This window comes from Nicotiana tabacum, chromosome 12 (genome assembly GCF_000715075.1).
Source record: "Nicotiana tabacum cultivar K326 chromosome 12, ASM71507v2, whole genome shotgun sequence".
NCBI classification, from domain to species: Eukaryota; Viridiplantae; Streptophyta; class Magnoliopsida; order Solanales; family Solanaceae; genus Nicotiana; species Nicotiana tabacum.
This window is the reverse complement of record NC_134091.1, coordinates 40532211-40604299: the sequence shown is the minus strand read 5'-3', so window position 1 is coordinate 40604299 and position 72089 is coordinate 40532211. Positions and strand designations below refer to the sequence as shown.

General features: G+C 37.9%; 3 protein-coding genes across 3 annotated transcripts; 1 reads left to right on the top strand and 2 right to left on the bottom strand.

Annotated features, from left to right (window-relative positions):
- Positions 1–39355: 39355 nt before the first annotated feature.
- On the bottom strand, positions 39356–40512 carry LOC142167111 (uncharacterized). Its single transcript, XM_075227267.1, has 4 exons — positions 40231–40512; positions 39963–40119; positions 39743–39891; positions 39356–39505 (listed from the first exon to the last, which is right to left on the bottom strand). The coding sequence occupies exons 1-4, from the start codon at positions 40510–40512 to the stop codon at positions 39356–39358; spliced, it is 738 nt and encodes a 245-aa protein (XP_075083368.1).
- A 7089-nt stretch (positions 40513–47601) lies between these two features.
- On the top strand, positions 47602–56269 carry LOC107779702 (somatic embryogenesis receptor kinase 2-like). The gene is made up of 11 exons (XM_016600177.2): positions 47602–48177; positions 48638–48770; positions 48898–48969; positions 50591–50734; positions 51644–51715; positions 51838–51909; positions 51998–52110; positions 54121–54252; positions 54384–54725; positions 55187–55581; positions 55734–56269. Exons 1-11 carry the CDS (start codon positions 48081–48083, stop codon positions 56046–56048), a joined length of 1887 nt encoding a protein of 628 aa, XP_016455663.1. The 5' UTR covers positions 47602–48080; the 3' UTR covers positions 56049–56269.
- Positions 56270–57555: 1286 nt separating this feature from the next.
- Positions 57556–61623, bottom strand: LOC107779703 (uncharacterized). The gene is made up of 7 exons (XM_016600178.2): positions 61497–61623; positions 61257–61345; positions 60903–61035; positions 60656–60759; positions 59052–59223; positions 58812–58952; positions 57556–58740 (listed from the first exon to the last, which is right to left on the bottom strand). Exons 2-7 carry the CDS (start codon positions 61295–61297, stop codon positions 57739–57741), a joined length of 1593 nt encoding a protein of 530 aa, XP_016455664.2. The 5' UTR covers positions 61298–61345; positions 61497–61623; the 3' UTR covers positions 57556–57738.
- Positions 61624–72089: the final 10466 nt, after the last annotated feature.

Genomic DNA, 72089 nt, shown 5'->3' with positions numbered 1-72089 from the left:
GACACCCCATAAAGATAATGCCTCCAAATCTTAAGAGCGTGAACAATCGCAGCTAACTCCAAATCATGTACCGGGTAATTCTTCTTGTGGGTCTTCAGCTGACGTGAAGCATATGCAATAACTCGCCCCTCCTGCATTAATACACAACCCAAACCAACGCATGTAGCATTACAATACACTGTATACATCCCCTAACAGGAAGGCAACACTAACACTGGTGTTGTAGTCAATATTGTCTTGAGCTTCTGAAAGCTCACCTCACAATCATCGGACCATCGGAACGGAGCACCATCCTAGGTTAATTTGGCCAAAGGTGCTGCAATAGATGAAAATCCCTCCACGAACCGATAATAATAACCTGCTAAACCTAGAAAACTTCTGATTCACTCGCCGAAGTAGGACGATGCCAATTCTGAACTGCCTTGATCTCTTTGGGATCAACTTTAATACCCTCGCCCGATACAATATGCCCCAAAAATGCCACAGAATTTAGCCAAAACTCACATTTGGCGAACTTAGCATATAGCTTTTGTTCCCGCAAGGTCTGAAGAACCACTCACATATGCTGCTAGCGCTCCTCCATACTGCGCGAGTAAATCAAAATGTCATCAATGAAGACAATGACAAATAAATCAATATATGGCTTAAATACCTTGTTCATCAAATCCATAAATGCTGTCGGGGCGTTAGTAAAACCGAAAAACATCACCAGAAACTCATAATGACCATATCTAGTCTGGAAAGTAGTCTTCGGGACATCCGAATCCCGAATCTTCAACTGATGGTACTCGACCTCAAGTCGATCTTAGAAAACACCTTAGCACCCTGCAACTGGTCAAATAGATCATTAATACGCGGCAACGAGTATTTGTTCTTAATGGTAACTTTGTTCAATTGGCGATAATCAATACATATTCGCATAGTTCCATCCTTTTTCTTCACAAATAATATTGGCGCACCCCAAGGCGATACACTCGGTCTAGTAACTCCTCAAGTTGTTCTTTCAACTCCTTCAATTCTTTCGGAGTCATGCGATGCGGTGGGATAGATATAGGCTGGGTATCTGGAGCCAAGTCAATAGAGAAATCAATATCACAATCTGGTGGCATGCCTGGAAGATCTGAAGGAAATACATCGGAGAACTCCCGGACAACAGGCACTGAATCAACCGCCGGAGTCTCTACAGTAGTGTCCCGAACATAGGCTAGATAAGCCAAACAACCCTTCTCCACCATGTGTCGAGCCTTCAGAAAGGAAATAACCTGATTAGATGCACTGACAGACGAACCATTCCACTCCAACCTAGGAAATTCCGGCATTGCCAAAGTAATAGTCCTAGCATGGCAATCTAGGACTGCATGATATGGGGATAGCTAGTCCATGCCCAGGATGATCTCAAAGTCGGTCATATCAAGCAGCAGAAGATCTGCTCTAGTTTCATAACCACAGAATGTAACAATGAAGGACCGATAGATTCGATCCACAACAATAGAATCACCCACAGGGGTGGACACATAAATAGGAGTACTTAAGGACTCACGAGAAACACCCAAGAAATGAGCAAATAGAGATGACACATAGGAATATGTAGACCTTGGATCAAATAATACGGAGGCATCTTTGTCGTAAACAGAAATAATACTTGTGATCACAGCATCTGAGGTCTCTACATCTGGTCTGGCCGGAAAAGCATAGAACCGAGCTGGAGTGCCAACTACCTGGCCTGCACCTCTAAGACGGCCTCTACTCACCTTCCCTCCAACTCTGGGTGGCCGAACGGCTGGTAGAGCAACTGGTGCGGTAATCATGGGCTGCTGACCCTGCTGCACTAGTCTACCCCAAAGCCTGGGGCAGAATCTCTGCATGTGACTGAAATCTCTGCACTCGAAACAACCTCTCGGTGCGATGGGCTTCTGACTTGAAGTCTGGCCCTAGTGACCTGAATACCTACTGGAAGAACCCTGAATAGCCGGTGGGCGGTAAGAACTCTCTGGCATAGCACTGAAATAAGGCCGCACTAGAGCACCCCGGGGAGGTGGTGGTGCTGGATATGGGGGTCTGCTGGACTGCCCTCTCACGAACTGACCTCTACCCCCAGACGGAGCACCTCGAACTCTCCAGAATATCTAAACCACTTATCTCTCATAACCTGCTCTCTGCTACGCTGATGCACACCCTCAATCCTCTGGGCTATCTCTACAACCAGCTCATAAGAAGTCCTCATCTCAACCTCTCGGGCCATTGTGGCCTGAATACCAATGTGCAAACCCGCAACAAATCTCCGTACTCTCTCTGCATCAGTAGGGAGTAACATAAGTGTATGGCGAGACAACTCAGAGAACCTCGCCTCATAATCGGTCACTGACATTTGACCCTGCTGGAGCTGCTCAAACTGAAATCGCAAATCTTCCCTCTAGGAGGGTGGAATATACCTATCCAGGAAAATACGGCAGAATCTATCCCAAGTCATGGGAGAAGAATCTGTTGGTCTGCCCAGAAGATAGGACTGCCACCACCTACGGGCCCCGCCCTCCAGCTGAAAGGTAGCAAAGTCTACCCCATAGGACTCTAATATCCTCATGTTGTGCAGTCTGTCCCTACACTGATCAACGAAGTCCTGGGGATCCTCATGTTGCTCACCCCCAAAGACAGGAGGATGTAACCTGGTCCATCTATCCAATAGCTTATGCGGCTTGCCGGCCGCAACTGGTCTGGGCTCAGTTGTAGCTGTTGCCACTGGTTGGGCTCTACCCACTGGTAGTGCACCCTGAGTTTGATATACAGCAGACGCCTGCCCATGGGCCTGTGCGGTAGGAGTATGTACTCCCCCGCCTACCTGAGATATGGCGGGGTCTATCGGAAATAAACCGGCCTGAGTCATAGTGTCCATGAACTGCAGCATACAGCCCATGACCTCCTAAAATCCTGGTGCAGATATGAAATCCACCGGAGCTGGCTCGGCTGCGGGCACCTCACTCTGCTCCTCGATAATAGGATCCTCCACTGGATCCACTGGTGGTATAACTGGAACAACTCCGGGATGTCCTTGCCCCCTACCACGGGCTGGATCCTTTCTTCGGCCTCAGCCTCAGCCTCTAACAACTGGGGGAGTAGCTCTTCCCTGGTCTAGAACCTCATTAGAGCGCGTTCTCACCATCTATGAGAGAATAAGAGAATGATATTTAGCACTACATCAGTTGCACGATGGGATATGAAGAAAAGTAATTTCCTAACACCATATAGCCTATTAAAGATAAGTACATACGTTCCCGTACCGATCCGCAAGACTCGATTAGGCTTTCTCATAACTTGTGAGACCTACGTGAACCTAGTGCTCTGATACCATGTTATCACGACCCAATTACTCCTATAGGTCGTAATGGCGCCCAACATCACAGCTAGGCAAGCCAACTAGTGAATTAAACATGTATTTTTCTTTTAAAAATTTTCCGAGTAAGTAAGATCTTCTTACTTGCAATAATTAAGAAAAATATGAAAGATCTAATTAAATAAAAACCAAGAAAAATAATTAAATCCAAAATTCTACCAGTGTGTGTGCCAAGACCTGGTGTCACAAGTGTATGGGCATCTAGTAAATTATACAAAAATTTTAAATAATGTCTGAAATAAAATAGACATAATACAAATACAAGAAGAGGCATTAGTTGCTGCAGAACGGCTCAGAAAGGCAACTCACCACTAAGCCTCGGGATAACGTGGGTACGCGCTGATAGGTCCACCTATAGCACCTGTCTCAGGTCCTGCACAAAAAATGCAGCAAGCGTAGCATGAGTACGTAAACAATGTGTACCCATTAAGTATCAAGCCTAAAAGTAGTGACGAGAGGTCGACTTTGACAGTCACTATGGGTCAATAATATTAAAAATAGGAACATTTAATTAAACATGGTTTAGATGAACAACAATAATTTCCTTAACAAGAAGAATCAATTAATTCCTTAAAATTCACAAGCTACAATAAAACATCAAGGTATCGTGTAATTTTTATTATTAGGCACGATTTCTGCCGAGGTCGTTCGACCCTGTCACGACCCAAATTAACCCTCCATAAGGTGTCATGATGGCACCTAGTCTTTACGACTAGGTAATCCTAATATTGCGAAAAATATAAAGATAACACAATATTTTAAAGATAAACAACATATTATAAATAGCCAAGAGTAGTACCACTTGGCATATACAAAATAATTTTTCCAAGACCCGGAATATCACTAAGTCACAAGCTGCTATAATCTATGTAGCTCTATACAAAAGTCTGAAGATAATAAAGAAAGTCTCTAGGTGAGGGAGTACAAGGGGACTCTGAAGATCTGCGGACGCAAGCAGAAGTACCTTGAAGTCTCCTAGAGTCAGCAGCACGCAATAACCCCAAGGCTGATACCTCGTACCTGGATCTGCACACGAAAACATGTGCAGGAAGGGCATGAGTACACCACAATGGTACCCAGTAAGTGCCAAGCCTAACCTCGGTCGAGTAGTGACGAGGTCAGGTCAAGGTCCTACCGGAGTAAATATAATAAATTAAACAGTAAAAGATATAAGTGAAATTTACGGTAACATAGTTAAAGAAATTCTCAAAACTTTAATAGTTAAGGGAGCCCTCAGCTCAAAACAAGGTAAACACAGTGGGAAATCTCTCGAGATACCGTCCCGTAGTTTCAAATGAATATGCAGTACAGGGGGATCTCCCGAAATATGTCCGTATCCCAAAGTAAATATTCAGTACAGGGGGATCTCCCTGAATACGTCCGTAGTCCCAAAGTAAATATGCAGTGCTGAGGGATCTCCCGGAATACGTCCGTAGTCCCAAAGTAAATATGCAGTACAGGGGGATCTCCCGGAATACGTCCGTAGTCCCAAAGTAAATATGCAGTATAGGGGGATCTCCCGAAATACGTCCGTAGTCCCAAAGTAAATATGCAGTACATGGGGATCTCCCGGAATACGTCTGTAGTCCCAAAGTAAATATGCAATGCAAGATGAAATAACAGGTATGACATCGAGTTATATAGTTTATACTGGACACAGATAAGGCAAATAAGGACTTAGCTAAACATGACGCACAGAATGTCAATTAGGCAGTTAAAACACGGAAACATGATTTTCTAGTCTAAACTACACAATTAAACATATTCGTACAACTTAATAAGAGAAGCAATTTATGATTTAAAAAGGTTAAACGGGATTTTTGCAATAATAGCCCTTGTACGTACTCGTCACCTCACGTACACGGCTCCCACACACCAAATAATATCAAGATATCCTAAGGGGGAAGTCCCCAACACAAGGTTAGGCAAGCCACTTACCTCGAACCACTCAAATTACCTCGATAACACGTTCTTGCCATGAGTATCCGACTCCAATGGCCCGAATCTATTCAAATAAATTGCATAATGTAAATATAACTACGAGTAACTAATTTAGCTAATTAATTCGAAGCTAAAGCGTGAAATTAGGAAAAATGCCCAAAAAGTCACCCCGGGCCCACGTCTCGGAATCGGGTAAAAGTCTCAAAATACGAACACTCATTCACTCACGAGTTTACTCGTGCCAAAATTGCTCAAATACGATACCAAAATCTCGATCAAAACCCTAAAATTTGGCCTAAGAATCTTTCTAAATTTCTCACCCCAAATCTGAAATTAAACGATGAAATCAACCATAGATTAGTGGAATAGAACCATAAAGGAGTTAGGAATCATTACCCAAAAACTTCCTCCGAAAATCTCTCCAAGTTTCGCTTTCTACCGAGCTCTCAATCAAATTTTTGTGTTATGAACTCAACCCTCGTTTTTGAACCTTAAATTCTGCCCAGGTGCGTTATTCTTCGCGAATGCGACATCACGATCGCGAAAGCGATGAACAATCTTCCACTGGCCCAAAATTCTTCCTTCGCGAACGCGAGGAGACTCTCGCGAATGCGTACCTTCCACTGACGGACCCTTCGCGAATGCGGGAACCTCTTCGCGAACGCGGGAACCTCTTCACGAACGCATAGGCTTAATGCCCGAAGCTTCCTCTGCCCCGTTCCTCTACGCGAACGCGAGGACCATATCGCGAACACGTAGGCTTAAGTTCCCACACCTTCGTGAATGCGAGAACAACATCGCAAATGCGAAGAACAACTTCATTGCCTTTCCCAGATGCTCTACGCGATCACGAGGCACCTCTCGCGAACGCGATGAAAGATTTTTCTGCAATAAAACACCAGAAATCTGCCACTTCTCTATGTCCTAAGATGACTCGTTGAGCATCCGAAACACACCCGAGGCCCCCGGGACCTCGACCAAACATATCAACCAATACTAAAACACCATACGAACTTAGTCGAGCTCTCAAATCACATCAAACAACGCTAAAATCACGAATCACCATCCAATTCAAACTTAAAGAACTTGAAACTTCAAAATTCTACAACCGATGCCGAAACCTATCAAATCACGTCCGATTGATCACAAATTTTGCGCACAAATCATAATCAACATTACGGACCTACTCCAATTTCCGGAATCGGAAAACGACCCCGATATCAAAAATTCCACTACCGGCCCAAAACTCCAAAAATTCGACTTTCGCCATTTCAAGCCTAAATGAGCTACGAACCTCCAAAACACAATCCGGACATGCTCCTAAACCCAAAATCACCTAACGGAGCTAACGGAGCCGACGGAATTCCATTCCGGAGTCATCTTCATACAGTTCCAACTACGGTCCAAATCCTAAGGTTTAAGCTCTCATTTAGGGACTAAGTGTCCCAAAACACTCCGAAACTCAAAACCAATCATCACGGCAAGTCACAATAGCAGAAAAAGATTTGGGGAAAGCAGTTAATAGGGGATCAGGCTATTACTCTCAAAACGACCGGCCGGGTCGTTACAGGCCCGATCCAAAGTGTCGTGTACACTATCGAGGGACGTGCGGCATGATCCATAAATGCATCTATACTGCTGAGGCGTTCGACCCGCTCCACAAGAAAGGAGGACATTCTCTTATGAACCTCTGGAATGAGAAGTTATTATAAGGCTAACACATAAGGATGTACAATTTCTATTAACAGTCAAATAATTTGCACAAAATTTCAAGTATACGAAATTTCAGTCTTTTACTATTTCCTCTAACAATTTACAATATAATTCCAATATTTTAGTTAAATAAAAGATGCAATTATCACAAGTAATTCATGATTTGAGTCCTAAACTATCGGACATAGCATAATTAGTAGCTATGTACGGACTCTCGTCACTTCGTGCGTACGTAGCCACCACAATTATCAACAGTTATTAATTTAAATCACCTAGGGGGTAAATTCCCTCTTACAAAATTAGACAAGAAATTTACCTTGTCTCATAGTCCACTTTCCAATCACAACGTCGCGTTAAAGTCTCAATTCGGTGCCGAAAAATCAGAAACTATCCAAATGTTATATAGAATAATTAATACATGCTCAAAAATTTGAAATTAGACTATTAAATTAATTACCCAACCCAAAATGGTAAAATTCCTAAAATTCATCCCGAGCCCAAGTGCCCGAATTTCAGAAATTTTTGAAGGAAACCGTTACTCATAATCTCAAGAACTCAAATATATGATTTTTACCAAATTCCATAACCATTTTCGTTGTCAAAACCCATTTTTATCCAAAACCTAAATTTTTCATCTAAACCCTTGATTTCACCAATTTTTACATGTTAATCTACCCCTAATCTATGTATTTAACTCATGTTTTGTAGAAATTACTTACCTCAAAGTGCTAGGTGAAAACCCTCTTCCAAGAGCTCCAAAAATCGCCCAAGAGATGAAAGAAATGAGCTAAATGGCCTAAGTCCTGCATTTAATAAGTTGTGCACAGGTCTCAGATGTCGCATTTGCGACATCTGGTTCGCAAATGCGAAGGTCGCAAATGCGAATCTGGGCTCCCACTGCCAAGGTCGCAAATGCAACCAAGGACTCGCAAATGTGAACCCTGTCAAGGTCGCAAATGCGATTGATTTTTCGCAAATGCGAGCTATGCTCAGATCAGGCTTTTTCGCAAATGCGAACTATTTCTCGCATTTGCGACACCTGCAGCATCAGCAAAGAAAACACCAGAAAACTGAAGCTTCATCCTTCCGAACATTGTCCGAAACTCACCCGAGCCCTCAGGGCTTCAGACCCAACATCTACACAAATCTTAAAACATCATACGGACTTGCTCGCGCGATCAAAACACCGAAATAACATCAAAATCCATGAATCGGATGCCAAAATGCATGGATTAACTCATGAACTCCAATAACTTCTAAAATACTTCCGCGCGTTCGATTCCTATCAAATCAACTCGGAATGATACCAAATTTTGTGTGCAAATCTTAAATGACATTACGACACTATTCTCGGTCTCAGAATCCTATTTAGACCTCGATAACACCAAAACCTTTTCCAAACCAAATTTAAAGAACTTCAAAAGCCTTTAAAGAGCCAACTTTCACTATTAGGTGTTGAAACGCTCCTGAATCATCCAAAACCCGATCCGAACATACGCCCAAGTTTGAAATCATCATACGAACCTATTGTAACCATCAAATCCCAATTCCAAGGTCGTTTTTACAAAATATTGGCCGAAGTCAAACTTGGCCTTTTAAAGCCAAACTAAGGAATCAAGTGTTCCGATTTCAACCCGAATACCTCCAAATCCTGAACCAATCATCCTCGCAAGTCATAAATTAGTAAAAGCACATACAGGGAGTCTTATTCAGGGGAAGAGGGTTCTAAAAGTCAAAATGACCGGTTTGGTAATTATATAAATGACCTCGGAATCGAGATTTAAAGGTTCCAATAGATTCATATGACGATTTCGGATTTGGACGTGTGTTCAGTTTGAGTATCGGGTGATCCAGGAGCATTTCGGTGATTATTATGGAAAGTTGGCATTTTGAAGGTTTTAGAATTTCATAAGATGGGTTAGAAGTGGATTTTGATATTATCTATGTCCGTTTGAGTTTCCAAGACTTGGAATATGTTATTATTGTTATTTGTGACTTGAACACAAAATTTGGCATCATTCCGGAATGTTTACGTATGAATCGGACGTGTTCGTCGAAGTTTGAATGTTTGAAAATTTAAAGAAGGTTTCGATCGTCGATTCATGGTTTTGATATTGTTTGGTATGATTTTAATTCTCAAATAGATCCGTGTTATGATTTGGGACTGGTTTGTATGATTGGACCGGGTACCGGGGGCCTCGGGTGTGTTTCAGATGTGTTTGGATGGTGTCGCGCTCTTATTTGATGTTTCGGCGTCATTTCTTTGGGCATAAAGGGAACTATATTGAGAAAACGACCTTTTGTTTGTGATTTGATTGAAATCATTAGATCCATATTGTAATTACGGATTCATAGCAACATGAATCATTGAATTCCAATGTCGTATGAGAGAGTTATGCCCATTTCCGTGTTGGACATAATTGTTGGGTTTTGGTGCGAAGCTTTGTTCTTCGCGAACACGAGAGAGGTTCTGCGAACGCGAAGAAAGATTTTTGGGTTGACCGGTCAACGCAAAAAATTTCTCTTCGCGAACGTGAAGGTCTCCCGAGAAGGCGATGAAGAAAAATCATCTTGACAGTATTTTAAACCGAGAAATTTAGTATTTTGGGCATATCTTGAGTTCTAAAGCTCCGTTTGAGGTGATTTTCGTGGTGTTGTTCTCATCTCAACAAGAGGGTAAATATATGACCTTTGTTTTGATTTTTCTTCATTATTATTTTCGTTGGTTATTATTTTTATTCGTGTTTGGATTCTAAAAATTGAGATTTTGCGCCCCAAAGTTGAGAAATGGTAAATCCTTGATTTGAGGGTCAATTCATGAACGAAATTGGATGATTTTCTGGATATAGATCATATGATTTATGGGTAATATTTATTTTCAATAACTTTCGAAATTCGGGCACGTGGGCCCGAGGGTTGACTTAATTGACTTTTCGAGCGGAGTTAGGAATTATTATAAATAAATTAATTATGATGTTGGAGTATATTTTTTATTAGTTTTACATGATTGCTTCACTAGTTCGGATCGATGGACATTTGGTTTGAGGTGTTAGAAAGGCGTTGGAGCCGGTTATGAAACTTCGGAGCGACGCAAGTCTCCTGTCTAACCTTGTGAGGGGGAAATATCCTCGTAGGTGTTATATTCTTATGTGCTACATGTTGTGGGAGCTATGCACGTATGAGGTGTGCGTATGCTATAATTGTACTATTTGAGTTATCTTTGCTAGTTTAAATTCCTTTATTTCGCGTTACGACTTGAGACTAGACTTGCATAGGGTGATAGACTCGTTATTGTAGAGATGTGATGAGCTACTTGATAATCTGCGGAATAATTTGTGCTTCCCTTATGAATTTCTCCTGCATTATGTGTATTCATCGCAAGGTTTTCCTTCAATTCATAACTCACATATTTATTCATGAGTGGGGTTAGGGATCCGTTAAAGCTTCTTATTCTGATGGGATCGTGTCGTTCGCCTAAGAAGGATTATGTACCACACTCTTTTGGGAGCGGACCATTCGCCTCGGCAGTATAATAGATGCATCTATGGTTCGTGTCGTTTGACCCTCGGCAGTACACACATTATGATGGGATCGGGTTGTTTGTCACGGCATTTCTATAAAATACTCTTATGGACTGGGTCGTTCACTTCGGCAGCGTGCATAATATTTGATAAGAAATCAGCGTATTCGTGTGTTTTTTTCCCGATTTGAGGGTTGACGACCTATCTGGTGAGGTCCATTTTATATATACTCCGGTTGAGGATGTTACTACTAATTGAGAGCTTGAGTTTACCGTTATGAGGAGGATTGTATCATGTACATATATTTGTTTTCACTATTTAATTACCATGCTTGTACTTGTCTACTTTTACTGTACTTGATTTATTGGACCACTAGCAAGTGTCGATGTCGACCCCTCGTCACTACTTCTCCGGGGTTAGGCTAGATACTTACTGGGTATGCGTTGATTTACGTACTCATACTACACTTCTACACTTATTGTGCAGGTTTATATTTTTGGTGGTCTCTTGGGCGCAAGGCGCAGCTATTGCGGGGACTTTACGGTGAGCTGCATTCTATATTACTATCCGCAGCATACAGAGTCTCCATCAGCGTTATTTATATTCTCCTGTTTAACTTGTATTCCAGACAAATATTGTATTTTATTATATTTCCTAGTTGATGCTCATGCACTTGTGACACCGGGTTTTAGGGGTTCCTACCGGATGTTTAGTATGATAGTTCACATAATTATTATCATTTCACCCTGGAATATTCATTTTATACTATTTAATTAATGGGAATTATGATTTCAAGTAATAAAAAGGAGTAATTAATTTGATCAATCACTGTTGTCTTGCCTGACGGCGATGTTAGGCGCCATCACGACCTATAGTGGATTTTGGGTCGTGACATATATGATTTTATTGTTGTACGTATATTAATATGTGACTTTATTCTTGTTTGGTGCCCTTTAGTATTATGTTGTGCCCTTAATTATTATGTAGTGCCCTTTAGCGTAGTAAAACTGATAATAAATTTTAGCTTATGGTAGTTGACTTTGTTTATGGCCATTTAGAGTAGTGTTACTTTAGCGCTCTTTAAGATTCCGTTGTGTAGAATAAAAACTACGTGCTCTCCTTAACAAACTCGGATAGAGTACTCAATTATGGATTTAATGTATTGGTAGTTAATTATCAAATATTAGATATGAATCATAAGATAGTCAGTTGACATTACAAAAGAGACGTTGCCGAGAAATCTCGGCAAAATATGAAGTTAACAAACAAATCGTTACAAATGAAATAAATTCAATATTATTTACTAATAAGTTTGTACTATTTTTTATGTGAATAATTATTGAATATATCTTGATTACTTAAGAAATTTTAATATTTAATCTTTGTTATAATTCAAAAATAACTTTAAAAAGATGATAGTTCAAACAAAACCATGTAGAATTTTAGTAGAAAAATGTAGGAAACTAACATATAAAATATTAATATAGGAAATTTATCAACCTAAGTATTTGTTATATGAATAATTACTAAAATATCTTTTTAGTTATTGAAATTAATTATTTAACTCTCTGTTAACCTCAAAATATCTGGGGAAAAAATGATAGTTCAAATAAAAACCCTCTCGAATTTTACTCAAAAAATGTAAGAAAATATCATATAAAACAACAATATAGAAAATTTGTCAAACTAAGTATTTTTATATGAAAACTTATTAATTATATCATGTATAGTTTTGAAAATTAATTATTTAATTCTATTATACCCAAAAATAGCTGAAAAGATGATAGTTCAAACAAAACCCTGTCGAATTTTAGTCAAAAAATATAAGAAACTAACATATAAATTAATAATATAGAAAATGTATCAACCTAAGTAATAATATAGAAAAACTTTTGATTAAATATTAATATAAAAAATATTGCAATATATTTAAAGATGATAAATAATTAAACAGAAAAATACTTTAATTAATATTGTTCAATTTACATACATCGTCATGGAGCTTCCCCCTGTGCATCCCGGACCTGCATCTCGAGAACTAATGTTGCTACAGGGCAACCATAGGTCTTCACACATCTGGGATGGGCAGTGTCTGTCCTAGAAAATCCGCCCCAGACATATAGACAATATGTGGGAGTTCATTAGGGACCACCCACTGCAACCCCATATAGTTAGACGCCTTTAGGGAACGGGTTTTTATAGGATCATAGAGATCAGCTGGTTGCAGTTCGACTGGGCGTTGATCACAACTAATTTAGAGCGGTGGCAACCGGAGATGCACACATTTCATCTACCCATCGGCGAGGCTACCATCACGCTATAGGACGTGGAGGTTCTTTTCGGGCTTCCTGTTGATGGTATACATGTAGCTTACCCGCATGCTCTTAGAGACTATACGAGAGAAGATTAGCTTCATATGTTGCAGTGGCTCACCGGTTTCCAGCTTGCGGAGCCAACTACATTCAGTGGGGCCAATCGATTGCAATTGACGCCTGTTCGGCAGCATCTGGTAGCGATGGACGCGGAGATTAATGATGATTCACTGCCAGAAGATATCGACTGGCACACGAGGTTGTTGTTGCTGATGATGTTTGGTGGTATAATATTCCCGAACACTTCGGGAAACCTAGTCAGCTTGCGATTTCTACATCATCTAGAGTGTCTAGACGATTTATCTAGTTACAGCTGAGGTGCAGCTGTTCTAGCTTACCTGTATAGGCAGATGTGCCTGGCATGCATGGGCACCTAGAGAAACCTTGCCGGTTTATTACAGCTGCTGTAGGTGAAAATATAGTCAATTCTTTTCATGATTATAACATACATAGTAAAAAATGCCTTAAATTTTATGTCCATAATCTATATTAGGTTTGGGCCAAGGAGCGGATCTTGCAGTTCCAGCCACCTCTGCCACTGATAGCTCCAGATGAACCACCTCCACCATTTCTCCCTCTAGCTAGGAGGTGGGTTGATAGGCGAGGATACGACTGCAAGGTCGAGGCTTGACATCATCTCCCTTATTACAGGGATTTGTTGGATTTACTAGAAGGCCCTCAAATACATATATACTTAAGTTTACTTGGCCTTACTTAATATGTGTTGCGTTTACTCACGATTCTTGTGTTTAATAAATAGTTCGTATGGAGGCCATACAGCGACGCGCTCATAGCTAGATTGCCAGATTATTGCTCTCGCGGTCGATCTATGTGGAGCTCTTCCGTCCCACTAATATGTCTCGATATTGTCGAGCATTATGCCATCGAGCGAGTCCTTCACCAGTTTGGTCGACCCCATCTTGTACCTATGCTGCCCACTTGGCACATGACACATTACCAGCGGGATGATCGCTGCAGGGTCGACCAGACATACTTGGCCTGGCTAGAGGCACAAATTGAGGATTGGGACCAGAGTTATGGCCTGATTCCTCCATACCCTCCACCTGAGCATATGGAGGGAGAGCATGATTACATGGGTTAGTATTGCAGCGTTACCCCACTTCTCTTCAGGAATCCCATTCATCGCGCTGGTGGTCGGTACATTCTATACTCCGGGAGGCATGAGGCACTGGTATGTTATTTGTTATACTTACTTATAATGTTACATTAGCCTTCCGTAATTAATATTTTATATGTTATTGGCTTACACCAGTTCTACCAGTTGGGACTGGAGATACTACAGCATACAGGCGAGGAAGCGGCAGTTTTGCATGGGCTTGGCTGTCGGGTTACTGACCTTGCTGCTGCCACATTGAGACATGCCAGAGAGGATGCGCGCTTAGGATACAAGGTTGCTTATGTGCCGCTCGAGGAGTACCATCATGGGCCACAAGTGGCCCCTGAACGTGGTAGGCATGGCTAGAGAGGAAGGGGTGGCCCACGTGGTCGTGGTGGTCGGCAAGGATGGGGTCCCCAGCAAGGGGCGTTGAGGCACCCGTGGAGGATATTATAGATGATCGATTGGGTGACCACCCTGAGCCACACGATGCTCCTCATGATATGCCGTCATTCAGCCTTCATCTATTACCAAGGACTTAGCAGGTGCATAGTGGGTGACGACTGAGTTATGTCTCATCACCGAGGGATGCTGAGGATCTTTCACATACTTCATCTACTCCAGTGCACCTCAATGTTCCGACAAAGCATTGTGGTTCTACTCAGGCGCAGGTTTGTTTGTATTACTATTATTTCAATTTGTTTTTACCTTATAGATTAGTTAGTGATATCTAAAGAGTTTTTATTTTTTTAAAGATTTCATCATCGCCCATCACGGAGGCCACATTGTGTGATACTAACTTGCCGGAGACGGATGATCTTATTCAGGAGCCCGCTGAGACCATGGTATGACCATTAAAAAATTTTACTAACACGTACGTTAATATTTTATATTTCATATACTAAAACATCTTATTATTCTGTAAGTTACTGCTGGCCCAACGACTGCTTATACCGAGCCTACCAGCTTTATTGACCAACATGTTGTTGCGCATGCTCCGATAAAGAGGCGACGAGATGAGGATGATCCCGATAGCGTAGCCGGGCGGGATGGGATGCGCCATAGGCCAGCCAATACTTTAAACCATACATGCTATGGGACTCATTGATACGTATTCTTAGCTGTATATATGATATTTAATATATAATCGCAAAATTATTTATGTTTTACATAATTTGCGCATGTATTTTTATTTTTTGGGTTATTTATTAGTTTAACACTAGAACACACAAAAGAATAAGAAAACTTAACATAAATTTAAATTTGTTACCAATTAAATATAATACATGACACGTACAATATAAAAGTAAAATACTACACTAAACGCATCAATGTATTTGTTTAGTCACTATCGCCCATTATTCTATGCTTCAAACACTTAAATTTCTCTTCCAACCGATTATTTTCTTCTTCTGCCTCTTTTAGTTTCTCCTTCTCTGCCGCAAGTTGTTCTTGTAGTTTCAAGATCTGGAGTTCATACTCATCGGTCAGATTCCAAATGTTTAGCAAACATGATTTGTAGTATTCCTGGTTAATGGGTTCATCATACCATTCTTCAAAATCACATTTATTTTTGTCCTACCAATGGGGATGATAACACAAGACTATTAATTAACATGTTATATAAAAACTATTAACAAATATTTTTTTCCAATAATAACAACTTACAACTTGTTTACGCATCCAATGTATGCACCCCAAATTGCAATTTGACAAACATGGCTTCAAAATCTCACATTTGTCACAGTAATACCTTGGTACGTCATTGCGTCCACACATGTCGTAATGCTCGAAAATGAAAAATTAATGGAAAGTTGTTTTATTCATTTCGTTACAACGCAAATAATAACTAAAATGCGCGAGGTTTTTATAGGCAGTTAAGAGTGATTTTAGGTTACATAACGCATATTGAGTTTGCTCTACTGAGTCATAAGCTCTACTGAGTTTGCTACAAAAACCTCTAAATACAATTGTTTCAAAATAAAGATAAAACAGTTCAAGTACAATAACAGAAAGTGACTCTGAGGCCTGTGAATACAGCAGCAGGTTTACCTTGATTCTCCACATCAATATCCGTATAACTAGCTAGCGATCAACCAACTCTGAATTTCCTAGATCTGCACAAATGTGCAGAAGCGTAGTATGAGTGCACCACAGCGGTACCCAGTAAGTATCAAGACTAACCCCGGTGGAGTAGTGACGAGGGACAGTCAAGACACCTATTGGAATAAATAACCTAGACATGTATAGGTGTAGAACTAGCAGGGTACCATATCTCTATAAAGCTAGGCATGATAACAACAATAGTACGATTCTTGCAAGAGGAACTAGAAACAACAATTAGCAACTGGGCACAACAAGTAATAACATTGTAGAGTAAGCTGGACACAGTTTAAATCCAGTGGAACCAAATAAGGGAAAAGCTAGTGGCAACTCAGTAAGAATAACCGCTCTCACACAAGTCTATCCAGTAATCTCCACGAGGTACCAAACATCAAAACTCAATCCACGGGTCCTAATTCGTGAACCCTAATCACTTGGCATCTTGTGCCCTTATTACAACTGATAATTGCACGGATGACTCGCATGCCAATAGAACAATTCTCACAGAGGAGACAAGTAGACGGAGTACGCATAAATGGTCAGTAACATCAGTGTTCATTTTCTTAAACCGATAGGGTGATAAAGTATGTGTATGCTTGTGCAAGTGTTCTATCACAGTTCGGGCTAACGAATAAGATTAGAGAAAAATAAACAGCAAATAAGAAATGATCCCCACAATTTGTACAAAGTAAAACTCACACAAGTTAGGCACGACACTACACAAATATCAAAAATAACAATGCCCCTAGGCCATCCTAAGTCATTGCAAATCAATCCCTGATATATCCCACCTTGTCTTGCCACGTACGCAATAAATATGAAAATGCCCGCCTTGTCTCGCCGCACGCGCATATATATGTTCCCACCTTGTCTCGCCATATGCGCAAACACACAGATATAGCCCGCCTTGTCATGCCGCATGTGCATCATCAATAGTAATAATAGCACGGCAGAAACCTCGTGCAAAACACCCGAACAAAACCTCTCAACAATATCACATGCCAAAAACACAACATCATAATAGAATGAGTTTCACAACATGTGCCCATATTCCACAACATTTCCTCTAAACAATGCCAATACCACAACAGTGCATAGCCCTCGGCTCAATAACTTGAGTACAACAGTAACAACAACAACAACAACAACAACAACAATAATACGAGAATACGGCAAGTAAATCAACTCAAGAGCTTTGGATCACAAAGAAGCAGTCGAACGAGGTCACAAAGAATAAACACAATAGGTAATACTAGTCTCAAAAGGAATAGCTAAGCAAGGGAGAAATAATATGTAACAAATGATTCCACAAAAGTACAATTCGACAACAAGGGAGATACCATAAGTCAATAATTCCAAATAAGGATGAGGCAACTACGATAAAGGATAACTAAACTTCATCTAGGGTTGAGCAATTGAGAAGAGATAAAACAAATTCAATTAAGGATAAGCAACGAAAAAGATAATCATAACCTCAATTAAGGATAGACAATTACAGAAGAGATAATAATAATTTCAATTAAGGATAAGCAATTAGGAAAGGATAGCATGGCAATCGAAGAGGCAACCACTTCGATTAAGGCACACAAGAGTCGAATAGGCAATAAGAGTGGCACATGAACCAATTAATTCCAATTAAAACACGTAGAGGTGAAACTAGTAAATGGGGAAACTTAACATAACAAACAACTTCATATCTAATGAATATAAAAAACTAAGAGCCCTAAAAGGTCAACTTTTCACAAATAAACCCGAGCACGTACTCGCCACCTCGCGTACACGGACTTCACATGACACTATTAGCACCAAAGACTCGAATCCTAAGGGGTAGTCCCCCCTCCCCCCACAAAGTTAGGCAAGATACTTACCTCAAAGAAGCAAGACTTATACTCTAAAATGGCCCTCTCAAGTGAAACAACCTCCGGACGGCTCAAATCATGCCAAAATAACATCAATCCATAAATAAAACTCATAGAAAATAATTCTGGATAATAAAGTTTCGATCTTTAATTAAACCTAGAAGGTCAACGCAAAAGTCAACTCCCCGGACCCGCACATTGGAACCCGATAAAATTTACAAAACCCGAACACCCATTCCGATACGAGTTCAACCATGCCTAAATTATCAATTTCCGACATCAATTTGTCCTTCAAATCATCATTTTACATTTTGAAAGGTTTCTACAAATTTTTCCCAAATTTCCAATTTAATTCACTAATTAAATTATGAAAATAGCAATGAGTTCATGAAATATAATCACTTCCAGGTATAGAACACTTACACAAGTCAAAGCCGTGAAGAAATCCTCCAAAATCGCCCAAACTCAAGGCTTTCAATCTCAAAAGAAAATGAAGACAATGGTCAATTTCGACCCCTAAATGTTCTGCCCAGTTCCACTTCTGCGAGGATTTCATCACACCCGCGGAGTCACTTTTGCGACACAAGCGTCGCTTCTACGAAGTACACTGACCAGCAGCCCCATCACACCTGCGGCAGTGGCTCGCTTCTGCGCACGCACAGGTGCATTGATGGATTTCACTCCTGCGAGCACACGCCTAGCTCACCCAGGCCCGCTCTTGCACCTTCTCCTCCGCTTCAGCGAGCCCGCACCTGCGGTCCCTAAATGTGTAGGTGCAAAGGCATCAGCAAGCAGAAATTCTAGCAGTTTCAACAAGGCGCCAAATGATCTGAACCCCGTCCGAAACTCATTCGAGCCACTCGGGACCCCGACCGAATATACCAATAAGTCCCGTAACATAACGCGGACCTACTTGGGGTTTCAAATCATATCAAACAACGTCGAAACTATGAATCGCACCATGAATCGAACTTATGAACTTTCGAATCATCTAACTTCCAAAACTCGTGCCGAAACATATCATATCAACCCGGAATGACGTCAAATTTTGCATGCAAGTCCCAAATGACATAACGGAGCTAATCCAACTCCCATAATCGAAACCCAACCCCGATATTACCAAGGTCAACTCTCGGACAAACCTCTTAACCTTCCAAAAACTTTAACTTTCCAATTTTCGCCAAAATGCTTCAAATTACCCTACGGACCTCCAAATCCAAATCCGGACGCACGCCTAAGTCCAAAATCACCATATGAATCTATTGGAGCCATCGAAATGCCATTTCGGAATCGTCTATACAAAATTCAAAATTCCGGTCAACTCTTACCGCTTAAGCTTCTAAAACACGAATCCTTCTTCCAAATCAATCCCGAATCATCCAAAATCTGAACTCGACTACGCACCCATGTCATAACACATAATACGGAGTTGTTCGAGAGCTTAAACCACTAAACGGAGATTAAATACTTCAAACGAGTCGGGTCGTTACATTCTCCCATCTTAAACAAACGTTCATCCTCGAATGTGTCAAGAATCGTCCAGAAGTCACCAAATCACTGAATGCATTCATCCTACATATACCGAGGGTGACCCCACGTCACCCCAATCCACATGAGCCCGACGACACCGCCTCAACTGAAAATTTCCTCTTCCACCAATATCAGTAAGCCTTAGAACCAAAATTCTCACCATCCAATCATCTCCAAAAGACTTGATTCCTACATCCACAAGGTACAACCACACGACGTAACACATCACACATATTCCCATAATAACATCTCTGATCACCATAGTTGCCCGTAATCAAATCGAGTACCAGCAATTAGCCTCATATCCGTTAGAACCCTATTTCAAACCTCCACAACACTAATAACGATGCAAGAAACATGAAGACCTCATAAATATTTACCTGAATCAATAAGTCATATCTAACGCCACCGGGGCACACACCTCGCAAGCTAAAACTCAATAAGCACAACACGAATACGGCTAAATATGCAATGAGGAACATATAAGAGAAATATCAAACAAGCCCGACAGGAACAACCCCCTATCAGTACCATACTACGAATCAATTACACAAGGGAGAATCAAAGCATATGAATAAATCACAAGGATCTCATCCTAATATAACTCCACCACGGCCCCCATCCCGATTCAAACATATCAATCACATGAAGATACGGGGATCCCATCCTCAGCTTTGAATCGCAGGTAGCATACACATCATACCAATCGAAACCTTCCACTAATTCAATTCCGCCGAAAAAATCACAACACATACTGAACTCTCACACTGGTAGAGCATCTAAATCACAAATCGTAACCCCTCACACAGAAATCACATCAAAACTGCCGAAATAAGGAACAGAAAGTCACTCAAAATCTCATAACTCTCAATAATGAAATAAAACAAAACGGTAGACACGGGTTACCACTATAGAATCTCTTAACAAGGATAAACACATAAGCAGAGTGCTAAATCACGAAACTCACTCACATGTGAAGCAAAATAGGAGGACGCATCCCGATAAGAAGAACCGAAACAAAATACGAATGATGCTCCTCTATAGAAAATCGAAACTATACATGTACGACATCATCTGGTGCATCAGCCTCAGGCCTACTATAGGAAACACATCAACGGGTCGGGCCTCCCCCTCCTTGGGCTCCCTCTACTCACCTGACCTGTACCCCAAGCTGGCGGTGCAGGGATATCAGTAGCTGGAACCAAACTCATATCCTGAATACCCCGTTGTGACATATCTGTCCGGAGTCTGGGACAATCTCTCACCATGTGGCTGGTATCTCCACACTCAAAGCAACATTTTTAGTGGCGTGGCTGTGGAAATTATGCAATACGGGTACTCTAAGACACATGGGTACCTGAAACACCGTGCGAAGCCTGAAGTGAAAACTGAACTGGCTGACCCACAAAACCTCTTCCATGCCATACCATGCCTCCAAAATAAGGACCATCATATCTCTCCAGTTTGTGAGACCTCTTAGCCTCCTTGTCCTCTCTCCTGACCCCTCGTGTCCTCTCTCTCCTGGCCCCGTCTCTCCTCTCTTTCCTGGTCCCACATACCCTCTAATTGGTGGGTGATCTCCACCACTTGCTGAAATGGAACATCTGACTCTACACCCGAACTATTTTGAACTGGATGTCGTGTCTAAGACCCTCAATGAATCTACGGACTCGCTCTCTAACTGTAGCGACCAAACCAGGTACATGTCTGGATAAATCACTAAATCTAACGGCATACTCTCACACGGACATAGTGCCCTAGAGCATTAGCTCAAACTCCGCGGGCCATGTATCCCGAAGGGTCTGAGGAACAAACTCTCTCAGGAATATCTCTGAAAACTGAACCAATGAAAGTGAAGCTGCATCGGCCGGGCTACCCAACTCATATGCTCGCCACCACTGATATGTCGTTCCTTTAAGCTGGAACATAGTAAAAGCAAACCCACTTGTCTCCACAATACCTATAGTGCGGAGAATGCGGTGGTACTTCTCTAGAAAACCATGTGCACCCTCTGAAGCCAAACTACTGAAAGTAGGAGGGTCAGACTTCTTGAACCTTGCAAGTCTAAGCTGCTCTTCCTTAGATGTTGCAGTCCTAACCATGGGCTGAAATAGGACCACAGGCTGAGTCGCCATGACACCTGGAGCCTGACCAATATGGACTCACTGCTCGAGAGTAAAGTGCGGTGGGAGTCTGATTCCCTCCCCCAATTTGTGAAGTAGATGGTGCAACCGGAATCAACCCCGCCTGAGCCAATGTACCAAACAAGCTCGGGAACTGTGCTAAAGTCTCCTCGAGTCCGGGGGTAACAACAGGCGCCACTGGTAACCGTCCCCCAACCAGAGCTACTGGCAGCTTCTCAATTGCTACTCTGGTAGGTGCCTTAGCTATGGCACGTGCTCCTCCTCGGCCTCTGCCTCTACCTCTGCCCTTAGTGACACCTACTCTGCGGTCAGCATCATCAGTAACTATAGCTCGTGTCCTCACCATTTGTGAGAGAATAGAATGATAAAAGCTCAAACTTCGGGATCAATAAACTCGCACGATAGGGAATGAAGAAGTGAAACTGTCCTAATAGTTTCGTAGCCTCTCGAAGATAAGTACAGACGTCTCTGTACCGATCCGCAAGACTCTACTAAACTCGCTCATGACTCGTAGCACCTATGAACCAAGAGCTCTGATACCAAATTGTCACGATCCCAATTTCCCTCTGTAGGATGTCGTGACGGCACCTAGTCTCTAAGACTAGGTAAGCCTAACACTTACTGAATTAATAGAAGAATCAACCATCAACGAAGAATATGGGATAAAAAATTATACACAATTTCAATTCCCAAAACCGGTAGTACAAGTCATAAGCTCTTCTAAGTTTGCTACAAAAACCTCTAAATACAATTGTTTCGAAACAGAGATAAAATGGTGCAAATACAATAACAAAAGGTGACTCTGAGGCCTGTGAACACAGCAGCATGTTTACCTTGAGTCTCCACAGCAATATCCGTACAGCTAGCTAGCGATCGACCAACTCTGAATTTCCTGGATCTGCACAAATATGAGAAAGCGTAGTATGAGTACACCACAGCGGTACCTAGTAAGTATCAAAACTAACCCTGGTGGAGTAGTAATGAGGGACAGTCAAGACACCTACTGGACTAAATAACCTGGACAAGTATAGGTGTAGAACTAGAAGGGTACCATTTCTTTATAAATCTAGGCATGATAACAACAATAGTACGATGCTTGCAAGAGGAACTAGAAACAACAATTAGCAACTGGACACAACAAGTAATAACATTGTAGAGTAAGATGGACACAGTTTAAATCCAGTGGAACCAAATAAGGGAAACGCTAGTATCAACTCAGTAAGAATAACCGCTCTCACACAAGTCTATCCAATAATCTCCACGAGGTACCAAACCTCAAAACTCACAATTCACGAGTCCCAATTCGTGAACCCTAATTACTTGGCATCTTGTGCCCTCATTACAACTGACAACTGCACAGATGACTCACATGACAATAGAATAATTCTCACATAGGAGACAAGTATACGGAGAACGCATAAATGGTCAGTAACATCAGTGTTCATTTTCTTAAACCGATTGGGTGATAAAGTACGTGTATGCTTATGCAAGTGTTCTATCACAGTTCAGGCCAATAAGTAAGAGTAGAGAAAATTGAACGGCACATAAGAAACGATCCCCACAATTTATACAAGGTAAAAATCACACAAGTTAGGTATGCCACTACACAAATATCAACAACAATAATGCCCCCAGGCCAACCCAAGTCATCGCAAATCAATCCCCGACATAGACCACCTTGTATCGCTATGTGCGCAATAAATAAGTAAATATCCGCCTTGTCTCACCGCACGCGCATAAAAATGTTCCCACCTTGTCTCGCCACATGCGCAAACACACAGATATAACCCGCCTTGTCACATCGCATGTTCATCATCAATAGTAACAATAGCATGGCAGAAACCTCGGGTAAACACCCGAACCAAACCTCTCAACAATATCACATGCCAAAAACACAACATCACAATAGAATGACTTTCACAACATGTGTCCATATTCCACAACATTTCCTCTAAACAGTGCCAATACCGCAATTGCGCATAGCCCTCGGCTTAACAAGTTGAGTACAACAGCAACAACAACAACAATAACATAAGAATACGACAAGTAAATCAACTAAAGAGCTTTGGATCACAAAGAAGTGGTAGAACGAGCTCACAAAGAATAAACACAATACGGAATACTAGCCTCAATAAGAATAGCTCAACAAGGGAGAAATAATATGTAATAAATGATTCTACAAAGTATAATTCGACAACAAGGGAGATAACATGAGTCAATACGCTCAAGTCTCGGAAACCGTTCCCAACATCATCACGTTCGGTTCAGAGAGCACTTTTTTCGTTGAGAATTCCTCGTTCCCTTTCCAAATAAGGATGAGGCAACTACGATAAAGGATAACTAAACTTCATTTAAGGTTAAGCAATTACGAAGAGATACAACAAATTCAATTAAGGATAAGCAACGGAAAAGATAATCATAACCTCAATTAAGGATAAACAATTACAGAAGATATAATAATAATTTCAATTAAGGATAAGCAATTCGGAAAGGATAGCATGGCAATCGAAGAGGCAACCACTTCAGTTAAGGCACACAAGAGTCAAATAGGCAATTAGAGTGGAACAGGAAGCAATTAATTCCAATTAAGACACATAGAGGTGAAACTAGTAAATAGGGGAACTTAACATAACAAAACAACTTCATATCTAATGAACATAAGAACCTAAGAGCCCTAAAAGGTCAACTTTTCACAAATAAGCCCGAGCACGTACTCATCACCTCGCGTACACGGATTTCACATGACACAATTAGCACCAAAGACTCAAATCCTAAGGGGTAGTTCCCCCACACAAATTTAGGCAAGATACTTATCTCAAAGAAGCAAGACCGATACTCTAAAATGGCCCTCTCAAGTGAAACAACCTTCGGACGGCTCAAATCTAGCCAAAATAACTTCAATCCATAAATAAAACTCATACAAAACAATTTCGAAAAATAAAGCTTCGATCTTTAATTAAAACTAAAAAGTCAATCCCTGGGATCTTACCTCGGAACCCGATAAAATTTATACAACCCAGACACCCATTCCGATACGAGTTCAACCATACCAAAATTATCAATTTCCAACATCAATTCGTCCTTCAAATCATCAATTTACATTTTGAAAGGTTTCTACAAATTTTCCTCATATTTTCAACTTAATTCACTAATTAAATGATGAAAATAGCGATGAGTTCATGAAATATAATCACTTTCGGGTATAGAACACTTACCCAAGTCAAAGTCGTAAAGAACTCCTCCAAAATCGCCCAAAACTGAGGCTTTCAATCTCAAAAGAAAATGAAGACAATGGCCAATTTTGACCCCTAAATGTTCTGCCAAGTTCCGCTTCTATGAGGATTTCATCGCGCCCGCGGAGTTACTTTTTCAACACAAGCGTCGCTTCTGCGGAGTACACTTGCCAGTAGCCCCATCGCACCTGCGGCAGTGGTTCACTTCTGTGCAAGCACAGGTGCGTTGATGGATTCCGCTCCTGCGAGCACACACCTAGCTCGCCCAAGCCCGCTCCTACGCCTTCACCTCCGCTTGTGTGAACCCGCACATGCGGTCCCTAAATGTGCAGGTGCGAAGGCACCAGCAACCAGAAATTCCAGCAGTTTCAACAAGGCGCCAAACGATCTGAACCTTGTCCGAAACTCATCCGAGCCACTCGGGACCCTGACAGAATATACCAATAAGTCTCGTAACATAACAAAGACTTACTCGGGGTTTCAAATCACATCAAACAACGCTGAAACTATGAATCGCACCATGAATTGAACTTATGAACTTTCGAATCTTCCAACTTCCAGAACTCGTGCCGAAAGTAATGACATCAAATTTTGCATGCAAGTCTCAAATGACCTAACGGAGCTAATCCAACTCATGGAATTGAAGCTCGATCCCGATATCACCAAAGTCAACTCTCGGTCAAACCTCTCAACCTTCAAAAAACTTCAACTTTCCAATTTTCGCTGAAATGCTTTAAACTACCCTATGGACCTCCAAATCCAAATCCGGACGTATGCCTAAGTCCAAAATCACCATACGAAACTATTGGAACCATCAAAATGCCATCTCGGAGCCATCTACATAAAAGTCAAAATTCCGGTCAACTCTTACCGTTTAAGCTTCTAAAACAGGAATCTTTATTCCAAATCAATCCCAAATCATCCGAAATCCAAACTCGACTATGCACGCACGTTATAACACATAATACAGAGTTTCTCAAGATCTTAAACCACTGAACAGAGCCTTAATACTTCAAACGATCGGTCGGGTAATTACATGGGTCGATAGTTTTTCCAAGTCGACATGACAATATATATAACGCATATTGGCGGTGCGCGATGTTTCACATGATAATAACTCTTTAAAGTACAAGTGGGTGCAGCTTTTCAGATCGACTGCTTTTTCAGGTCGATAACTTTTTCAGGTCTACATGACAATACACATAATGCATATTGGTGATGCGTTATGTTTAATATACAAGTTCGTGCAGTTTAGTTCTTCTTAAGTTGAACCAAGAGATCAGTATTCAAAGACCATTTCAAGAACCATTACAACATCCATTTTAGAAATGCCACTAACATTTAATAAGTGGTTTAAGAAGAGGCAAAAAGATGAAGGTAGTTTAACAGATCCACATGGAACGCGTCATAACATAATCGATCCCTACCTTGAAAAATATATGCTAGGTTGCTATAATGATTTGGTTGATGACAAGTAGTATGGTGTTCTAACTTCTACGTCCCTTGGAAAAGCGGCCTATCAATATACACATTGTTCTCAAAGTTGCAGGGCACATTATTGAGGGCGAAGCGCATTCTACAAAGCCTGAAGGTATGCGAATTTGAGGAGAAAAACTACAATGGGTTCCCCTTTACTCAAAACGGTGTGATTATGAAGTACTATGCCACTGGCATGGGCTAGTTGTACCACAAGCACTATCTGCAACCTTCCAAAAAAACACATAAAGATGAACCATAAGTGATTCGGCATTTGGTACATGAGATTTTAGAGATTTAAAAGGCACTAGGCATTCATCATGCACTAGATGATCTTAACTACCTGCAAGGAACTGAGGATCAATATTGAGATTTATTAGAAAATAAAAAATTACATAGAGACATTAATTATCCTATTTTCCTAACAGTTGTCGAGTGGGAGGGACTACCTAAGTTTCTACCACAGGCGATGGACGTAGGAGTCTCATATTGTTGTAGAAATCAAGCAAGTGGTCTTATTGATGATAGCAATAAAATACAAGAAATGTGTGTCAACTGGGGCCTAGATTACGATGCCCTCGGTCCAAAAGGGTGCATACAAGATGTTGACGAAGAATATGAAGACAATGACAATGAAATAGTGCTAGACATTGATGATAATGGCGAATGAAAATTGTTATTTATTTCTTGGGGGATATTTTAAATTGTTGTATTGAATCTTTAATGCTAAATATCAATTACATTTAACCTTATTGGAAATATAATTTTATTTCAGAAATTTTTGTAAACTGAACCTTTATAGACATTTAGTACAACAAAAATACTGCAATAAAACACTATGTTTATCCTTGATAATTGGGCACATTGGATAAATTACCACCTGGAGTTGACCTACCATTGCTTCCCAAACTAGCTGAAGGACATTTATGGTAATCGTGTCCTGTTTGGGAACATATGCCACATTTACGCGCATAAACCGTTTCACCAACATCCATTTGGTTTCGTATTCGCATTTTTTTTTTGCACTTGCCGTTGACGCGCATAATCCTTGTTACACACCATTTTAAATAGTTTCGGCGGCCAATAATGCTCATCACCCACTAGCTACAACTGTCCACTATACGTGTTTACGTATGCAGCAACATTATATTCTTTATCAACGTACCTCGTTGCCACGAAACATGTATGTTGAAAGCACTTCAAGGCATGTGAGCATGGAAAGTGATAGATTGACCATTTTCCACACGAGCATAATCTTCTAGATTTATTGATGGTGTGTGTATTATTCTCGCGGTTGTGATACAGACCAGTGTGAACTTCAAAAATATTTCACTCGCTGCAATACTGCAAAAATGTATGGCGTTGTGCTCGCTTCCTATATTTCTCAAATCATTTCATTGTCTGTGGCATAAATTCAACAAACCCTTTTCCATCAATGACGATGCACCTCTAGATCTTTGAACAAACCTCTCTACTTGAATGACATTCGTACCATGGCAGTGACAGGCAATCCATGTGCAGACTTCAACAACCCGTTGAAAGACTCTGACACATTTGTAGTCAAAATTTTCCATCTTCTACCACCATCCTTATGCAAAGTCTACTTGTCAAGCTCATGTCACATCAACCAACAATAGGCTTATGGGTCTTCTTGCCTAATCAATTCCATTCATCTCCTGAATTTACACTCTTGGTGATCTATTGCAGCCATCCACATTAAATCATGTAAGTCCTTGTTCGGATGAGCCCTCTGGAAGTTGGCCTTCAAGTGCCTAACACAGTAACGGTGGTAGTCATATGGTTCCTGCCATGCACGCAAATTATGTACAGAACTTAAAATACCGCCATGCCGATCAAATATTAGACAAATACTTGAACGTTGTATGACAACGTGCTCCTTCAAGTGGTTCAAAAACAATGTCCACGTCTCTTGATTTTCATTGGCAAAAATAGCAAATGCGAGGGGAAATATGCTTCCATTAGCATCTACTACAACGGCGATTAATAACTTAATATCATACTTTCCATAGACACGAGTGTCGTCAATGGATCAACAATTTTAAATGCCCAGAACACATATCTGAATATGAATTCTTGTATTCCCGGAATCCGCTCAAGGTTTCATTCAATAACAGTCTCGGGGTTAAAGTGTTGCAATACAACCATGTACCTGGGTAAAGTGGCAAAGGACTTATTCCAATTACCATAAACAATCTCAAACGCACGTTTATGCCCGATAAATGCCTTTCTTTTGGTAATGGTACATCCATATACCTGGTGGACAGATGTTATACACTCTTTAATCTTGTACCTTATGGACGATTCTATGTGTAGAATCAAGACAAGAGAAATCAGGTCAATATTCAAGTTAAAAAGATTCCCACTGAATGTGTTCATTTCACAAGTGTGGGTGCCAATGTATTTCCCATAATCCACATATTTGTTTTTCAACTTTCTTGCACACAGCATCCATGTACAACCTTGAAACCATCGCACAACCTTGTATACTTCTGGAAATGACTCATGAACTATGATCTCATGACACTCTTTTATGATGTTCATTCGCACCGCCCTGCTTAGAGGTGCTTTATCAGCAAAAAGCATATTCTTTACAGCACCGTTGATCTAGATTCATCCCACATTGTTGTCCGAATGTCGTCAAGATCTCTTGTGAGGGCATCCACATCCGGCATACTGGACAACTGATCAAGGTAAGGAATCTCCCTTGAATGAAACGGCATATATGACTCGTACACTTTCGGTCTAACGGGAGGTGGAGTCTGCATATATGGAGCATGCTCATTAGTGGCATCACGTTCTCTCGTCAAATCAGGTTCATAATCCTTATCCTCAACAGGGAAGGGTATGTCATCTCCAAAATCATCAGCATTGTTTTCATAATCACTATCATCTTCCTGACTCTGCGCATCTACCAAATCCCGATTAAATATATCGTCTTCGGGAAATTGAGAGTAAGGACAGGACCTTCAAGTTGCTCGTTTGCACTACACAACCAATAAAATAATGAGTTTCTCAAATTTATCCAAACATTACATATAGACTTTATCACTTAACTTACAAATCATAATTTATTGATATCATATTATGCACATTATCCTGTTGATGATGACTCCTGAATTGACCACCATGATCCAACACACCAAAATTAGGCATATTCCAACTATCAGTTAGTTCATAACTTGTAAAATTCATATCTGGGTGATAGCCCCTTTGAAATATATGAGTGTTAATACAAATATAATACATAAAAAATATCGTAATACAAAGAAAAAATAAAATTTACCACTCGGCTTGTGGATTATGTAAACTTGGGAAAAAATTATGTCCTCGTTCCTCGTTCGCCCATGGAGATAAGTTTAGATCTGGCCAAACTCTTTCAAACGGAACCTGTTCGGATAAAACTGCTCCAAAAAAACCACCTGATGATTGAGGGTTATCCTTATTTTGCGAAACCTCAATATTGCGATTGTCTTCAGCCTTGACGTACATTTCCAACATTTTTATCACAATAAGTTTCCGATGTTGATCTGGAGTCCTCATAAAATATGTCAGAGTTTCATCATCTTCGATGTTAAACTCAACATAATAAGCTGCCCTTGCGAGTGACAGAATACGGATATCTTCCGGTTACTTTAAGGTTCACCGAACGTTTGCTCACACTCATTTTTTTACATAACAACGATACCAATCTATCATACTCCATTGTAAGTGGCAACTTAACATGACACTGTGGAGAACAACTATAGCGTACTGAGTTATTTTCCACCACAACCTCGCCACCCCAATATAATGAAACCCTAATTCTTCGCTCTTCGGACGTTATGACAAAATACAAAATAAGTTAAGCAAACAAATATTTCGGAAGACCTGAAGGATCCTGAATGGATTTTTACCGAAATTCTGAAACTCCTTAAATAAGCAAAAAACCAATCTGGGAGTACAATAATTGAGGGTATAGCGCATGCATAATTGGCGTTATATATGTAACGCGTATTATGCATGCGCTATACCCTCAATTATTGGTAGGTCAGTAACGTTCAGATTAATTATTGGTGGGTCAGTAAAGTTTACATATAGTGCATGTAACCCATGCGCTATATCTTAACGGACAAACGTGTCGTTAAGGTATAGCGCATTGAAGAAATGTGTTATATATAAAATGGTTCTCAGTTATTTTTCACCTATTTTTGTGCTTCTTTTTTTTTTTTGTTTTTTATTTTTTAAAACCCCTCCCAAATTAGGAGGATCTATAGTAATTTCACACTTACCCTCCAGTGTGACTCGAACCCAGAACCTAACGGTCGTAGGTGGAGGTACTTTTACCAACTGAGCATGCCTCACTTATCTATTTTTGTGCTTTGAGTCCAAAAAGGTAACACTTTGGTTCCGGACTCCCAATAACGGTCCTTGTGATGGTGGCAATAGATGTCTGCTGGCTTGATTGAGAGTGAATTCAATCAGTTTAACCTAAAGGTGTGAAATGGACGGGTTATGCCGAATTTGGACGTGTCAAAATAGGCCGAGTCAATAAATGTACTTGAGCTGAGATGATTTGTTCAAGATAGACTAAAATTTGAGTCATAGCCCAACCTACCAAACTCTTACCAAGCTAAAGTTAATATGATTTATTTTCTTATTAATTGTATAATTACTAAATAAGATTTTTTTTTCTTTTGTTGTGGTCATATATATAACATATAAAGCAAAAAAGAATTATTTTTAAGATATTTTGGCAAACTTACTCATAGATCAATTTGAGTTAAAAATTGGCCCAACTTTAAATAGGTTGAGATGCGTTGAATCAAGATGAACTGAGTTTAATAAATGGGCGGGTCAATAAATAGCTCAACCTTGTGCAGGGTCATTTGGGCTCGAGCCAAATTTGGCCGTCCTAGTTAAACCGTTCGTTCTAGTGCTTTGTTACTGATTTGACCAACTTTTATCCTTAATTTAGGTTCGACCGCCAATATGGTTCAGGATGTAACATCAACTGGATGGAGACCTTATCCATGTCCCTTCAAGTTTGTTTCTTAGCTACCATTTGTTAGCATAGAACAAATCAGGCTATTTAGCATGTAGCCAGTTTCATGTAAATAGACATCATGATCTACTATGAGTTGTCAAAAGACTCAAAACCAATTACATAAACTAGATGTTGTACATCACTAAAACTTGCATACAGCTAGCAATGGGGTAAAGTTTAGGAGAGGCTATTGTTGCTTGGTTTAAGAATTGCATATTTAATACAAATTCAGAGCACCTTTCAGTAATAATCTTTACATTTATCATGGCAAAAAAAGACAATTTTTTAACTGCACCATCTAATTTCAATCTTACTAGTTTTCCTATTAAAAGGCAAAAACTGCCGTAAAGCTTATCTAAGAGAACATTTATTTTCTTTATACTAAAATAAGCAGAAGTTTTTGATAAATAATTTGTAACTTTATAGGTAAAGATTAAAACAAAAGAAAAAAGGAAAAAATCATAAGGAAAGCTCAGATGGTATTTGTATAACGTAGCAAGTGGTAAGTAAGGTTACCCTAGGCATAATAATGACAGAAAATAGCAATAATCAAAGTCACTTTGACCCTTTTGAAAATCTAGAGAATAAAAGATTCCTTATTACATGATTATCCTATGTCAACTTCCCCATTGTCATCATTTTCCCACATTCAGTCATATCTTGAAGAAGATGATACAAGACTCGTTTTAACAAAAAGAAAAGCTACCAATTAGTGTCATTCAACTTTATTTTATTTTCTGCTGTTTATGTTTTAGTCAAAATAAAAGTCTTATTTTGAACACTGAACTCTGCTTTGGTCAACAATTTCTCCTCCTTAAATAGGGAATATAAATGATTCTTAAGCATTTGCCTTCTCTCTCCACATGCTAGCATTAAAGTTTTTTCAAAGCCAATGAGGAGAATTTGGGCCGGGCCTTAACTTTTAAAAGTTATACTCCACTTTATGATGGGGTTATCATATTTAGCCCTTTCAGGTCTTGAATGCAGTTACTAATAGCTTGTTTAGAGAAACTTTTAAATCAGTTTATTTTGGAAGGCGTTTTTCTCATAATTGCTTTTTAAAAAGAAGAATTAACTCAAATTGTTGCCTACTCAATCAGTTAAACTAAAAATTACGTGTTGAGGTATAAATATGCATAATTTATGTATTATATGTTTATAATTATGTATAAACTATGTATATGGCTAGAAAAAATAAATAATGAATATGACTGGCTATTTATGTAAAGATCCTTTTTTAAAAAGTACTTTTTGATTAAAAAAAACAATTTGTGCTTGGTTGATTAATTTAAAAAGTATTTTTGAGCAGTAATTAGTGTTGACCAAACTTTAAAAAAGTATTTCTAAGTGTATTTTTCTCAAAAATACTATTCAAGAAAGTATTTTGGGGATAAACTACTTTTTCCTTCCTCCAAAATCTGTGCTTCTATTCAAAACATTTTTTTCTTTCTAAAAGTTTGGTCAAACACTTTAACTGTGGCAATAAGCATTTTGGGCAAATAAGAAGCTTGGTCAGGCTATAATTCTTCTTCCTTTTTCCCCTCTTTCCTTCGGTTATCATTTTCTGAAACGTCACAGGAAAATACATTAAGGGTTGAAGAAAATTAAAAGCTCAAGGTATAGAAAAAATAATTTCAAAATCTTAATGTACGGTGAAAATTGTTACCGCGTGAAACGAGCATTAAAGGTAAAATTCCAGCAAATTCAAGAGCTTAAAAATAAGTGGTAACTCTATCCATAGCCTAGTTTTTCATTATACAGTTAAATCTCTCTATAATAGTCTCGTTGTTCCAGATATTTTTGGATGTTATAGCGAATTGTTGTTATAGAAAATATATATTATAACGGAATATAAAATTTGGTTTCGAAAAAATTTGACTTTTATAGTGAAGTGTTGTTATATAAGGATGTTATTATAGAGAAGTCTGACTGTAACTTACTCTAACGCATGAAATTATTGCATTTTATGAAAGAAATGTGTTTGAAAAACATGATGGGACAAGCTTATAGTATATAAAAACATTATGCATTTGATAAAATGTTCACTTTGTCTATTGAGATGTATCCCATGCATGACTTCATGATGAAATCAATGCATGTATTTCACATGAGATCTTTATGTAAAACCACTTGATGACGCAAGTGTTAATATGATTTTGACTTGAGATTCATATGTATATGTATAAAACAGTGATTCAAGTGTAATTCTGAATAAGATGAGAATAATAAGAATGTCTTTAGAAAGTCATTGGGAGGAAGCCACTAGAGATGACGTAAAGGGACTTTGCCAGCCGTAGTGAAGTTGTGGATGAGATTATGGACATGAGCTATCCATAATGAGGCCGTGTGGACGAGATATGAACACACATTACTCTAATGAAACCGTAAACAATAGCAAAGACACGAGCCAACCATTCATGACAAATACGGAATCAAGATTTGAAGTTATGAGTTTTAAATTTATCATTCAAGTTATTAGATTCACAATTAAATATTTTGTATATATTTAATAAATTTTCAAATATAAATACGAAACTTAAGTAAAAATTACTAAATTCGTCCGAACTCGTATATATTCTAGCGCCCCTTCTTGGAGGAGGCCATGGACGAGAACGTACCGGTATAATAGATTTGTTGTACAATAGAGTGCCTGTACGGATTAATAAAAAACTTGATTTTTTACCGTGTTCCTTAAGCGTAAAGAAAATAAGCAATACAATGAACACGGTGATTTTTACATGGAAAATCATCCGGCTCAAAAGGTGCAAAAACTACGACCTACCACGTAGCATTTTCAACTCTAACTCCACTAGAACAATGAGCCAAAAATTATCAATTACAAGACTGTAATTTAATACTCTCCAGTACTCCTACTACTCCTATTCGATTGACAAGTTACTCTAACTTGTAAAGCAAAATATTCACTCCAACTCACTAATTGTTTATGACGTTTGATTATAACTCAATTTCCTAAAACACATTCACTAGACTGACTCGGAAGAATACAAAGAAAGTACTCAACATAAGTAAAAATAACTTATGACACTTTAGTTGATGTGTAAAGGATAGTTCAGAAGTCCAAAGTCAATCCTATTTAAACACGACTTGAGATCTTCTCGGAGTCCTATTAATAGTCAGCTTCCTCTTTGATAGGACTCCTACTGTTCCAAGGATTCCACAAGCTTTGGGACTTTTGTCTCTGATTGAATTATCTGTATATTCTTGAGCAACAACCCTTATCACTTATAGCAGCAATCTTCCACCAAACTCACATCTGGGTAACTTTGAGATAAAGTTACCGTCTTGTACATACATATAAGTATCAATCACGAGGAGTTGGTTCTTCACAAAAGTTAAGCAGCTACATTGAGGACATGGTTCTTTGAGTAGTTAGTCACACTTTGTTAATCATCAAAATTTCAATACTCAACAAATTTTCCATTTTTGATGATGGCAAACTTTGTACACAGAACCAGGCAATCACATCAAAGAACCAGATGATCACAACAAGTACTTTTGACAAATATGTATGTTCACAACCCACCAACCTTCCAACCTTAACTTCCCCCTTTTGGCATCATCGAAAAAACACAAACGCATGTTAGACATTAAGCACAGATAATGTAAGATCAAACATGCGACAACATAAGCATAAGAAAAGACAAATAAACTAGGTTGATGATCCAATAGAATACAAAGCAGTAAAGCAGAGCAATAGGAGATATTAAGTAGTGCTAAAAGAAGCCCAGGGCCTTGTCTTCATCAGTAGAACAAAATAAACTAAGCATACTGCCAATTACTCAGACTAAGATAAAAGTAACAAAAGATAAGGTATCATTAGAATAGCAAAAGAACTAAGGGCATTGGGAAGGAACAAGTTCAAGGGTGAGAAACGGAGGGGGTCAAAGCTTTAAAGGGTAGAAATATGTTGAGCATGTGCCTTCCTGTCTCCTCTGAGCTCTTCCCTGAGTTGTTTTGTTTCCTTTCTCAGCTCATTATTGTCTTCACGAAGCTTGACATTCTCTTCAACAGCCAACTCCAACCTCTTGCTGAGTTCTGCAACACTACTGCTCCCAGGAAGAATGGCCGATCATGTGGTCCTCTAGCCTTAATCTCCTCATAGTCACACTGCTTGAGGGTAACAACATCCAAAACATCATTGTGGTTTCCAAACTTAAGCACAGGCAAGGCAATGTTGAGCTTTTCAAATAACTAAGTCAACATGAAACCATATGGCATAGCATGTTTAGTTTGGAAGTATCTGCATCTCTTGTCATGTGCTGAATCATCATGCTAGGAAGATTGATAGGTCGACTAGTGTCAAGCAGTTCCATCATAGCCATGTCTAGCAGAGTAGCTTCATGCCTTCTCTCAGACCTCTGAAGAATGCAAGAGTTGACAAACTGAAATAGTAGCTTGTGAAAGGGAGTCATATCAGTCTTGTACACTTTCTGGGGAGCATCTAGTTTAAACTTTTGGGAGAACTTCCTGGTGTCCACAATGACAGTGTCAACATCATTGTCTATGGATGGCTACTTCTTCTTCAAATAATTGTCAAATCCAAAAGAAGGGATATTCAGAAGCAGCCCAGTTCCTCAACTTCAAACTCCATATCGAAGCCCCTTACTTTACTCTTGACTACCTTCCCATCAAAAGTGAAATTTGTGTAGAACTCCACCATGGCAGGAACACATACTGGGGGGAAAGCTTTGACAAACATGTGCTTCCACCCATGTAGCTCAAGTTTCTCAACCAGTTGAGCCATTCTCTTCTCATCAGTGTTCGCAAGAATCTTCCCATTTAGCATTTTTCTATTCCTGAACTCTGTGAGTCGATCAACTGCAAGTGGCACATTCTTTCTTGTCTTACCCCTATTATCCCTTGCAGAAGAGGTAGCAAGTTTGGTGTCTTTGGCTCATTTTTTCTTTGGTGTGACAGACTTTGTTAGCAAGGTTGAGTCAGATTCATCTTCTCCATCCACCTCAACAACAGGTTCCATATAATTGAAACCTTTTTCTTTGGCTTCTTTTCACTTCTGGACTCCTTCATAATTTGCGCATCAACAACCTTTCTTTTACTCCTTGTGAGGGGAGTTCTAGCAGGAGGAACCACTCATTTCCTTGTTGAGACTATTGTCTTTGTAGCTATCACAGTGGTCTTTCTGGACTTCTTCCCTACCTCAGATAGTGGCATATCATATTCATCATTGCTAACTTCTTTATCTCTAGTGAAAGGAGTTAACAAAGACCCAGGTTCTTGAGCCCTTGTCTATTCACCAATTTCTTTTGAAGGGGCTATGATAGTATTTTCAAATGTCCTGGAACCTTCAGATTCCTCACTCACATTCCTCTTTTCTTTCTCACTCTCGTCGTCACCTTCTTCACTCTCACTTACCTTTTCTTGATCATCACCCTCACTTTTAGAAACTTCTTCTTCTTCACTCTGATCTTCTTCTTCTGTAGAATTATTAGCATGTTCACCTGTCTTATCCTCTGTATCACTCTCTTTCTTATCTCCAGATACTCCCTCATTCTTACTCTTTTCTTCTTCATTGTCTATGTTTTAAGCATCGTGTTCCTCTTGACCGTTCACAGCTTCTTCTTCTTCTTTTTCACCTTCATTATCTTCCTCATCCTCAATCCAACTAAAATCAAGTCCATCAGAAGCCTCATTTTGCACTGGTTTTTTTACGTTATTCCCCCTCAACCACAGGCTCCACAGTCGTTGTATCTACCTCCTTACCCGGATCCATGTATGCTCTTCTACCGTGAATTTCTCCACTGGTGACTTCTCACTCATATATGGAAGAGTATCTAGGGGTGCAACATCTATAGCAGAAACCAAAATATCTAATTTGGAAGTAGGATATGGTACCTAATCAGTAGTGCCTATACTTGATTTCCCCTAAATCACAGATTTCTTGACTCCAGTGTCACCCTGTGTAGCAGCCTCAGGCACTTTCTTGACAAATTTTCTTGAAGTTGCTTTGATCTTTGCTGACTTAGAGGTATTTTTTGTAGGAAGCTCGGGTGCATGGGTAGTTTTTTTTGAATGAGGGGATACAGTGGAGATGGGAATAATAGGAACATGAGCAGTTGGAACAATGGAGGATGAGGTAGGTATGGTAGAGGATATCGAAGGAGAAAGAATAGGTATGGGTGTGGGTGTGGGTTCTCTTGAACGCTTGTCATTTTTCTTCAATTTGGGCTTCAAGATTTTGGGTTTTGCTTCAGCCTTGGTTGATGATTTAGCTTTAGAGGGTGTTTGACTGGCTTTAGTCATGGTGATCAGATGGGAGACTCGAAGAAGAGAAAAAAAAGGTTAGTTCTTAATAATTGCTTTCGATTCTTGCTTAGGGGTTGAGAGAAATAGTAAGGTTAGAGAAGCTGATCATAAGAGCCTTTTAAAGGTGTTACTCCTTATTTGACTGGAAGAGAGAAAGTGACTGAATTTGAGTTCTAACAGGACTCTTATAACGGTTACTTTGACTGTAGGATTTTCAGGAGTAATTGATCTCTAATTGCACAAGGATTCCCCCTTACTCTTTGACTAGAAAACGATTAGAAGTGATGCCAACGAAATTAAAATTCTGAGTATAGCAGTAATTTTAGAATATAAAGTCCTAGTGACTTAAGACAATATGGCACATACCTGAGTCAAAGAACCAACTCCTTAGCAAATCCTTATTCATTTTTGCAATAAAATTTCAACACTTCATATTAGTATCATGCAACATATTTATCATCCATATTTTATAAGCAAGTGTGTGAGCTTAATACAAGCACAAAGCTGAATCAAAACATTGTACTTAATTATCTACGTCTTATTATGATTTTTCTAACCAATCACTGGGAGTCAACTTAGTGGAAGGAGTTGATTAGACCTAGTTCTAGTCTATTCCTTTCAAAGCGATCCCTACTTAGAGCTTTAGTAAAAATATCAGCAATTTGATCTTCAGTTTTATAGAAGTTAATTGAGATATTCCCATTTTCAACATTGTCTATGAGAAAGTGATGTCTAATGTCAATGTGCTTGGTTCTCTTATTTTGGCATGGATTTTTAGCAATGTTTATGGCATTGGTGTTATCATAGAAAATGGGAACACAATCAACAAATATACCATAGTCCCTTAGTTGTTGTCTTATCCATAGTAACTGAGCACAGCAGGATATTGCCGCCACATATTCAGCCTCAACTGTAGATAAGGCCACTGAGTTTTGCTTCTTGGTTCCCCAAGACACTAAACAAGAACCTAGAAAATGAGTTGTTCCTGAAGTGCTTTTCCTGTCAACATGAAAACCTGCATAGTCAGCATCAGCATAACCAACTATATCAAAGATGTACCCTCTGAGATACCATAGACAGAGGTCAGGGGTCCCCTTGAGATATCTTAGTATTCTTTTGACATCCTTCAGGTGAGATTCCATGGGATTTGCCTGAAATCTTGCACATAATCCCACACTAAACACTATATTAGGCATGCTTGCTATGAGGTACAATAGTGACCAATCATTCCTATATATAGCTTTTGTTCCACACTTTTCCTTTCTTCATCAAGGTCCAGCTTTGTTGCAATGGCAATGGGGGTATCAATAGACTTAGAGGAGTCCATGTTGAATTTCCTCAGTAACACTTTGATGTATTTCTGCTAATATATAATGGTTCCAGTATGTGTTTGCTTGATTTGCAGCCCTAGAAAGAAGTTCAATTCACCCATCATGCTCATTTCGAACTCCGTTCCCATCTCTCAGAAAATTCCTTGCACATTACTTCATTAGTGGCCTCGAAGATAATATCATCCACATACACTTGCACAATCAGAATATTCTTCCATTTGCTTCTCATAAATAGAGTGTTGTCCACATTTCCTCTTAAAAGGTTGTTGGTTAAGAGGAATTTTGAGAGCCTTTCATACTAAGTTCTAGGAGCCTGTTTCAGGACATAAAGAGTTTTATCCAGTTTGAACACATAGTCAGGAAATTCTTCACTTTCAAATCCAGGAGTTTGTTTGGCAAACACTTCCACTTTCAGGTACCCATTCAAAAAGACACTTTTTATATCCATCTAGTATAAAGTGAATTCCATGTGGGCAACAAAGGCTATCAACATTCTTATAGCCTTCATTCTAACTATAAGTGCAAATGTCTTATCATAGTCAATGTCCTCCTCTTAATTGTATCCCTGAACCACTAGTCTGGCCTTGTTCCTTGTGATATTTCCTTGTTCATCCAACTTGTTTCTGAACACCCATCTGGTACTTATGACAGTTCTGTTATTGGGTTTCTGTACCAGGTGCCAGACCTTGCTTCTCTCAAACTGATTTAGCTTCTCTTGCATGGATATGAACCAGTCTGGATCCTTTAGAGCTTCTTTAATGGTCTTAGGTTCAACCTGTGAGAGGAATGTTGTAAGTGCACATAGATTTCTTAGAGAAGACCTGGTTTGCACCCCTGAATTTGGATCAGAGGTGATATTCTCAAGAGGGTAAGAGATTTGATGCTTCATGGTCTGATATGTATACCTAGAGAAGATTCACTTGAGGAGTGACCCAAAGGAGAATGTTCAGTAGGTGTGGCTTCATTTTTCTGGTCAGCAGTTAGAGTAGTTCTTTCTTCTTCTTGTTCCTCATAATCACTGTCAATTTCCTTGTGGTTTTCAGATCCATCTTCATCAGATTCCTTTGTATCTCAATTATCTTCATCCTGCAGATCTTTCTCAGCTAAATTGTTAGATTCATCGAAAATAACATGAATATTTTCTTCCACACACATAGTTCTTTTATTAAAAACCTTATAGGCATTACTATGTGGAGAGTAACCCAAGAAAATTCCCTCATCACTTCTATCATCAAACTTACCTAGAGCTTCTTTCCCATTATTATGCATAAAATATTTGCACCCAAAGGCTCTCAGGTGAGTGATGTTGAGTTTTCTTCCTCGAAGTAACTCGTAGGGAGTTTTCTCAAGAATGAGTCTGACCACGTATCTATTTAACAAATAACAAGCAGTATTGATTGCCTCAGCCCAGAAATTCTTAGGCAGTCTATTGGCAATCAACATGGTCCTCTCCATGTCTTCTAAGGATCTATTCTTTCTTTATACAACCCTATTTTGTTGTGGAGTTCTAGGTGCAGAGAAAATATGGTCAATGCCATGTGAGCCACAGAACTCAAGGAATTTTGAATTTTCAAATTATGTTCCATAGTCAGTTCTTATACTTAAAACATTACATCCTAGCTTTTATTGAATCATTCTGACAAATACACAGAAAACATCAAAGATTTCATCTTTGGATCCCAAAAACAAAGTCCATGTATACCTAGAGAAGTCTTCAACAATCACAAACACATACCTCTTACCTCCTTTGTTCCTTATTCTCATTAGTCCACATAGATCCATGTGAAGGAGTTCCAGAGGTTTAGAAGTACTTACAAACTTCTTAGATTTAAAGGATGACCTAACATTTTTCCCTCTAACACAAGCATCACATACCTTGTCAGAGGTGAACTCGACTTTAGGTAGCCCAAAGACCAAGTTCTTCGCTGCCAACTTATTGAGTTGAGAGAGACTAGCATGTCCCAGTCTTCTATGCCACAATAGTGGATCATCTTCCACTACACTCAAACATGTGTGCTCACTTTGGGGAAGTGACATACTCGATATCTTGTAAGCATTGTTATGTCTCTTATCCTTTAGCACAATTTCATCAGTATCAAGCTTAGTGACAATGCAGATTTTGGAATTGAATTTTACCTCATTTCCTTTGTCGCACATTTGAGAGATGCTAAGAAGATTGCGTTTAAGACCTACCATATAATACACATCTTCTATAACATGAGAGAGTGACTTGCCAACCTTGCTAATACCTGTTATCTGCCCCTTTTCCTATTTCCAGATGACACACTCCCTCATTGGAAGGTTGTTAGTGAGAGAAAGTTGTTCTTTTCTCCAGTCATATGTCTTGAGCATCCACTATCTAGATACCAATCCTGATTGTTTTCTCTCACCTTAGCCTGCACCAAAATTCACAAGTTAGTTTTGGGAACTTAGACTAGCTTGGGTCTCTTTTTTGTTGGAAAAAAAAGGAATCAGATCCCTTCTTGCCCATAAAGGGGGAGGATTAGAAGTTATTTTCTTATTAACCTTAATCCACTTAGTATGGACATGAGGATTAACCTTTGGCTCCTCTTCCTTCTTAACATTTTTAGCAATACCAAAGGTGTTTCTAAGTTGAGCATGAATTAAGGCAGGACAAGTGTCTCTAAACCGTCCTACTCTTCTACAATGAGTGCACATGTTATTATCAGAAATTCCTACATACTTTGGGTCAAACTTAGGGACATATTTTCTGTAGCCAATTCCAGATTTGTTAGAGCTACAATTTTTATTCAGCCAATTCAAGGCATAAGAAGATCTATGCCATTTGCTTAGTCTAGAGAGTTCATAATTAGCCTTTTTTAGGTTTTCATGTAGGACTTTATTTCTACATTCAGCATCACAAAGATTATCATGAGTAATTTTTAATTTCTTTTAAAGTTTATCCCGCAGATCACTCATTTTTCCTTTTCCATGTGTATCAAGAGACTTTTCATTCTCAAAAGTAAGTTCAAGAACCTAGTTCTTAAGGTCTATGACCTGTTTCTCTAAACTAGCTTTGTCAGATTCAAGCTCTTTAATATCAAGTTTGACACAAGAAACGTTGTTAATTAGTTGATCATTTCCATTACTTATTTTATCCATTTTATTCATTAAGGTCACAATTATGGCCATCAGTTGCTTTTTGGATATATCATGAATATTTTCTTTCAAGTCAGTTATACTTACCTGATTTGCCTTATCTTCAGTTTTTGAATTACTCATGGCCATCATTCCGATCATTTATTCCTCTGTTTTTGATTCTTCAGTCACCATCAGAGCCACTTTGATGTTTTCATTTCCAAAGTCAGTTTCCAAGGTCCTCCATATATCATGAGTAGAGATGCAATAGGACATTGTAAGGAGGGTGTTTCTAGACAGACTTCTGTAGAGCAAGTCATTTGCTTTAGCATTTTTCTGAACTAGCTGACGATATTCCTCACCGTATTCCTTTTCTTTTTTGTAGCACTTGTTACCTTCACCATCCAATTTGGTTGGGAAAATTGGTCCATAACTGGCAATTACCATAGGTCAAGGTCAGTAGTCTGAAGAAATATTTTCATACGCAGCTTCCATTCATCATAGTGGTGTTCATCAAACAAAATGAGGTCTTCCAATGTGCATTACAAGTTGTACTGGGGGTTCTGTCTTCACAACTTGGTGTTTATCAATCACAACATAGAGACTTATAGCCTCATCCTCCTTTTCTTCCTCTTGATCACTCCCACTATCCTCATATGCTGCCAAGAATGCATGCTTCATTGTTTCAGTAAATCTCTTGCCTAGGATTTTTCCTTTGTTGGAACCTTTTTCTCTCATCTTCTCTCGTTTCTCCTTTTCAGCTCGTTCTTTCGTCCGCTCGATTTCCCACATTGGGCAGTCCTTTACTATGTGATCTAGCTTGCCACACTTGTAGCACCCATCATAGTTAGCTTTGTTGATCTAGTTGTGCTTACTACTGGTCTCTCTCTTGGATGCACTTTTGGAATTCTTTATGAACCTCTTGAACTTGGAAGACATTGCTAGATCAGGATCATCATAGTCAGATTCATCATCCTTAGATGCTTTAAGAACCAAGGCCTTATCCTTCTTTGGTTCTTCTTTGCGCAGTTCTATCTTTCTCATTTTATGAGTTTTTAAGTTTCCAACCAACTCATCAAGTGAGATTTTATCCAATTCATTGGCTTCCTGGAATGCAGTGACTTTTGATTCCCATGAAGCTGGAAGGATTCTTAGAACTTTCCTAACCAACTCTTCTGAGGTAAACACCTTTTTGATTTCAGTTCATTGGTTATTATAGTGGACCTAGTCATCATATCCTAGATGGGCTCAGACTCCTTTATGAAGAAAAGCTCATAGTTTCTCATGAGTAGTTCAATCCTTGATCTATTTACTTGATTTGTTCCTTCATGAGCAATTTGGAGTGCATCCCATATCTGATTTGCATTAGAGCACATAGAAATTCTATTGTACTCATCAGGACCAAGTCCACAGATAAGGATTTTCTTAGCCTTCGCATTCTTCTCCGTCATTTTGAAATCCGCTGCCACAAATTCGGAGGGGTCCTTAGGAACTGTTTCACTTTGTGCATTTTGTGTAGTAGGAATAAAAGGACCTTGGCTTACTATGGTCCATAGTTCAAGGTCTTCAGCTGTCAAGAAATCTTCCATTATTACTTTTCACCAACTGTAGTATTTTTCATTGAATAGGGGTGGTCTGGTAGTTGTTTGTCCTTCATTAATTCCAGGTGGAGCACTCATCTTTCTTCAAGATCTCTCTAGGTGTTAGCAGTGTAAATGAGAGAACTTGCTCTGATACCAATTGTTAATTTGAGTGCCCGTATGGATTACTGAAGAACTTGTTTCTTTACCATGTTACATAAGCGTAAAGTAAATAAGTAATACAATGAACATATTGATTTTTACATGAAAAATCACCCGACTCAAAATGTGCAAAAACCATGGCCTACCACATAGGATTTTCAACTCCAACTTCACTAGAACAATGGGCCAAAATGTATCAATTACAAGACTATAATTCAATACTCTCCAGTACTCCTACTACTCCTATTTGATTCACAAGTTACTCTAACTTGTAAAGCAAAATATTCACTCCAACTCACTAACTGTTTATGACGTTTGATTACAACCCAATTTTCTAAAACACATTCACTAGACTGACTCAGAAGAATACAAAGCAAGTACTCAACACAAGTAAAAACAACTTATGACACTTTAGTTGATGTGTAAAAGGATAGTTCTAAAGTCCAAAGCCAATCCTATTTAAACACGACTTGCGATCTTCTACGAGTCTTATTCATAGTGAGATTCCTCTTTGATAGGACTCCTACTGTTCCAAGGATTTCACATGTTTGAGACTTTTGTCTATGACTGAATTATCCGTATCTTCTTGAGTAACGACTCTTATCACTTATAGCAGTCATCTTCCACCAAATTCGGACTTGAATAACTTTGAAATAGAGTTACTGTCTTGTACATACGTACAAGTATCAATCATGAAGAGCTGAGCTGATCCTTTAACCTGAGGAGCTGATTTTTCACAACAGTTAAACAACTACATTGAATACATGGTTCTTTGAGCAATTAGTTACACTTTGTTAATCATCAAAACTACAATACGATAGACTTAAAAGCAAAAATTACTGCTTCGCGGAGGCCACGGACGAGAACCTACCGGGACAATAGGTTTGATGTACCCAATGAGAGAGTTGGCGTAGCCTATAGATTTCTGTTATACTCCCTTGGTAAAAAAAAAACGGATAATATATAGATTTCATATTAGAGATAAAGCAATAATCCACTATCACATTTCTTATAAGATTAAAATGGTATTTTGAAATTGCATTTGTGCTTATATACAATATAATGCTACATTGAATATGTTTAAATTTTCAGATTTCAAAATGCATGATTTTGTGAACCTTAAATTGTCACATAATCTGAATTTGTTTCTATACTTTTTAGAAATTGTTAATAAATTATGGCCGATTGAAGGATTCAAGTCTCAACTTTTATTATGACAAGGACAATTACCACACACACAAAAAAAAATGATATTGCAAAAAACGGGACCATTGCCTTTTGGTCATTGACCTTAACAAACTTCATTTTCAAAAGAGGAACTTCAAAAGCCATGATGTGATTTTAGTTCACTAGTCATAAATCACGAAATTCATCCAAACGACAAAAGACAAATCAAAATGCCAAAACCAAGGGAAAGAAAAAAGAAAAAGGAAAAAAAATAATCAAAAAGCACAAATACAATAATGTCCACAAATTAAAACACATAAAAGAATTTGGGACTATACAAAATATGTCACTTTTATTTGGGTTTCTAGTACCCTTTTGTTTTGAGCAATGGAAGTGTCCCGTTCCGTAATTGTCCTAGCTCAAAACGGGATGTTGACTAGATTTCGACTAGCAATTTTTGAAAGAAGATATCGCAGTGGAATGATAAATATTTTTTAATTTTTAATTTGAGCCTTGAATATAAAATCTCTTTTGTTCGAGAGTACTTTATCTATTATGTGCGATTTTTTAATTAAAATTTGAATTTAATCTGACCATAATAAAAATATAGAGCACACAAAAAATAATTGTAGACCTCACAAATGTTTTGGTCCTTTTTCAGCTCACACAGTCCTGTCACTGTCCCATGATTTCATTTTTGGATATTTGATGTAATTCCCCCCACCTCAAATATCTTTCTTTTTCTCAACAAAAAAGTCACTTTCCAACTAAGTGGTAGCACATTTTATATTTGGGAAAATTCTTTATCGTTTTCTTTCTTTTGGGGGCTAAAGTACAAAAGAAAATTTAATTGCTAAAGACGTCTTTGTATTTGAAAAATGCAATTAGCCCACTTAAACTATTTAATCCTTATTCTTCAACTAGAATTGACTATTAGTACCCACACGTGCAACCTTATTTTATTTATTTATTTTTGTCAAAACTAGTCATACTTTGGTGTCTAAAAAATTTCAGAGTTTACACTTTTTCAGCAAACCCCTTTTAAAATGCAAACAAAAGAGGGAAATAAGTGAATTTAAGAGAAAAAAACTATAAAGCTTATGAATTAAGGATATAACATGCTTTAAAAAAGAGAGTGTGTTCAAGGTCCGAATAAAGGTGACAAAGTTAGTAGTATGGTCCGTAAAATCCGTAATATTCATTTAATGACTCTTACTTAAATAAAAAATATTCTAAATTAATGGTTTCTGAACAATATATATCCATAATATTTTATTATTATGGATATATATTATGGTTTCTCAATAATATTCTAATTTCTTTTTCATCTCAAAAAATAATATTTTATTTAATGAAAAAACAAATGTATTTGTCTCATAAAATGATTGTCAGTGGATAATCCTTTAGTTCAGCCATGATGAGGATTTCTAATTTCTTAATCATGACATATTTATATGAGATGTAATAATATAAATACAAAAAATAAATGAATAATTTTGTGATTATAAAAAAAACGTCACAAAAAAAATACGCTATCCAACTATTTTGTCAAAACTTCATTAATTCTTGCTGCTTTACTGAAATAAAATTAAAACTATACAACATCAATTTAAGCGAAATATTAAGTTAGAAAACTACTTATTTCACATGATGGTAAAAGTCAGAAGACCCTACCTTTTGTTTTAGCAAAAGAATAATTTAATAACACATTTTTTCTTTTAATTAGGAAAAAATGATTTAGGCTAATCTGTGATAAGTCATGTTAAAAAATAAAAGAAATTGTTACAAAATCATGAGTTCATGACGAAGATATCGAGACTAAAAAAATTTCTAAGTTAAATTTAATTGAGTTAATATCTAATATCTATTTTAGTATTTCTCGTTTTAACATATTTTAAAGGTTTTTAATAATTATTTAGTATTTAAAATTTTCTATATCGATTAATTTAAATTTGGGTCGCATAAAAATAATTAAAAGATGAAGCTTTCTATAATAGGATGCTCTTAAATCCCAAAGTCAAACTCAAACACTTCGACCAAGGGTGAATGATTTCTATCAATCCCACAATATGTTAGATTGTGATAGTAAAAATTAAGAATCAATGATCTAGGCTCACAGATATATTAATTTTATTTGTGATTTTGTATTTTTTTTAATTTCATAGAGCCCTATACGATGTGATACAATTTGATTAGATATGAATTTTATAAAAGATAAAAGTGCATTTAAAACATGTCTTCAAAACAAGTTATATAGAGTTATATAAACATAAATTATTTAATTAAAATAAACAAAAAGTTAGAATTAAATTAATTTTAATTATAAAATATACGTACTTATTTTGTTAAAAACCGGATTAAAAAGAAAAATAACTCACTAAATTAAAGTTAACAATTTAAATTTGTCAAAAGTTGACAGGAGTCAAAGATAGCGCGAAGCCGTTTTGGAGTTAAGGTTTCGGGCAGATGGGGCAAAGCACCGTTCGGGCAGCTTAACACGCCCAAAAAGAGACGATAATAATCTCTCTCTCTCTCTCTGACCTTTTTCTCTCTCTCGGGCACACAACACACACTACTCAGTAGAGAGAGAAACAAAAAGAAATAAAAAAACAAAACAAAAGCAGTACAAAATGTGAAAGTTGCAGCAGATTAAAAAAAAAGGGGTTCATCAGAAGTAGAAGAACTCAAACTGAACTGAGAAACACAAAAAGGGTCACATGTACAGAGTAAAGGGGTTACAAAATCCTAAAAAAAGTGAAAAAATTTGGTCTTTTTTTTGTGGGTTATTTCAAAAGATCGGTTCTTGGATTTTGAGCTTTGTGGGTCATTTTCTTGGTTGTGTTATGAAGCTATTTTGGTATGGTAATGAGGGCTAGGGTTTTCTTGGATTTTTGGGTAAATGCTGGCTTCTTTGAGTTTGCTTTACTTGGATCTACGAGATTGTTTAATGAGCTGGCTGTTTGATTTGTAAAAGAACATTTATATATACAGATAAATCTGTATGTGTATTATTTGATGATGAAGGTGATGAAGAAAGATGCTTTGGTGTCAATGGTGGTGTGGCTAATCTTGGTTGTACATCCTCTTAAGCTCATTTTTGCTAACATGGAAGGTTTGTGGGGCCCATCCTCTTTTTTAGTTATTTTTGAGGTTTATCTTTGTTGTTCTATTTTGTGAGATGAGTTCCAAAAAAAGTTGAAGTTTTTGGTGCTAGAAAGTCAATATTTGTTTGAAAATGAAATGAAGATGTGCAAAATTGGACTTTGAATTTGACTTAATGTGTTAGTTGTTGAATTTTCCCAAAATGGTAAGCAAGATAAGCAATGAGCTCCCTACCTTGTTATAGTAGCAAGCAGTTCAGTTCTTTTATATGTGATTATTGCTATTCAATCTTGGTGCATTTATCATTTCTTGTACATGCTTGAATAATTTCTAGTGATTCAATTTGCTTTTTTTTTTTGGGTGGCCAAAATCTTGATAAATTGCTTTGTTCGGTCAGTAAATTAAATATTTGTTGTGCGCTTAGATGGATTAAATATTGTCTATTTTTTCCTAAATGCATGCACGAACAGGTGATGCATTGCACAGTCTACGGACCAACTTACAAGATCCTAACAATGTGTTACAGAGCTGGGATCCTACCCTTGTTAATCCTTGCACATGGTTTCATGTTACTTGCAACAATGATAACAGTGTTATAAGAGTGTAAGAATCTGTTGTTCGCTTTACCTCCGCTTTCATGGATTTTGCAATTCCACTTTCCTGTGGTGGTGAGCAGATCACATTTCAGTTTGTGGTTCCATAACACTTGTTATATATTCAACTTTTCCAGTGATTTAGGAAATGCTGCTTTATCTGGTCAATTAGTTCCACAGCTTGGCCTTTTGAAGAATTTGCAATACTTGTAAGTCTCACTTTTGTGAATTATGTTTGCTACTTTCGTGTTGCTTTACAAATTTAGACTTGGCAAATGGGCATTAGGTGTATTGGTTTCTCCAAATGTTGAAGATTTTGCATTTTATCTGTTGAATTTGTTGCATGGAAATGCCATGGATGGCTGGCATTAATACTTTTGTATGTAAAAAAAAGCTGCTGGAAGTGGCAAAGCAAGCAGAGAACAACAAATATCTCCTCTCCATCTCTCGTTTCACTTGGAGAGTGTTGTTGTCGATGCCATATTTGTTGATGTATTCCATGAACAACAAATATTTTAATTTGTTTGTGTCACAATTACGTACTAATGAATTTGGAAAGTTGGATACTTGGTTGAGACTAGCAATGGATTAATTTAAGTGGCAAAGTAAGTGGCTTTAAGCACTTGGATAAATATTACAGTTGAACTTAAATTTATGTCGCACATTTACCTATCAAAAGATAAGAAGTCATTGACTTTTTGACCAACTCTTAATTAGCATTGCAATCCTAATCTATGTGTGCCGGATCCTCCAAAAGTTATGCAGTTTAAGACATATCATTATATATCCCAGCACCCTAAGCACTCTTAATTTGGACTAGCAAACTTCCGCTCAGATAGTTCTTTATTCGCCCTTTCCTTTTCCCAGGTAACTGCTATTAACAGAAATCCTGATTTAGGTTTATGGGATAGGAAACAGCAAACAAGAGAAAACAAGCCCGTTAAAAATATAAAGTAAAACCCTGACCTATAAAGAGGAAAAGTGGCTAGATGATTGATGATGTCTTGGAGGAAAAAATCTGAAGTTTTCTGGTCATACATTCGATGCTAATGCAGTTAGTCACCAAGAAAATGTAACTTAATAATCTTAGCCTTGTGTTTGAATCAACAACTTAATTAAGCATAGTTTTCTATACAAGTAAATAAGCTTATTTTGAAATTTTGAAGTTTGACAATATGGATGTTCGTTTGAGCTCAAGGTATATTAGTTTCTGCACTCTTAAATTGTGAACGTATAGTCATATTCTGTCCCAAACTGCTTGTTTGGAGCTCTTATTGATTGTAACCCGTGATCTTTTGAAATTGCAACTATATGGAAGTTCATAGAGATAGTAAATGCATGTGCACCAGGTGAAGCTGGGCATTATGTGATTTTTAACTCATGCTTCAGGTAATGTGCTCTTTTGCTTGATGCTCATGCAGTACGTGTAACTAAGTATGTATTTCCCAAGTGTATGTAACTCACTGTTCAGATGAACTTTGAAGTTAATAGAAGTATAGACATTAACTGATTGATAAGTTACAAAGATTGTTTAAAATGTGACAGGGTAATCATTTGCTGCACATGGAAGTACAAAGGTTTATATCAAGCAAAATGCTTGTGATAGAAAATTCCCCCATGACAAAAACATTGCAAATAGTTATAAATGTTAACTTGAATCTCTTAGTACTTTCTCGTTTCTTGACTTTTAACTGTGGCATGCACCGAAAATCAGCTGTCGTGCCCTTTTTGATGAATGTGAGAATTCTGCATCATTATCTTGGTTGACCCATTAACCTAGGGGGATGTCGTTGGTATGATATTGACTCATCTCTGGTTTGCTTCTCACAGGGAGCTTTACAGTAATAACATAAGTGGTTCAATACCGAGTGATCTTGGAAATTTGACTAATCTGGTCAGCTTGGATCTCTACTTGAACAGCTTCAGCGGCCCCATCCCAGATTCTTTGGGCAAGCTGACGAAATTGAGATTCCTGTATGTACTTTTATCCTACTTTAAATTTCTGTGGATATTGTGATGCCAAATTTCTATGTATTAAATCAACTATCCAGCCTCAAGACGGATGAAGGATGACCTACTCTTGCTGGCATGTCGAGAAATGAAAGAAAGTCTGATATTTTTTCTAGGTTTCACATAAGATGACCTCTATTAGTATTAGGTATCACGCGAAGTTTTGATGGTAGAAGGTAATTGAGGACTACATGGACCTGATATCATTCAAATTAAGCAGATGTTGTACATACAGTCGTCTTATTTTCTCCCTTTGTTGTAATCCTTATCTGAAGGAAAAGAAGTCTAGAGGCCTATGCTTCCGCTGATATTTGAGATCTATTTCCTGGTATTATTAAATTAAGCAGCTTTTAATCGTTGATGTTTATTTTCTCTGTTTATTGTAATCCTTTTCTAAAGGAGAATTTAAGTTTAGAAGCCTACGCCTCATACTGCATCTTTCACTGCTCAAGTTTCTCTTGCTTAATGCTCCACAAACTTTTTTTTCTTCTTTTGGCTGGACTGCCTAAGAAGTATTCCAAATTGGAGTTATTATGCAGACTCAGCTCGTAACCTCAATAAATGCATTTTGGCACTGGCTATAGAACTATTGCAGTATTGCCAATGATGGCTGATAGAATTTAGTCCAAATGGTGTTTGTTTGTCAGGGGGAAAATATTTGAGGTTTTTTGTTATGGTTCTGAACTGAGAACTTCATTTCCAGCTGAAGTACTGGTTTTGGTTTGAAGTTTCTTAATGTTTCATATCCACATTAAAATATCATATTAAGATGATTTTAGTGTCAGCCTTCACTTATGTTTTATTCTCCAATTATTTTACTATAGCAAAAATAAGCTCATTCCTGTATACCTTTGTATCTTTTGGCAAGGGTAGTCGGCTCAACAACAACAGTTTGACTGGTTCCATCCCGATGTCACTGACTAATATCTCATCACTTCAAGTGTTGTAAGTACACTAGCTCTTTTGTGGCTATTACTTGGAGTCATTCTCTCTGTTTTTTTTTCATTCATCGACCTTTCCTTCCACTGCATATACTCATGCTCTTTTCTTGTCTCATCTGTGTACAGGGACCTGTCAAACAATCGTCTTTCGGGTGCTGTTCCAGATAATGGTTCCTTCTCTCTATTCACGCCTATCAGGTATATTCCATAAAGGTGGTTCAGTATCCAATTGACTGGTGGTTTCAGAATTTTGCTATTTGCTAACATAGTTCACTTGAATTTACAGTTTTGCAAATAATTTAGATCTTTGTGGGCCTGTAACTGGACGCCCTTGCCCGGGATCTCCTCCATTCTCTCCTCCCCCTCCATTTGTTCCACCACCACCAATTTCTGCTCCAGGTAATTCTCTAAATGTGTCGGGATAAATGTTTTCATTTTTTAGCTTGCTCGAGTGTGGTGATTTCAGTTATAGTTTCTCCATCTTACCTCTCATAGTTTTCCCAATCCAAGTTAGAATTTGTGCTATAACAATACTGGCAGAAGAAGGGGAAAAAGGCCAAAAGTCATCTTTGCTAATCAGGCATTTTGGTTACTTGATTTTAATGAAAAACTGGATGTGCGAGGCTACATTTAAAGTTTCTAAGCAGTCTGGTGTCTTCATACATTTTTTCCCTTGGTCTATATGCATCGGTTGTATGTTGCTATCTGTGGTATTTGACATAGAATATATGAGGGTCTTACTGCTTAACATGCTCTATAGTAAAGTTTTGATCTGTGTGAGGGATGCAAATTTTGTGCGCTTCTGTTTTGAAAGCGATTCAAGATGATATAGGGCCAACACTTTTCCTTTGGCAAAATACATAAGCGGCCCATTTAAGTTGTCCTTAACGATCAGACAGACATACACCTCAACTCAACTGACCACTTTACCATTTAGGCACTTCAAGTGACTATTAAGTATATCAAGTAAACACATGTTGCTGATGCGGCATATGCGTGTTTGCTAACAATGTCTTGGGTGCGTGAAGTCATTTCTTCAGTAGTCAGAAAATTTAAATAATTAATTAATTACAGAAAAAATTAGAAAAATTTGCTCGAGTGCTTTGTTATGCATCTTTATTCTTCATTATCTGGTGCTAAAATTCTGAATTGATCTGAATTTAATCCTTGCCATTGCTCTAGACTTCAAATTTGGAACGAAGTCCTCGAAACCCAACACAACTCTTGAAATCCGAGTTTGTGTTCCATCGTTCTTCATTGTCCAATATTGTGGAAGAAGCTGGGTTGTTTCCATCTGAATATTGGAGGTCGAAATTGATTGGGTGTTTGAAACCTTTGTTGAAACTTTCTTTGTGAAACGGAATCTATGGATTTAGGTCGATTGGAGTTGATTCGTTTGGCTTTGGTTCGAAAATTTTGAAGTCTATTCGAAGAAGACTACGACGGGGTCTTTTGATTTTGTTGTTGCTTGTAAAAATTGGGTACTGGGGTTTGATATCGGTGTTGATTAGAGTTCTCATTTCAAGTTGGAACTCATTTGGTGAAGTAACGACTGAGATTGAATTTGAAAAATCTGAGCAAGTAAAGCTGCTATATTCTTCAACTCCTCCGTTCTTCAATTTTTGAAATTGGGCTTAAAGTAGCGTAGCTTACGCATCGCCCCTATTCCTAATGCGTAGCCAATTACAGTAGCTACGTTTAATTTGCTGGACTTGGGACGAGGGTGGATTTGGGGAAGGGGGATGGGGGACGCTGATGGGTGAAAGCAAGAAGATCAAAAGAGGGAGGGTGGGTGGGGGGGTTGGGGGCAGCGCTGGTTTGGTTAAAAGTAAGGAAAAATAATTTTTGTTTTGTTTAAATGTATTTTTTTTTGTTAATTCAAATTACACGTGTCGTTCTTTAATTGGTTCATTTGACACGTCATTAGCAAGTGTAACTCACGCATATGGTCTGATGCAGTAACTCACGCATATGGTCTGATGCACTCGGGTTTTTACTTGATACACTTGATAGCCATTTGAAGTGTCTAAATAGTAAATGGGTCAAGTTGAAGTGTTTGTTTGATCGTTGAGGACAACTTAAAGGGGCCGTTTATGTATTTCGCCTTTTCCTTTTTGAAAATGGCACAGATAATGTTGAACTAAATTAATCAAATTTATGCTAGGTTCTGTGAAGATTTTAGGATCTTTGCTGTGTAAAATCTGTCCTGGAATTTAGATCTGAATGACATCCAATTTTTTGCCTTTTTTTGTGTGGAGTGATTTAGATGTTGAAGGGCCAAAGTTGTGTGTTAAGATAGTGTGGATAATATGAAGGAAATTAATCAAATTTATTCCAGTGGAGTAAGCAACAGTTCTTGAAACGAGAAATTGTCGAACTGATGTATAAATATTTTGAATGAAACATCAGGAGGAAATGGTGCAACTGGAGCAATTGCCGGAGGTGTAGCTGCTGGTGCTGCTCTACTATTTGCTGTTCCTGCCATTGCATTTGCCTGGTGGCGCCGTAGAAAACCACAAGAATATTTCTTTGATGTACCAGGTTAGCAGCTTACACACTGTCCCACCTCAAGTCCACAATTCCCTACCTACTTCTGCATGTGTGTCTGTTCTTTCTCTTGCATGTTATATTTTTCAGCTCCATATTACTATCTTTGCTTAATTTTATTGCAGCTGAAGAGGATCCCGAAGTTCACTTAGGTCAACTGAAAAGGTTCTCCCTCCGAGAGCTACAAGTTGCAACTGATAGTTTTAGCAATAAAAATATTCTGGGTCGAGGTGGATTTGGTAAGGTATACAAAGGACGCTTGGCAGATGGAACATTGGTGGCTGTTAAACGGCTAAAGGAGGAGCGTACCCCTGGAGGGGAGTTGCAATTTCAAACAGAAGTTGAGATGATTAGTATGGCAGTGCACAGAAATCTTCTACGACTGCGTGGCTTCTGTATGACACCAACTGAAAGGCTGCTTGTCTACCCCTATATGGCCAATGGAAGTGTTGCATCATGCCTGAGAGGTGATGCCTACTGAAATCTATTATTCTTTCAATTTATGTGTCTTAGTTTGACTAGGATCGGATTTTAAGAGAAGTAAGGAAAACTTATAAATCTTGTGGTCTTAAACTAAAGATGTGTGTAATATACCAAAATGCCCTTGAATCTTATGGTGTTAATTATACCATGTGGAATGTTGTAGTTAAAGGGTTACTAAATATAGAAAGGCACAGACAAGAAAAGCAAAGGTAGACACATAAATTGAAACAGAGGGAGTAGTATCTGTGGATGTTTTCTTTTTTGGTTCTGAAAGGGTATGTTAAGTAATAGACCAAGAACATCTTTCGCAGGATCAACGTTTTATCTGCCGTAACTTCTTTTCTCTAACAAAATGTAAATCTTCTATGATCTATTCGTGTAACTTGGTAAAAGGCAGGAAATAGTAGTTATTATTCATCTTCTGAAAAAACTGTTTATTTTGTAGAACGGCCACCATCTGAACCACCACTTGATTGGCCAACACGAAAACGCATTGCTCTGGGATCTGCGAGGGGATTATCATATTTGCATGATCATTGTGACCCTAAGATTATCCATCGTGATGTGAAGGCTGCGAATATATTGCTAGATGAAGAATTTGAGGCTGTTGTTGGAGACTTTGGTTTGGCTAAACTTATGGATTACAAGGATACACACGTTACTACGGCTGTGCGCGGAACAATTGGGCATATAGCTCCAGAATACCTTTCCACTGGGAAGTCGTCCGAAAAGACTGATGTTTTTGGGTATGGGATCATGCTTCTGGAGCTAATCACTGGCCAGAGGGCTTTCGATCTTGCTCGGCTTGCGAATGATGATGATGTCATGTTGCTCGACTGGGTACGTAGTCATGTCTGCTTTAAGTGAACATGACACGAGTACAATAATGTGCTCTTTCTTTATCTTTCCAATAAACCTTTTCGCCTTTAGCTGGAATCTTTATGTCTATGATCTGGACTTCAAACTAATGTTGCTGAGGTCCTTGTTTTCAGGTCAAAGGACTCCTTAAAGAGAAGAAACTGGAAATGCTGGTTGACCCTGATCTTCAGAACAAATATGTGGAGGCTGAGGTGGAGCAGCTGATCCAGGTAGCATTGCTTTGTACGCAAAGCAGCCCAATGGATCGGCCCAAGATGTCGGAAGTGGTGAGAATGCTTGAAGGTGATGGCTTGGCTGAAAGATGGGATGAGTGGCAGAAGGTAGAAGTTCTCCGCCAGGAGGTGGAACTCGCACCACATCCTGGTTCCGATTGGATTGTTGACTCAACGGAGAATTTACACGCAGTTGAATTATCGGGTCCAAGTTGACCCTTGTACCCAAGTAAAAAGGCAAGCAAATTGTTAGGAACTCTAATTTTGTTGATCTTGAAAGTTTTTCTTGTGAAATTTAATCAAAATCTCCTGTTGTAAGCCGATGAATTGTATTTGTTACATTGTGCATACGAATTTGTACTGACAGGAATTCTAAATCTATGCCCTGACAAATTGAACATAGGCGTAGTGGCTATATGCGGTAAAATTGTCCTAAACAGTAAGCTGTTAAGCTGAGTCTTGTTTCCAGTGACATTGGTAATGCAATCAATTTGACAAAGTTATTTACAAGATTTTGGTATTTTACAATCAAAGTATAAAAGCTCTTCATGTTCTCTTATGGCATCAACAAATATATGGTTGAAGGGTATTATCTAAGCAATATATATAGGAGTAATTGAGTAGAATGGGCACCTAATAGTATTGCAAATGAAAGAATATATGTGATAGGCTAGTGGTGTACATATGTCGGGTTGGTTCGGATTTTTTAATTATCAAACCAAACCAATGGTGTCGGGTTTTTAAATTTATAAACCAAATCAACAAAGTCGGGTTTTTCAATTTCGTTTATTCTCGGATTTTTCGGGTTTCAGATTTTTTTCCGATAAAGTCTTCATAGCATAAAATATGTAACTTGTGCTCCAAATATTTCGTAAGTCCTAGTAAAATACAACCATATAATGTATTTTTCAAGAAACTAACACAATAATATGTGATAAGTCATAGCATTATACTAAAATATTCAATAACAAAGATAAAATAATAAAATTACATAAAACAAATATTGCTAATTAATAAGCCATAATGAAAATTAACATTATCTAAAAATACTATATAATGCTAAAATAAGTATAGCTAATAAGTACTAATATTAATAACATAATTAAGTACTAAAGAAAAAGATAAACTAATTATGCATTTTCATTATAAACCAATGTAAAATTATCCAACACTATCGTTATTCCTAGTATTGAATTGAATTTCTTTTGTTAGCATTAGTATTGATTTGAACTTTGTTTGAGTTACTACATTTATGGGCTATAAAATTTATTTACCATTCAAGAATGTTGAGTCTAAACTTGAAATAATACGTTAAAAGATAAAAATGTGAAAAGTTCAAGAAATATTTATAAATTACATTACAATAAATATTTATATGTATAAAATATTTTTAAAAATTATATAAATGTACTATCGGATTGGTTTGATTTTGGTTTGACTTTTTTTAGTTAAAACCAAACCAAATCAATTATGGTCGGATTTTATTTTCCAATATCAAACCAAATCAAACCAAACCACATCGGATTTTTTTTCCCGGTTTGACTCAAATTATCGGTTTGGTTTGGTACGATTTATCAGTTTTCTTTGTACACCCCTAGTGGCTACTTGCAAAGTTTGTCCTGCAACTCTTTACCTAAGTTTTGGGCTCTTTTTCGTTATCCTGATAATTTCATGCAACGCACCAAGGCTTTAATATCAGAGTACAAGAAGACTCAGTAATATATTGATCAAGTACCTCGTTATTTTTTACTCCAAAGTAAATTCTTACATGCAAATTCTTGAACTGCATACTCTTTAATATACAAGGATTGTTTGAATGTACTACATGCAAAAGGGGGTAAAGAATCTTCAAAACTCACAACCAGCAAACAAACCAGAGCCAGCAGAAGGGGTAAAGAAATCCACTTTACTTATCATGGCTGGGCCTAATATTATCTTTGAATGACTGTGAACGAGAACTGGGATTAGAGCCATTTGCCGTAAACAAGTTAGGATATGAATAATATGTTTCATCGTCCAGGGACGGCAATCTCTGCGGTTGGTGAAGAGCAGTTCCCTGAGCAGGATGATGAATAGTCATGGAGGACTCAAAACCTACTGTTGCATTATATGAAGGAATATTTGACACCTGATGCTCCGATGGGCTGCCATGAAGTGGACTGGGGATACCATCAGAGTTTGACAATTGATGTTGGAGGTCAAAGGGAGCCTTTTCTAGGATGTGAGATTCCTGTTCCTGTTTCTCAGCATAAAAGGGGTTCTCGCTGGGGCTTCCAGGCACCTCTTCACTCCTTTTCCTGGTAAGCTCACTGATTCTAAACTGAGCAAGGCTAGCTGCTGAGCGAGCAGCAGCAGCTGCACGTTCAGCTGATTCAGCAGCTGCCTGGGCAGCAGCCAATACATCCTGCAAATCTATGTCTGTCTCAACTTTGGTCTTTGTAGTAGAGAGGGGTTGAGTACTTTTGGTTGTGGTACTTTGTGTTGATGAGAATGGAGATGATTTTGGCGGGGGGACCATGAATGGCAAAAACTGTTTCTCCTCTTCAGGTGCAGATAAAGTTTCAGGTGATCCTAAATCTTTTGAAACTACCTTCTCTTGCAAGACTTCATCTCGCTCCACATTTTGCTTGTGAGATTTGATCTCCGCGTCTTCAGAAGGCTTAGCTATCTCCTCATCGGAGTCAGATAGAGCGGAGGCCGGGAAAGGAAACATTTCGGGGACTGAAACTCCACCGGTGCTAGGTCGTAGTGGCTGCTTAGGAACTTCTGGAAAATCTAACGAGTCAAATTCGGACTCAGATTCTGTTTGTTTATCAGAGACTTGTTCTGAAGCAGGTTGCTGCAACTCATCAAACCTTTCCTTGGGAAGAGGGACCTTAGCCCCACTACCGAATTGTGTGGGGCCATTCTGCACAGCAGAGGGAAAAGATCATGAAGATTGAAGAGAACAAAATCAAGCCAGTAAAGACTAAACTATACCAGTAAGTCGTCATGTGACTTCAACAGGTCATTTTCAGAAGTACTTGGATCCCAATCTAGCTCATTCTCCTCTGCAATTTCCTTCAGCAGCTTCAATTTCGCATCAGGAGCAGGTGCTCGAATAGATAGCAACTCTATCAGCTGTCAGATCCCCAAAAAAAGAGAGAAAGAAGAAACTAAGTAATAAGAAACAGTTCTTCTTTATGGTTTAGCTATGTCATAAAGGACAACAAAGGTAACCTGGCGGTTGACACCACATTCTGGCATGAGCTCTGTAGCAGCAGCGACGAATTCTTTCCCATATTTACCGACGAACAGCATCTGAACCTGTAGCAGTTCGGGAAGATCTGCACATCTTGGTGCAGCAAAACATACACTTGAAATAGCTTCTTTCAGATCTAGAGGGCATTCCCTGGACATTGTAAAACCTTTCGGGCTTCAGCTCTTATCCAAATATTCAAGTTAAGAAATTCATTCAACAAAATCTAACTAGAGGTCTAGAACATTAAGAGTTGGAAAGAAACCCCACAATATTACACGAGAGCTCAGGTTCATAAGTCCCACTTATTAGTTTCATTCTAGCTAACAAGTGCTAGTTCTCCAAATATAGCATGAAAACAAGGATAAAATGTAGGAGCATCACCATTATACTTCATCATTCTGTTTTTTTTTTCTGGACAAAGGTATAAGTTATGTATTATAAAAAAGAAACCCAGCACATGATTCTGTTTCTTTTTAAAAGAAGAAAAATCAAAGATAAAACGCTTTAGCTCCATCTAGGAACTAGAGATCCAGGTTTATGGTCTTATCATAGATGACTGAACTTCTTTATGGTTTCACCTCCCATAACATAAGCAAGAAGAGCTGGTTAGCTGTATTCCCTACATACTTACTGGTCATATCAGCAGAAAGTTAACCCGTACTAGATCCTTCCTTCACTACAAATGTAGAAAGACCAAACATGGTGCTGCTCGGACACATTCACATAATTTCATTTAATCAACCTACAGCCTGGATAAGCGAATTTACATTACTTTTAAAACTAGATAACACTTTTTTTAATACATGTAAGTTGCAAATTAAAGGACTAGGATTCTAGGAATGGACCAAAGTTGCTCCATGTTTTCAATATAGTGAAGATTATTCTCGCAAAAGAAGTAAAGAATAGCTAGGGTGGACAACAATAGATCTGAGAGTTTGGTGCTGAAGGAGATATGGAACTAAATGTTGAAAACAGCAGCAGCAGTAGATGGAGAACGCGAGAGGCACGCAACGGAGATGGAGAGGAAGATTTGATCTCCTATACCATTACAATTATAATTAAACTTCAGTCAGCTAATTTTCTTCTAATCTTTATATCAGGTGTAACCCTATTTAATGACATATTTGCAGCTCGAGTAAAGTTAAAGGGCTCTTACCGCTGCAAAAATACACAAGACCAGCATAAGTTGACTAAAATGCAATACTACAGGTAGGTCAACCTCACAACTGGGATTTAACATCTGAAAATGTGTGAAACAAATTATATAACCAAGAAAAACAAATATTAACTGTTTTATATGCACTCTTTGACAAAGCACAACAGGTGATCATCTAATGCATCATATAGGAACCCTCTTATATTTTTTACCGTTCACCGGTATATTCTTAATCCTAAGATCTAATGTAAGCATATTCAGTTGCTCATCTATAAACTGAAGAAACAACTTAGGATACTGCAATTGTGTCCACAATATAGAATATCTCAAAAACATCAATATACACACAACATCGAATCTCAAAAACATCAATATACACACAACATCGAATCTCAAAAACATTAACACAAGGGAGTATCACGCTACCTTTGTGCTTCGATAATTGGAAGACGAACAGATATAAGCTCGCAGAATAGCTCGACTATCTCCTGTGCTGCCATCATTTTCTCTTCTCTTATTATATGCTCTACCTAAATAAGAAAACATCAGAATCAAGCTCAATATGCGACAAACCATCTACCAAAACAAATATGACCTTTCAGTATTTAAATGCAACAAACTCACACGTTTGCATAAATTACATCAGCACCAGAAAATAAGTTTCAGTATATACCCGAATCCGAGCAGTAGCTTCCTGACCAGTCTCTAGTAGCTTAGCAATTTCTTTTCTCATCTGCCTCAGCTGCATCTCCCTACGATTCCTTAGTAGTTTGATACGAGGAATCGTCAATTTCAATAGGGTTTTACTGCAAAATAATTAGTAAAATAAAATCAGCAAAATTATTGGTACAAGAATTGGAAAGACATCATTTTTCTCCCAAATTTTCTTAAAAAATGGAAATTTCAAAACCCCATTATTTCAAGTTTGTCAAATTTACATCATAAGTACCTTAACAAAAAAATTCATACAATTCCAAAACAAAAAACAGGAAAAAAATAGCAAAAAGAGGGGAAATTGAGGGGTTACCATTTAGCAGCTTTGAAACCTTTGCTGAAGAAAGAATCCATCAATAGACTAGATTCAGATCTTCAATATCTGTATGAATTATCCCTTACCTAAAACCACACACACAAAAAAAAACGAAGTTTATAATATGAGAATAATTAAACCAAACTTGGTAGTATTTTGGATTAAGCAAAAATATTTCTCTTTATTTTTTAAATATTAAAAAAAGGGAGATCAAAGACAAAGATGATGACGAAGTACCAAAGAAAAATAGGAAGATGTGTTAGATAGAAAAAGCACAAAAGTGAAACTGCTCCGCTATGTATATAAAGCCGAATGGGACGCGTACAAACTATCAATGTCGACGACTACCTTAGTGTTTCCTTAAGCTGTAAGCATTATTGGGTTTCAACTTAATTTTAATTTTACTCCAAATTTGGGATAAAAATTACGGATATTTTCTGAATTTTGGAACTGTGTAGACTTTTACCTTTCGATTACGATTATTTACTAAGCGAAGAAAGAAGATGAATTTTGGGTTGGATTTGGGCCAATTGCTGACGGTGAAAGAAGAAGATTTTTCTCAAAGGGATGGACCCCTACATGTTTATTATAGAGAATTTTACATTTTTCTTTTCGGCTAAAAAGATGATAAAATCGACAACACACGTTCAATTTTTAATGTTAGCTTTAATATTATTTTTTTAAATCGTTAAATATATATTTACATTAAGGATATACTATAAAAAGTATTAATTTTATATAGTTAAACATATTCAAATATTTGAAACACAGTAGTCAGTAACAAAAATAAATTATTTGCCTCCCCGAAGTAGCATCTAACAAATTTGGGATATACTAGTAAACATGTGCTCCTTAATTGCGTAAAGGCAAGAGAGGTCCGGAGAGTGTGGCAGTACGAGCTGGATGTGAAAAGGGTTAGTATGGCTAAGTTTCTTAGCTCTGGCTCGACGGACTTGTACAATCTGTTGGAAAATTTGGGACACGAGGATTCGGAGGCGGATTTATAATTTCGGGAGAATGGGTGCACCATTGATTTTAAGATAAATATTTAGTTTGATGATATAAAATTTAAAATTGTACTCGACGAGTTTCATACTTTGAAAACGATCTATAATGTAACATTATTTCTTACATTTGCAAATATCTTACACTCTATATTTCAAACTAAACAACCATTCAAAAATTCTTCACTAATGCCATTACGTAGATCGGTTTTTATGAGCTTCAATGCGACCCAGAGCATTGCAACTTCCTATTTTTTATTCAAAAAAAAGAGAAAAATATATCATGGTAAACTAAGCTAAATAACTAAAATTACAAGGCCAAGATCTGAAACCAAAAGAAAATCCCCTTTATTCAACATTTAAAGAGAAAAAAATCTCACAATTAGAATAGAGTAAAAAAAAAACCTATTGATTTGTTTAGAAAAAAATTGGACCTTACCCCGAAGGAAAATAGCTATTGCACAAGGCCACAAGCAATCAATGGATGTTGGGATTAAAAGATTGATGAATGAAAAATGAAAGGAAGAAAGTTGAGGGAAAGTGAGCTCTCTTTTGCTTTAAAAAGAGCAAGTGTCCCTCATTGGTGATGGAAAAAAAAGTGAATGTGCTTATATTGAGAAAACACTTCTCTTGGTGTTAAATGGGTTGGAAAGAAAGTAAGCCTCGCGCCATTGTTATCGTCGCTCGGCTCAGCTTCGGCTTCGGATCGAGATTGATCTTTTTGGATAAAATTTCTTTCAATTATTTAATTAACTAATTTAATTAATTAACTAAAATTCAACCCAGAATAATCCAGGACCCGATACGCGACCCGGTCCGTTTCTTTTCCGGATTATTTTAAATCTTTTTTCCCAGAATATTTCAAACGGGAAACGTTCCCACCTGTTCTAACAGCCATGGCTGTTTCTGAAACAGTCCGAGAATCTTTCCTTACGAAATTTTCTAAGCTTCTTCTCCTTCTCCTGCACAATTAAAATTTCAGTGTGGTGTAGCCTTCGAGTGGTTCGCTGTTTCACCGGCATTTTTGGTACCAACACTCTGGTGAGTTAAATCGTTCTATCATGTGAGGATAATATTCCAGCATCTCGGGTACTTGAGGGGAATAATTTTCTTAAGAACACACTGTGCATTCAGTGGGCTCGATTTTATTCCGAAACTATATTTCAGATTCAGCTTCATTGTTTCGATATTCTGTTGCTGCTAATTTTCTGTTTCAGAAAATTTACTATTTTGTTATTTATTATAGTAATACAGATTCACTAACAATCTTAAGAAAATTATTTTTATATTGTAATCTGTATTCTGTTTTTGGAGATTAAAACCTGTGTGGTTTTCTACTCCTTCTGAATTTTTCTATTTCTGATTTGAAGATATAAAAATTACATCGGAGTATTAAAATTCAGAAACGATTGGAAGAACATAAAAACTTCATCGTTTTCTGTGAAACAGTATATAAAAACTTCAGTTTTTATTTATTAAACGTACTATTTATCATTAATTACAGTACTGTTTACTGTTCTATTTTTTGCCATTAATTTAACTCTTCTGTTGTTGACAATGAGAAATGGCAATTGATAATGAAAATCCTTCTATGACTGTTGCGGCAACGACGATAGCCTCGTCAAGCCGAACTGTTGTGCCACCGGCCGAGAAACCGGAGAAATTTTCTGGAGCCAACTTCAAAGGATGACAACAAAGGGTGTTCTTCTTGCTTACCACGCTTGGTATGCAGAAGTTCACCAGTGAAGACTCTCCAGTACCTGCCGCCGACATGCCGGACAATGAGAAGTTTATAATTGTTAAGGCGTGGAAACATGCAGACTTTCTTTGCAAAGGGTACATCCTAAGTGCTTTGGAGGATGACTTGTACAATGTCTACAGTGCTATGAAAACTTCGAAAGAATTATGGGACGCACTTGAGAAAAAGTACAAGACTGAAGATGCATGCTTGAAAAAGTTTGTGGTTGCCAAGTTTCTAGACTATAAAATGATAGACGGCAAAACCGTTGGAACCCAAGTTCAAGAGTTTCAACTTATTTTTCACGACCTTATTGCTAAAGATATGGTAGTAAATGAAGCATTTCAAGTGGCTGCAATAATTAAAAAATTACCTCCTTCGTGGAGAGATTTCAAAAACTATCTAAAGCACAAGCGCAAAGAAATGAAGTTGGAAGATCTTGTGATTCATCTCAAGAATGAGGAAGACAACAAAACAGCCGAGAAGAAATCTCGTGAAAATTCAACGATTATGGGAGCTAATATAGTTGAGGAGACTGCTCCAAAAAGTAAGAAGAGGTAGAGGTCTTCTGGACAGACTAAGGAGCAGAATAAGAAAAAATTCAAGGGCAACTGCTACAATTGCGGAAAAGCTAGTCACAAAGCCCCTGATTTTCGTCTCGCGAAAAAGGATAAGAAAAAAGGGGCATGCCAACATAGTGGAGAAGAATGCTGACATTGATGATCTGTGTGCAATACTTTCGGAATTTAACCTAGTCGAAAATCCGAAGGAGTGGTGTATTGACTCTGGAGTCACTCGACATGTTTGTGCTGTCAAAGAAGTATTTGCGACTTACTCTACTGCTAGTCCTGAAGAAGAGCTTTCCATGGGAAATACTGCAACAACCAAGATTGAGGGTTATGGGAAGATATTCCTGAAGATGACTTCCGGCAGGGTGTTAACACTCAACAACGTTCTTCATGTTCCAACTATTAGGAAAATTTTAGTTTCAACTTCTTTACTTGTTAAGAATGGATTCAAATGTGTATTTATATCTGACAAAGTTGTTGTAAGCAAGAATAAAATGTATGTTGGAAAGGGCTACCTCACAGAGGGCCTTTTCAAACTCAATGTAATATTTGTTGACAATATTAATAAAATTTCAGCTTCTTCTTATTTATTGGAGTCAAATAATTTATGGTATATTCGTTTAGGACATGTAAATTACAAAACCTTGCGAAAGTTAATTAATTTAGAAGTATTGCCTAAATTCGAGTGTAATAAATCAAAATGTCAAATATGTGTTGAATCTAAATTTGTAAAACATCCTTATAAGTCTGTTGAAAGGAATTTAAATACCTTAGACTTAATTCATACTGACATTTGTGATATGAAGTCAACACCATCTCGAGGTGGAAAAAAGTATTTTGTAACTTTTATTGACGATTGTACTCGATATTGTTATGTTTATTTGCTTAATAGTAAGGATGAAGCAATTGAATCATTTAAGCAATACATGAATGAAGTGGAGAATCAATTGAATAAAAAGATCAAAATGATTAGAAGTGATAGGGGTGGAGAATATGAATCTCCATTTGCAGAAATATGTTCGGAATATGAAATTATCCATCAAACTAATGCCCCCTACACACCTCAATCCAATGGAATTGCGGAAAGAAAAAATCGGACATTAAAGAAAATGATGAATTCTTTATTAATCAGTTCCGGATTATGCAGAGTTTGTGGGGGGGGGGGGGAGGAGGAGCTATCCTTACAGCTAACCAAATACTCAGCAGAGTATCCCATAACAAAACGCAATCTATTCCATATGAAGAATGGAAAGGAAGAAAATCCAACTTGAAATATTTAAAAGTGTGGGGGTGTTTAGCAAAGGTACAAGTACTTTTACCCAAAAGGGTAAAAATCAGAACAAAAACTGTGGATTATGTTTTCATTGGATATGCTACAAATAATAAAGCATGTCAGTTTTTGGTTCATAAATCTGATAATCCTGAAATTCATGCTAATATGTTAATTGAATCAGATAATGCTGAATTCTTTGAAAGCATCTCCGTATAAAATTGAATACGAGTCGTTAAGTGAAAGACCTAACGACCACGGGAAGAACCAAAGGAAAATACTCCAAGTAAAGAGGATCTAAGGCGTAGCAAACGTCAACGAACATCTACTTCCTTTGGAGTAGATTTTGTGACATTCTTGCTTGAAATGAGCCTCAAACTTTCAAAGCAGCTATGTCATCTTCTGATTCAACATTTTGGAAAGAGGCAGTCAATGGTGAGATTCAATCAATTTTGGATAACCTTACATGGGAATTGGTTGATCTTCCTCCAGGAAATAAGCCTTTAGGTTCGAAATAGATCTTTAAACGGAAAATGAAAGCTAATGGCACTATTGACAAATATAAGGCAAGACTTGTTGTCAAAGGTTATAGATAAAAGGAAGGCCTTGATTACTTTGACACTTACTCACCAATAACGAGGATAACATCTATTAGGGTGTTAATGGCACTCGCAGTCGTGTATGGTCTTGAAATCCATCAAATGGAAGTTAAAATAGCTTTCTTAAATGGAGAATTGGAGGAAGAGATTTACATGGAACAACGTGAGAGTTTTGTGGTTCCGGGTAAAGAAAAGAAAGTGTGCAAACTTGTTAAGTCGCTTTATGGACTTAAACAAGCACCCAAATAATGGCATGCCAAATTTGACCAAACAATGTTGGCAAGTGGATTTAAAATCAATGAGTGTGACAAATGTGTTTACATTAAAAACACTTCAGGTCATGAAGCCATTGTTTGTTTATATGTTGATGACATGCTGATAATGAGCAAAAATATGGCAAATATAAATGCTACTAAGTACATGTTGGCTAGCAAATTCGACATGAAAGACTTAGGAGTTGCTGATTTGATCTTAGGAATCAGAATTCACAAGACTCCACAAGTTCTAGCATTATCACAGTCTTACTACATTGAAAAAGTACTTGACAAGTTCAAGTATTTGGATTTAAAGATTGCCAAGACTCCAATTGACGCGAGTTATGCACTTCAAAAGAATGAATATGAAAGTGACTCACAACTAGACTATGCAAAAGTATTGGGAAGTTTGATGTATATCATAAATTGTACGCGACCAGATATAGCATGTGCTATTAGCAAACTGAGTCGGTTTACAAGTAATCCCAATCAAATACATTGGATGGCAATGAAACAAGTTTTAGGGTATCTGAAACATACCCAAGATTATGCTCTGCATTATAACAAATATCCCTCCGTGATCGAGGGATATAGTGATGCAAATTAGATCACCGGATCATCCGAAGTTAAATCCACGAGTGGATATGTTTTCACAATTGGGGGTGGAGTAGTGTCTTGGAAATCATCCAAACAAACGTGCATCGCCCATTCTACAATGGAATCTGAATTCATAGCTTTAGACAAGGCCGGTGAAGAAGCTGAATGGCTCCGAAATTTCTTGGAAGATATTTCATTTTGGCCCAAACCTTTGACACCTATATGTATACATTGTGATAGTCAAGCGACAATAGGAAGGACAGGGAGCGTTATGTATAACGGAAAATCTCATCACATACAACGGAGACACAATACCGTTGGACAACTACTCTCTAGTGGTGTTATCATGATTGACTATATAAAGTCAAGAGATAACGTGCCGGATCCACTTACAAAAGGCTTATCTAGAGAGGCAGTTGAAAGATCATCGAAGGGAATGTGGTTAAGGCCTAGGACAAGTCATCATGGCAGTAACTCTACCTAGCAGACTAGAGATCCCAAGAGCTAGGTTCAAAGAGATCAAATAAAGTTATGAATGACGGTTCAACATTGTCAAATAACTCAACCCATTCTCGTGATGAAGACAATGTTCAGAAATCAGGATAAAGCATTAAGGCTTTTTGATAAGTCTCTTGTTACCCAATTTTGCCCTCATATTTTTTCAAATAGTATATATATTCTCAAAATGTCATTCTGCATCATTACTCAATTTACAAGATTTATAAAGATACTTTTTCTAATTTTTTCATGATTCTTAGGGCTTTAAAATTAATTTTCTTGTATTTAAATTATTTAAATATTTATTTATTATCCCTTAATTTTTTTTATGATGACTTAATCATCCAAATTACTATTTTGCATCCACATATATATTTCATAATATTTTACTTCATTTCGTATAACTACATTTGTATTTTTGTTTTGAGCTATTTACATAATTGTGCAAAAATGACCTATATTCTATAAATAATTGCATTTACTATATTATTTATGCCAAAATAGTATTTTTATATTTTTATAATATTGAGTTATTATTTTAATATTTTCACAGCATAATTTGTTTTTTACCATTTATTAAATATTTTAATAATTTATTTTATGAATTTTAAAGGGGTTTCAAGAGCTGACCCAAAATAGGCTAAGTTTTGGACCAAATTTGGCCCAAGCCATTAGCCCAACACCCCAATAACCCTCCATCCCAATACCAGATGACCCTTTTAGCCTAACTCGGCTGTGACCCATCTTATAACCCGCCCCATCTCCCTTTTAATCTTGGCCGTTGATCTTAGAGATCAACGGCCCACAAACCATCCCCTTCTTTTTATCCACCAAACCCCCAACCATAAAGACCACTCTCTCATTTTACTACCCCAGAACCTCTCGAACCTTCCTCCTTACAAACCCTAGTGGCCGCCTTCCTCAATCTTCTCCCAAATACGATCAATCATGGATTCTTCCTACGATTCTCTTACCTTTTATGGATCATCTCATCATTTCTTACAAGACTATGGTGTTACATAGTACTTGCCTCAATTTTGGCAAGTACCAATCCCTAAATCGGGTGCCACTGCCTTCAACCTTTGAGATTTAGACGTTATTTCATCTATATGCACTAACTACCAGGCTATATGGTCCGATTCAGGGAGATTTTTGACCATCTGTGCTTTCCTTTTGAACTAGGGTTTACCGGATTTTCTCCCTAAACTGATTCTAATTGATTTTGCATGCTATATTTTCCTTATTTGTGTTTAATCTACTGTCTTTCCTTGCTGGGTACTTAATTATGATGCTATATAAACCCCTCCCCAATTCCCTTTTGAACGAACAAAAAATCACTGAAGAACCACTGTTATTCTCTCATACTCTCACTTGCTCGATACTATTCTGAATCTATTTCTCTTGGCCGACTGAAAGCCAAGGCCGTCAGAATCCTCTCTAACAACCTCCCTAGTGCGAGCACTACTCGGGGTCCATTTGAGGCTCTTGTGAACTCTGACGCACTAGGATTTGGGTCTTTTGGTTGTTATCTTTGCTGGTGATATTCGAGCTGTTTCTGACACCTAGCCTTTCTCTCATTTTGTTTGTTGAATTTGCAACTGGTTAGTGTTTTTGACTCTAGCAATCATATTCCCTTTTTCTGCTTATGTTCATGTTCTGTATACTTATATTATTTGAACTTCTGTGAGCCAACATGATTTTGATATTGTGCTACCTTTGTATGCAATTCTATTCATCTTAATGTTATTATGCAATTCTAGTGTTCTCTAGCATCAAAATCTGTTTAAGTCTTAAATTTTCAGAATATTTTCACTATGCGTGGTTAACTGGTTTGATCCCTGACCTCCTTGGGTTCATTATGTTTATGTTAAACTTGATTGATGTATTTGTTGCCTGTTATGAGTTGATCTTCATGCCCTACTTTGGATTTTATTTTTGGTACTAAACCTTCTTAGGGAAATTGATATTTTAATAATTCATGTATAACTTGTTAATCTTCTTAGAGTTAATTCATGACCATGCCTAACTTAAACTCTCATGCTTAATTCCATTGCTATAAGAACTCTTGTTTGACAGATTTTTGCAATTAAACTTTACTTATTCTGAAAGTCTATCTCTGTGATGCTATCACTTTGAATCTGTTCGTTACTACTCATTCTATGTGTTTGCTAAAGCCCTTTGTATGTGCTCGTGTGTTCTTCCACCTATTAGAAATCACCTTTAGTATGGTTATATAGAAATCTTGCTACTAAGAATCCATGGGTATGTATCCTTGCCCAGACTCTATATCACCTGAATGACTGGTCAAACTTATGTTCCTATGTTCCTGCTGTTTGTTAATGGGTAAGCGAGACAATTGTCTCCATGTTTGGGCCTGGTTTGTTGGGCCATGCTGTTGTTGGACCTAAACACTGAATTCAACCGTGCTTTAATCATCCCTAAGTACTGGAATTTAGGCCTGATGGTTTATACGAAGATTTAGGCTGGTGAAGGCCCAGAACCATCACTGGGTTATTTTGTATTTGTGTTGGGCCTGTAATTGTTCTATTGGGTACGTAATTATTCTACTTGTGCTTGTAATTATTCTATATGGGTCTGTAATAATTTGTAAGAACAAAACAGATGGGGAAATTAGTAAAACGAGGGATAGAGTACTTCAATTCTCACATAAATGGGTAAAAAACGTGCCTAAGGATTTATGTGGTCTATTTTCTATTACATGCCTTAGTTTTATGTGTAGAAAGCCTGCCTGTAGGAGTCACATGCGCACACATCACTTAACTTGCCAGCACATGCTATTTCAAGTATTTGCCGTATCTATTTCTTCTATTGTGCTTTCTTAGATAACATGTCTATATGGCATAGCAATGCAATATTCTACTTATTTAGGTGCCATGATTATAGGACTTCGAATGAATTGTCTATCAATTGCCTCAATTATCATTGTACTGCTCATCTAGATACCATGCCTATAGGTTTAATAATCAATTAGCTGCCCATATCGTTTGTATTGCCTCGTTTAGATAGCATGCCTATAGGGATAAAACTGTATAGAGTCAATTGCCAACTATAGATATCATGATCATAGGACAATGTCACCTGTCTAAGAAACTCGTCTATAAAATCATCGCTGGTAATTCATGACTCTGGAGTCTTTCCCTGCCTTTTACGCAAAAAATCTAGAAATCATGCCTATAGGTTTGTAACCTGCAAATCTGTTGCCTGCGTATTGCTAAAATCAGAATAACTTATAAACCATGTCTATAGGACTTGTAATGATTTAATCAATACGTTAGCCTAAAATGTAGCATTGCCTATTTGATATTGGAATCATATAGAGATCATGCATATAGAACCAAAAGATTCTGAGTATCAATTTTGAAACGTTCTATTGCTTAATCTGAAAATTAATCCGTGTGCTTCTCCGTTTATGTGTGGAGGCTAACATGAGCCACTCTCTGCTATTATGTGCAGTCCTCTTTGTTCTTGAATGCGCGATTAGTTTTATCATTTTTTAGCAGCCTAAGTAAGTCTAGAACTACCCAAATAGAGGTCCAATGCCTTCTGGACCATAGGCATGGGACGGGTAGTGCACGCATAAGCCGAGACTTAGAATTGAATTAGAACGCTTTAGGTAAACAACTTCAACATAGTAATCGGGTAGCAGGAGATGATAGTCTGTGCCTGCTGAATAATATGATCAACTCCTATTTAAATGGAGTTGCGAAGTATTATTTATGTTACACTGGGTGATCCTTTAGGCTAAAAAACTTTGGACCCCCCTCCTTTATATACTTGCTATTCATACTTAGTCATTTAATATAGATCATTTTAGTCGTATCCTTGTAGTCTTTAAGATTTGTACCAATTCTCATTGTGTTATAATGAAACTTCTTATACTTTTATATTTTTATATTTATCTGATCACCTAGCCTAATTACGTAATCCACATAGTCTTAAGTTCGATCGGTACCCATAGTTTTGGACCTCGAAGAGTGCCTAACACATTCTCTTTGAGGTAATTTGAGCTCTCACGCGATCTTTGGTGGTGTTGACTAGTCAAACAGAGTTATTTACATAATAGGTTCCCTAATGCACCTTAAAATCGTTAGGTGGCGACTCTCCTCTTTTAATACCCTCCCCTTTAAAAGAGTTATCCCATGTCAAAGAGCGCTCTCGCGAGAAAAAAAGGGGCACGACAACATGGCGACTCTGCTGGGGACTATACTTAGGATCTTACCATAATGAACTTGGCTTATGTGGATTACTTTCTTTATTGCGTGCACATCCCTTCCCTTCTT

Coding starts and splice junctions, on each gene's coding strand:
- LOC142167111 (XM_075227267.1), bottom strand. CDS start 40,512: ATGGAGAGGACCATGTTGATTGCCAATAGACTGCCTAAGAATTTCTGG. Junction 40,120..40,230: donor CACATAGTAATGCCTATAAG/GTTTTTAATAAA, acceptor TGAGATACAAAG/GAATCTGATGAAGATGGATC. Junction 39,892..39,962: donor CTCAAGTGAATCTTCTCTAG/GTATACATATCA, acceptor ATCCAAATTCAG/GGGTGCAAACCAGGTCTTCT.
- LOC107779703 (XM_016600178.2), bottom strand. CDS start 61,297: ATGGATTCTTTCTTCAGCAAAGGTTTCAAAGCTGCTAAATG. Junction 61,036..61,256: donor GGTTTCAAAGCTGCTAAATG/GTAACCCCTCAA, acceptor ATTATTTTGCAG/TAAAACCCTATTGAAATTGA. Junction 58,953..59,051: donor AATGTGGTGTCAACCGCCAG/GTTACCTTTGTT, acceptor GGGATCTGACAG/CTGATAGAGTTGCTATCTAT.
- LOC107779702 (XM_016600177.2), top strand. CDS start 48,081: ATGATGAAGGTGATGAAGAAAGATGCTTTGGTGTCAATGGTGGTGTGG. Junction 50,735..51,643: donor CTGACGAAATTGAGATTCCT/GTATGTACTTTT, acceptor TGGCAAGGGTAG/TCGGCTCAACAACAACAGTT. Junction 54,253..54,383: donor ATATTTCTTTGATGTACCAG/GTTAGCAGCTTA, acceptor ATTTTATTGCAG/CTGAAGAGGATCCCGAAGTT.